At 48.2% G+C, this 59,280-nt stretch overlaps 1 protein-coding gene and 1 non-coding gene across 3 annotated transcripts; one reads left to right on the top strand and one right to left on the bottom strand.

Moving 5' to 3' along the window:
* The first annotated feature begins 2,990 nt into the window (after positions 1–2,990).
* Positions 2,991–3,094, top strand: LOC121451135. The gene has a single exon (XR_005974669.1). It is a non-coding gene; the product is annotated as a U6 spliceosomal RNA (small nuclear RNA).
* A 6,035-nt stretch (positions 3,095–9,129) lies between these two features.
* She (Src homology 2 domain containing E) lies at positions 9,130–31,720 on the bottom strand. 2 transcript variants are annotated; one of them, XM_041656093.1, is made up of 6 exons: positions 30,937–31,720; positions 28,981–29,107; positions 17,062–17,367; positions 14,007–14,148; positions 13,289–13,408; positions 9,130–10,858 (listed from the first exon to the last, which is right to left on the bottom strand). In XM_041656093.1, exons 1-6 carry the CDS (start codon positions 31,546–31,548, stop codon positions 10,675–10,677), a joined length of 1,491 nt encoding a protein of 496 aa, XP_041512027.1. In that variant the 5' UTR covers positions 31,549–31,720; the 3' UTR covers positions 9,130–10,674. The 2 variants fall into 2 exon arrangements, with proteins under 2 accessions (XP_041512027.1, XP_041512028.1); XM_041656094.1 differs by having other exon boundaries at positions 13,307–13,408.
* Positions 31,721–59,280: the final 27,560 nt, after the last annotated feature.

Genomic DNA, 59,280 nt, shown 5'->3' with positions numbered 1-59,280 from the left:
CCAGGAGACCCAGGCTAGTGAGGAGGTCTAATAGGACCCCAAAGTCAGGTCTTCTCCACCCCAAGGCAGGTGCTACTTCCTCACCATGGGCTCAGGTCCCATAGGGTTGGTGTCTTTGATAGATAGGTCTTTTCTGAAGGCCATGTGCTCTCCCATTTTGCCACGGTCAAGGCCTGGACCACACACTCCAGCCAGTGTCCCTGGTTTCTCGGTTTGTCAAGATGAGGCCAACAGCCGAGCCTACTGGAAGTCTAGTCCCACGGGAAAGGCGTGGCCTAGGGTTGACCTTGAAGAGTCAGAACCAGAGAGAAGGGGCGGAAATCACTTCCTTAAACTTATTAAGGGTTGCCAGGGGCTTCCCTTTCAACTGGACTTGTCCTGGTGAGATTTGCTCCTTGCTAGCTGCCTATCTTGAACCCTCCGATTCTGCTCTGGATCACAGGGCCCCATCACAAGGCGGCACTGAAAGACCAGCAACCTAAGAGGCCAACCTGAACATCTGAGTTGAACTTTATACAAGCAGAAGACAGTTTGGGTTTGTTTGTTTTGTTTTTGAGTTTTTCGAGATAGGGTTTCTCTGTGTAACAGTTCTAGCTGTCCTGGAACTAGCTCTTGTAGACCAGGCTGGCCTCGATCCGCCTGCCTCCCAAGTGCTGGGATTAAAGGCATGCACCACCACCACCCGGCAAGACACAAGTTTTGATTTGGAAAATTTCTATCAATTTCTCTAAGTCTGTTCCCAGCTCTCCTGGCTTCTTTGGGGACATGCACATATATGATAGACCACACACACACATAAAATAAAATGCATTAAACTCTGGGACTGGAAAGATGGCTCCATGGCTAAGAAGCACCAGGCGCTCTCGCAGAAGGTTAAAGTCATTCACGGAAAACCCAGAAATCTCGGAAATGTTCACACGGAGCACTCAGGATCAAATCACAGCCGTTTCTGAGAACTGTCTCTCAGTTTCTTGAAACTCCTTACTGAGAAGGAGGGGAAGAGCCTTCACTACTGGCTTCCGGTGGGTGGGACTCATGCGGGGACTTACAAACTTGGGATCTTTCAGATCTCACAAGATGAAAGCAACCGAGTGCCCCTTAGGAGGCTTTTGTTTTAGTTCCTCTGAGACAGAGTCTTTCTACGCAGCCCAGGCTGGCCTCCTGTTCACATTCTTCCCTCACAGCCTGCCCTGTTTGGGAGTTACACCCAGTTTAAAGACAACAAGTGCTTGGCTTTAAGGGCTTGTCCCTCAACTCACTAGGCTGCTTCTAGTCTTAGGAGTTCCCCACTCCCCTTTAAATAAAAGATCTCTGTTTCTATTTCTAACCAACTGTCCCTGGTGCAATCCTTTGGCCTAGGCTGCAAGAGCCTGAACTCCCGTGTCCTCTTAACTCTGATATGCTGTCTGGAACTAAACATGGTTTTCTTATTTTCTTATCTCTTTTTTTGATTCAGGCTAAGGCTAAATATAATTTTCCCTGATATGCTGGGTTTCTCAATGTTCTCTGACCTCTAAGCCTAATTTAAGACCAGGACTTCCTCCTCCTGGCAGCAGCTGGGACTTCAGCTTCCCTCCTTTTTCTTTCTTTTTATTTTTGTTGAGACAGAGTCTCTCTACAGAGCCCTGGCTGTCCTGGAACTCATTATGTAGACCAGGCTGGTCTTGAACTCACAGAGATTCACCTGCCTCTGCCTTCCCAGTGCTGGGATTAAAGGCCTGCGCCACACCTGGCCTGGCCTCTCTCTTCTTTCTTTCTCTCTCTTCTTTCTTTCTTTCTTTCTTTCTTTCTTTCTATCTTTCCTTCTCTCTCCCCTTCCTTCCTTTCTTTTAAAAGATTTATTGGGCCGGGCAGTGGTGTCATGCACCTTTAATCCCAGCACTTGGGAGGCAGAGGTAGGCAGATTTCTATGAGTTCAAGGCCAGCCTGGTCTACAAAGTTAGTTCCAGGAAAGCCAGGGCTACACGTAGAAACCCTGTCTTCAAAAACTGAAAACCAAGCAAACAAAAAAAGATTTCTTTATTTCTGAATGCTATGTATAATAATACTTTCTTAGCACACCAGAAGAGGGCATCAGATCCCATTACAGGTGATTGTGAGCCACTATGTGGGTGCTGGGAATCAAACCCAGGTCTTCTGAAAGAGCAGCTAGTGCTCTTAACCACTGAGCCAGCTCTACAGCCTATAATATGAGTATGAGGTTTCTGTAGCTTTTGAAACAACAAAAACCGAAGCAAGTCCCTAAACTAAATGTGTCACCCCCCCCCCACCTTTTTTTTTTTTTGAGATAGAGTCTCAGGTGTCCCAGGCTGGCCTCCAATTTGCTAGGAAGTTCTAGACGGCCCTGAACCCTGATTTTCCTCTTCTTGGGGAAACCTGCCTTGGTCCTGAACTACATCCAGCGAAGTCTCTAAGAACTCTGGGATGTCACAGAGGACGTGTGCTTTCTTTCTCCCTTTGTGTCTCCATAGCGACATCTTCCATGAGCGTTTTGGTTTTACAATGAAAGGAAACTTTTCATTTAGTAGCTAAAATATCATCTCTTTGTTTCTGTTTCTGTCTTTTGCTGTTCTCTTACTGGTTTCTTTTTCCTGGAACTAGCTCTTATAGACCAGGCTGACCTCGAACTCACTGAGATCTGCCTGCCTCTGCCTCCCGAGTGCTGGGATTACAGGCGTGTGCCACCACCACCCGGCCTTGTATTTTGGTTTCTTGAGGAGAAATCTCCCTCTATTATGTAGCCCATGCTGTCCTGGAACTCTCTTTGTAGACCAGGCTGGCCTCGAACTCACAGAGATCCGCCTGTGTCTACCTCCTGAGTGTAGGCGTGCACCCCATGGTTTTATAGGTTGCATGGTGGCTGAACAGTTGTCTATTAAGTCCAGTACAATAGTGCACACTGTGGTTCCGGCTGAAGCAAAGAGATTACTTGAATCCAGGAGTTGCAGGCTAATCTGGGTACCATAGCCAGACTCGGTATTTAACCTAGAGTGCCCACCTGGCAGCACCCGTCCTAAAATAGGGACAGTACAGAGAAAACTAGCATGGCCCCTGCCCGAGGATCACATGCAAATGTGCAGCCACCTGTGTTTTTAAAAACTAACCGACCCAAGAAACTCAGCAAGGGAACCAAGTGGTTCGAGCCAGATCTCCTAAAGTAGTCCCAGAGGCCGTGGCAGGTGCGAGGTGGCTCTCTGCCCTCTCATAAAGCCTGATGTTCTGTTTCTTTTTTTTTTTAAATATTTATTTATTTATTATGTATACAATATTCTTCCTGAACTTCAGAAGAGGGCACCAGACCTCATTTCAGATGGTTGTGAGCCACCATGTGGTTGCTGGGAATTGAACTCAGGACCTTTGGAAGAGCAGGCAATGCTCTTAACCGCTGAGCCATCTCTCCAGCCCCCCCCCCCCCCCATGCTCTGTTTCTTAAAGGATGAGGGTTGTGGAAACAATGTTGCAATTGGAAACCCAGTTTAAAATCATCCAAAACAACACACCTTTGTTAACGCCCTCTATTCTATTTACTTATGGTTTTTTTTTTTTGTTTGTTTGTTTTGTTTTTTTTTTGCAATAGGATCTCACCATGTAGCACAGGCTGGCCCGGATCTTGTTTTGCAGACCAGGCTGTGGGCTAGCCTCTCGGTGGATAATTTTTCTTGTTACTAGCCCTGGCTCATTCTTTGATAAATCAGCTGGGTTTTCTTTGCAAGTGAAGTAACACATCTTTTACTATAACGATTTCAAATGAGCGTCCCGTTGATTTGAGCCCGTGCATCAGAAGGCGAGCTGAGTCACTGAAGAGTCACACAGGAGACATTTGGAGTCAAGGGTGACTGCGTTATGACTCACAGTGCGGGGAAAGAGACTGGTGTCACTTGTGGAGTCTGGAAATGACCCTCCGACCTCCCAGCAGGGCTGCCGCTTTGGGGTGACCCTGCACTGACTTCAGAGCTTCTCACAGCTGTCCAGGTCCCTGGGGGCTGGGAAGGGGAGGGGCTCCATGGAGGCGCCTGTCAGCCCCAGCTCAGCTTCGTCCTGTAGACGGAGCTTTCAGCCAGGCCTAATTCCCCGCCTCAAGTCTTCAGGATGTAGTCCAGAGCCGTGATTGAACGCAGAGGGTGAGCACCTAGATTTGACTCTAAGGGCCAAGTGCCTTTGGCCCACTTCACTGCTGGGCTCAGCCGTCGTGGGCTTCCGGAGAGAACTCTGTGGCCACCCAACCTTCATGTCCTGTTTGCCCGATACATTTCTATTGTTAGAGAATACAGAGGTATAATTGAAAACTACGTGGTTATTCTTATGTGTGTGCGTGTTTGCTTGGCATATGAACCCTTGCCTGCAGGGGTGTAGGGTCTGCTGGAGCTGGAGTTCCACATGTGGGTGCTGGGAAGGGAGCCAAGTCCTCTGTGAGAGCAACAATGCTCGTAAGCCCGAGTGTTTCTGCAGCCCGCTTTACCGATTCTGTCCTCCAGACGTGAAGGGTTCTGTAGGCTGGAAAGCAGAGGTGCCAATTAAAAGTCACACCTGGCTGGGCATGGGGGTACACACTGCACTCCCAGGACTGGGAAGGCAGAGGCAGGGGAACCTCAGGCTGAAGCAGTTTGTGCTACGTAGACAAAAGCCCTGTCTAGGCAATGGCAAACAAACCCCTAGACTTGAGGCAGACCTGGGCTGCCTGTGACCCAGGAATCTCATGGATCATTCTGAGCATCAGATCCTCATTTGGTTTTTTTTTTTTTTTTTTTGGTTTTTCGAGACAGGGTTTCTCTGTGGCTTTGGAGCCTGTCCTGGCACAGATCCTCATTTGAAAAATGAGGCTCCCACCTGGCTTCCTGACTTGTGAGGGGGGGGAGGGGGAGGGGTTAAAATAAGACCACGTGGATGGAAACCATTTGTTATGTATGGAGCCTGTCACGTACTTACTCTTGTCTTACTACGTCATAGGGCCAGAATCCAACATCCAGCACCCAAGTCTGGATTATGAAAAATTCTACTCTGATTCTCTAGATGGAGCAGGGGAAACACTGTCCCATGTAAACATCCTTAAAAGTACAGAGAAACAGTGGGGACTCATACCACCTGGTGCCGATCACGCAAACGCTCAGTGTAGGGTGAAACCTGGACGCTAGATTGCTCATGGCTAAGAGCAACTGCTGTTCCATGAGGGCCAGCCTCCAACTCTCAACATCACAACCAACTGCCTGTACTTCTGGCTTCATGGTGTCCAGCCCCCTCTTCTGTCACCTGCAGATACTGCACGCCTCCACACATAAAGGAATGGGGGCTGAGGAGAAGGTTCTGCAGTCCACACATGCTCATCAAGTAACAATTGCCTGTAACTCTTGCTCCAAAGGATCTGGTGCCTCTGGTCTCTGCTGGCAGGTGCTCATGCCAGCCCCTCTTCAGATAACTAAAAATGAAATAACTATTTAAAAAACAAAAAATAAACCAGGTGGGTGTGGCACACACCTTTAATCCCAGCACTTGAGAGGAAGAGGCAGGCGGATCTGTGAATTCGAGGCCAGCCTGGTCTACAGAGTGAGTTCCAGGACAGCCAGGGCTACACAGAGAAACCGTCTCGATAAAACAAAACAAAATAACAGCAAAAATCATGTGAAAAATATTGGGCTAGCGGTGCACCTGCCGAGGCCCTCAAATGGCTGTGTCGTGTGCAGGAGCGGTTTCCAGCCAGGACTGTGTGTCTACATAACCTGCGGACTTTATTCCTTTTTTCAAAAGTAGTGAGGTAACTTTATTTAGAGTGAAGTAGTCAAGATAGTATTGAGCAGTGGTTCTCAACCTTCCTAATGCCATGGCCCTTTCTCAACTTTAGTAAAGTGATCTCCAACCATAGAATTATTTCATTACTACTTCATAACTATAATTTTACTGCTGTTATAAATCATAATGTATTTACTACCAGCACTTGGGAGGCAGAGGCAGGAGGGTCTCTGTGAGTTCAAGGTCAGCCTGCTCTACAAAAGCTAGTTCCAGGACAGGCTCCAAAGCTCCTGAGAGACCCTATCTTGAAAAACAGAAACAAAAACCATAGGGAAACCCCTGTGGAAGGATCATTCGAAAGCCACAGGTTGATTGCTCTGGATTTTAGAGGTATGACAGTGAGCCACAAGACTTACAGTTCCCAGACACCCTGCCCCTTGTTGAGACAAGGTAGCCCAGGCTGGTCTTGAACTCCAGTAACAGAGGACGACCTTGGACTCCTGGTCCTCCCACCCTCCACCTCCCAAGGGCTGAGGCTCTAGCCCTGTGCCCCGTGCCTCATATGTAAATTTAAACTTTACATTTTTTTCAGCTTCACAACTGAGTTTTAAGTGTGAAATCCCACAAATGGGAGGCCATGGTTGTATCAGTAAAACATACACACACACACACACATACACAGACACACACACACAGACACACACACACTCCTTCTGAAGCTCAGAGGAGAACAAAGATACGTGCTGCGGAAGACATCTAAGCCACAGAGGAAACCTGCGCTGTTACTGTATTCCCCAGGTAAAGCAGAGGGGCTGGAGAAATGGTTCAGTGGTTAAGAGCCCTGACTGCTCTTCCAGAGGTCTTGAGTTCAATTCCCAGCAACCACATGGTGGCTCACAACCATCTGTAATAAGGTTTGGTGCCCTCTTCTGGCCTGTAGGCATACATGTACACAGGGAAAGCAGAGAAGCAGGTTCTAAGGGTGGCGTGAGGGACGCTCGGGCTGTGGGCTGCCCCGTGTGGGCACACTTCCACATCAGCCCTTTCACAGAAAGCCCTGGTCATGCAACACAACCAACCAACCCAACCTCAGCTAACTGAACGGCGCAAAATGGCTGTTTTTCCTGGCAAAGCATTTATTGAAGGTCCCATCAGAGTAAAGCATCCTTTGGGAGGCACGCAGCTACGCTGGCCCATGCGAGAGCGCCAACAATTTATAAGATTCCGATACAATATGAATTGTCACGCCACCTGCATCACAATCTTAAATATTTTAAAAAGTTAAAACAATGTATTAATGGACATTTAAAATGTCAATCCTCCTGACAACATAGGGGACAGCTAAGAACTTGACACCAGGAAGCCAGTCTCAAGGATCTGTTGACAGCTTGGTCTTCAAAAATAGAAGATTGTGGACTACATGACCCAGCCCGGGTCCAGGGACCTCATGGGTGACTGTCATACTAGGAGTCAAATCACCCTTTCCTATGGGAAGGTATAGTTCAAGATGGCAATTGTCATGTCGTCACTTATTCTGATTTATGAACTATATCAGAAATCCTTTAGACAAACTACCCTGAAATGCACAGCTTAGGTCTCATCTGCAGTTCTCCCTTAGTCCAGTAGATGGCAGTAGCACACCACCTTTTATCGCAAAAGGCTCACAGCTGTTCCAATTTCTCGAGTGGAACATAAACAGCAATGAGAATAAAGAAGAGCAATTCTGAGGGGTGTAAGGTTAAACTGGTGCTGGCTATAGAAGACAGAAAGATGAACGGAAGTGGGGTTCTAGGGCGAGATCAGTGAGATCCTAAGAATCATGGAAACACGTGCAGGAGGAAGGAAAGCTAGAATGCCCTGGTTTCTTCTCCACAGTGGCAAGGGAAGATAAGGCCTGCAACTCAAAGGGCATTTTAGCAGAAGGGGCAGACTCATTTAGCAAGCGACTAAAGAGAGTCTCACAGTTGTTCCTCTGAATCAAACATTAAGATCTGTCCAACTGCAAAGGCCAGTCATTGAGTGAGAACACTACAGGAACTACAGGTTCTCTGCCCAACTCCCCTCCCGGAGGCAGAGGCCACTCACCGAACTCCAGGACAGTGGGAGCGACTTTAAACAGCTAAGAGTAAGGCTGTGTTGGTTGCTTGGTTGGATGGTTTCTCTATGTAGTCCTGACTGTCCTGGAACTCACTTTGTAAGCCCAGGCTGACCTCGAGCTCAGAGCTCTGCTGTAAGGCTGTCTTACAGGGGCCTGCTAGGGCATGCACTAATGACTTGAAAAGTCGCTTGTCCGCTTAGCATCACTGTCTTTGTAGCGCACACTAAAATCCCTCCGTTGTTTTATTCCTATTTTTCAAGCTTTAAAAAGAGTTTATGTGCGTGAGTGTTTTGCTTGTATATATGTCTGTGTACCAGGTACAAGCATGGTGCCCTCAGAGGCCAGAGTGGCTCAGATTCCCTGGAACCGGGCAGCTTGTGTGGCTGGGAACTGAACAAGGGCCCCCGGCAAAGAGCAGCAAATGCTTTCAACCTCTGAGCCACTTCTCCAGCCCTAAAGTACAACCCAGGAAGAAACTCTTCAGCATCCTCCAGGCCTGTGTGAGTCCTACTTAAATGTGCAGACCCAGGGGTCAAACACATCCTAATAGAAACCACTGAGGCATCACAGGAGTAGAAATGACATTTGCCTGTTTTCTTTCTGGAAACCCTCTCACTCCGCTGCCCAGGCTAGTCTTGAACTCCTGCCTCCATCCCCCAGGAAGCTAGCTGGAACACATGGGGCCCTCTGTTCTCAGGGCCCCTCTCTAAGTCAATGCCCTGGGACAGAGCAGTTTTACAAATACGTTTTTCCAAAGGAGAAAAAGTGGACCGCTCTACAAGGCATCCTGAGGGTTTACCACAAGACGATCTTTGTAGAAAAAAATTTCTGGGAGGCACAATCAACGCAAAGAAATGAAGGTAACAGGGAAATACTTTCTCGGGAGAAAAAGGAAGAAAGCCCAAGGGTTTGGAACTCCAAGGACTAGCTACAGAGCTTCAGAGCAACTGGCCCAGGCTCACAGTGAGCGCTTAGGCCTAATTGTTTTTAGAACATAGGGTACTTTTATGCCACAGACAGCTGTGAGCTCAGTGGCATCTGTCACCTTGTGTCCCGACCTAGGCAGAAAATAGCAGCTTTAACCTACTCCCTCACTGACCTTCCACTAATCTGCAATATTATTTCTTTTTACAGCCCCCTCCCCTGCTACTGTGAAGACTGGACTGTATATAAACTCTCTCCTCCACTTCCGATCACGCAAAGAACACCTGGGCATGCAGCAGAGCCCAGGAGACACTGACCACCAGGCCCGCATACATCAGATCGCTGGGTGTGGACCCAAATTCTTCCACACACAGAAATATTTTATAATTCTCTCATCGTTTATTAAAGACAACAGCTCGGTTTCCTTTGAAGAGTAAGGAAGGCTAAGCAAAAAATAAGTCTTTGCGGCTAGATTGATGAGCTAAAAATAGGCTTAACATAGTGAACAGTGCACATATACAAGACAATAAACGATAACAAACATTTGCTGAATGGAACTGGAACTCTGGCTACTGAAACTTGAAAATGAAAACCCTGCGCTGCATGGGATCATCGGTACTGTGAGAACAGCCTTTGGGAAGAGCACCCAGCTCCACTGAGAAAAACCCTTCACCTTTTTAAAACAGAAAGATCACACCACCCTCTGGCTGACACCCTCACTGAAACGTCCTGTTTGTCACAGTGGCCCAGTGACGGGTGCTAAGTTCAGAGCTGTATTTTCCTAAGCAGTCTGACCAGGTTAGTATTTCTTGTGCACCTGAAAGAAGCCACAAACATTCACTGTCCCCTGAGGGTGGTCAGTGCATTGCCATGGCAACAGTCTTGAGGCCCAGTTTACACACCTGAGCACGAACCATTTGTCCAGTTTGGTCCTGGTCCACCCCATTCCCCACAGACCCCCTCCTGGGAGACCGCTCTGGTCACAAGGGTGAAAGTACAGTGATGTGGTGTCTTGGAGGGCAGGGGAGACAATGTCAGTCCTTTCAAAGGTTTCCACAGGCACAAATTCTGTACCTGGGGGAACCTCTTCCCAGACTCGGTTCTTACAACTGCATGCCAATTTTGTTGTAAAAAATTTACTAAAACTCCAGAGTAAATCTAATTTTAGAAAGAAAACTTAAAGATAATTCCATCTTTGTGCAACTAAAGCGCATGAAGAGAAAACAAAAGGTGTTTGAATTATGTAATCACCCAGGAACGAAACAGCTGCTGAGCTCTGTGTGGTTCTTAGAATCAGAAGCCAGCTCCTCAGAGTTCCACGAAGCACGGCACTGCTCGGTCACAGGCAGCATTTTAACCTGGGAGCTTCCATCCAGCTTTTGCTCGCATTACTGCTTGACTGGAAATGGATGTCCAGAGAGAAGGAGAAAGCAAACACTTAGGAAGGTTGACCGCCAATAATCCTATGCCCAGTCCTTAACTGGGCATGTGTGTGAAGGCCACAGCTGCGCCAGGACACGGAGAAAGACAGCTTTCCTGTCCACTGTTCCCACCTCCTACTCTCCGTCCAGTCCCCAGGAGGGGCTCACACTGCAGGATCTTCCACGTGGCCACGGGATTTTCTGTGGTTCAGAGGCTAGGCACTCTGAATAACAGCACTGAGGGACGAGTTAGTGCTCCCGAATTCTAGATCTACCCCAAATGGACCTCCTACTCCAAGGGAGAAGGCAACAGGCAAGGGATACTTTCTTACAGTATAGCTACTTGGCAGGAAGAGAAAGAACGGATCAGACCACGGGTCCTGGATTTAAGACCAAAGACTGTTTGACTTCTAAGCGCCAACTCCCGGTCTGCAGCAGCAGAGTCCTGTCCACGTGATGCTGGGTGCCAACACCCTTGAAGGTGCCTGGGCTCTTTCTGGCTAAAGTTTAGTGAAGCTTGTGCACGGGGTGGAGCAGGGTCATGTGTTCTGCCCCTTTGAAAGGCAGCTGTGCACTGGAATAATAGTGGACCACTTCAGGGACGCTGTCGAACACAGCGCTGGTCTGATTCAGCGTGTACTTGTTGTCTTTCGTCTGAGCCACTATGATGTGGACACACCCTTGACTGGTCCTAGAGGAGAAAAACAAGGAGACATGAATGAGTGAGCAGATAGTCTGTCCCCTCTGGAAACCGTCCCAGCCAGACTCACAATGGGCGCATGGGTCCTCTTCTTGTCCTGCAATTGTTCTACACACAGAGAGAAGCATTCAACAAGCTGATGGCGTGTTTGGAAGTTTCTAAGCCTAAAGCCATGGCATCCCAACTTGTTTATCACTATTACACACCAGCGGTCAGGACTGGAGGGAAAAGCTAAATAAAACTTTCTACTGCCCAAACTGTAAGACTCGTGAAGCCCAAGCCACTGTGCAGTTTATACCCAACTCCCTCCACTGCTAAAAAGACATGTGAGGTTACTTCTCCTTTATTTTCCCCCAAAGGAACACATTAATAATAACAACAACAATAACTGTCCACTGGCCCTGCCCCATGAGGAAAGACCAGTCCTAGTTGCACACCACGTCAGCTGGCCCTGAAGGCTCAGATTTAATCCCGAACACTGCTTTCGGGAGCACAGTGGCTGTTCCTGGTATTGTCTGCCTGGCCTACCCTGTTTTCTGAGCCAGATTGCTCTTGTGCCCCTCCCCCTCCCTTCCCTTCCAGTCTGATTGTTTCAGCTGCAGGGGCTCAGCTTCCTCAGGAAGGAAGTGCTGTTAGGGCTTCTGACAATGATCCTCCCATATAATGCCACTGAATTCACAGAGCAACGAGAATTCTGCCAAGCCCACCAGGCAAAAGTGAGTTTTCTGCACACAATTGGAGAGAGTGAGACAGGCAACTTAGCATTTCCTCTTTCACCAGAAGAGACAGCATCAAATGCAGCTGGCATCTTGACAACCAAGGATTCAATATTCATTGAGGTCCCTCGTACTAGGGAATAAGGAAAAATGGCCGAATCTGGGTGTGTTGGCACACGCCTGTGGTTCTCCCACTGGGGAGGGAGGAGGGGGTCACTACGTTAGAGAGAAACCTGGGCTACATGGGAGTACCAGGCATGGTGGCACACAGGGTTTAATCCCAGCACTCAGGAGGCAGAGGCAGGCGGATCTCTGAGTTTGAGGCCAGTCTAGTCTGCAAATTGAACTCCAGAGTTCCAGGTCAGCCAGGGCTACACAGAGAAACCCTGAAGAAAAAAAAAGGGGAAAGGGAAAGGTTGTGTGTGCATGTGTGTACCAGAGATATGGCTCAGTGGTTAACAGCTTTTGCAGAGGACCTGAGTTCAGTTCCAAGCACCCATATGAAAGCTCACAACTCTCTGTAACTCCAGTTCCAGGGGATCTGATGCCTTTTTCTGGACTCCACGGGTACCAGGCATGTATGTGCTATACATAAATACATGAAAGCAAATAGTCATTAACATAAAATTTTTTAAATCTTAAAAAAAACTATAGAAGAGGTTGAACTGCTCTGTCTTTTTAATTTTATTGACTGATTTTTTTTTTGCACTGCTATTGGACAAACTCAGGGCTTGTGTGTGCTAGGCAAGTACCCTCCCGCTGTGCTAGAGCCCCAACCCTAGATGCGACTCTTTCTTTCCTTCCTTCCTTCCTTCCTTCCTTCCTTCCTTCCTTTACATGCTATGGGTGTTTTGCCTATGTATGTATCTGTGCACCATGTGCACACCTGGTCCCTACAGAGTTCAGAGACAGCACTGGATTCCTGGGAACTGGAGGTACCAACAGTTGCTGGCTGCCATGTGGGTGCTGAGAATTGAACCCTAGTCCTCTGGAAGAGCAGCCAGTGCTCCTAGCCACTGAGCCATCTCTCCAGCCCTGGCAACATTTCTTGTTTTGTTTTGTTTTTTGAGACCGGGTTTCTCAGTGTATCCCTGACAGACCAGGCATTCTTTCTGTAGACCAGGCTGGCCTCGAACTCATAGAGATCCACCTGCCTCTGCCTCCTGATTGCTAAGATTAAAGGCGTGCGCCACCACCGCCCAGTTTCACTTTTTCTATCTTTTTTTAAATATTTATTTATTTATTATGTATACAATATTCTGTCTGTGTGTATGCCTGCAGGCCAGAAGAGGGCACCAGACCCCATTACAGATGGTTGTGAGCCACCATGTGGTTGCTGGGAATTGAACTCAGGACCTTTGGAAGAACAGGCAATGCTCTTAACCTCTGAGCTATCTCTCCAGCCCCCACTTTTTCTTTTAAATCAGGAATTATTTCTCTTCTAAGAGGCCTTAGATATGATAACGGAAGGTTGAAACTGGCTAACGTTCAACAATAAGGAAAACAGGACCACCACGACTGTAATAGACACGGGGTTTTTTATCGGGTGCCAATTCTGCGTTCTGAGCAGTGTTTCGCCATCTGCTGTCCAAGTAAATGCTTCACACCCAGTGACCCAGACTGCCCGTCTACCCTCAGGGAGCAGAGGCTCTTTACAGCACACCCCTGCCCTCAGACAGGAATGCCCGGGGCCGGGAGGACTTACTTCAGTGCGATGGAGTACCTGCTGGTGCCCGACTCACTGTTTCGGACCAGGTAACCAGCTTCTCTGCAGGGCTGTAGTCGGCTTTCAGCCTCAGCTCGGGTAATGGTGCCGTGATACCAACTGAACAGGGATACAAAAGAAAACAGTGTCACAGTGCAAACCCAGTGGGCCTGCACCCCTGTGAGCATCACTTACAGACCACTCCACTAAAGCACAATTCAACAGCCTCTGCTGCATATTCAGGACAGACACCACACAGATTCCAGTGGTCCCAGTCACAGAGCCTGTCAACCCTACACAGCAGTCCAGGAGGGTGGTGCCATTCGAAACAGTTCCCTCTAGGCCTGGAGGGCGGGCTCAGTGGCTCAGAGCACTGGCCGCGCTGCAGAGGACCTGGGCTCAGTTACCAGCATTCATGTGGTGGATCACAACTGCCCACAACTCCAGTTCCAGTTTCAATGTCCTCTTCTAGCCTTTTTGGGTATCAAAACACTCACAAAACAATCATTCATAATAAATAATTAAAACAAAATAAAGCAAACTTCCCCTTTGTGTGGAAGGAGGCGTGTGCAGAATTCTTAGGATACAGTAGCCCTTCCATCCTGAGCAAATGCACTGTGCTTAGAACCCCTACTGGACAAGAATTCATAAATGAAAGTGGTCACCCCAAATGGGGACCCTATGCAAGGCTGTGACAAAGTCACTAAGGGAGACTCACGGTTGCTTTTCCAGGGCCAGGCCCGGGTCCACCTTCTCCCTGTCGCAGTGGTCTGACAGAGTCGGCTTCAAGGTCTTCTGCCAGTGGTGGGGTCTGCCTGTGTCCTCTCTCCCAGGAGATCGATCGGATCCCTCAAACTGGACTGGAAGGAAGACGCCACTTAACACCAGAGACCATGGAGGCCAGCCATGCAACCCTCAAAGGGAAACACCTCATGCCTGCTTTAGCCCCCTCCTCAAAAGTCAGCTCCAGTGAGTAGCAGCATCTCTGGACAGCTGTTGAGGACTTCTGAGCACACTGCCAGCGTCTCTGAGGACCACTGTGCTTGAGGGCGCTCCACAGTTTGGGAACACAAGAGGAGATTCGTGTTTCAGCATGACTTTCATTCTAAAAGTGCTTACAAAAAGTTGTGTTTGTTTGTTTGTTTTTTAAAGACTAAATAGAAATTTTGAGCGTGACTGTAGAACACTCCCGCCTGAACAGGACATCTGTTTCTCGCCCTAGCCTCGAGGCTCAGGGATCTACACAGACGAGGGGCAGAAAGACTGTTACGGTCACGTGTGGTAGAGGGTTTTAACGAAACAAACAGTGTTTTGCAGACACAACAGGCCAGACACACATGAACTCACAGAGGCTGGGACAGCTCACACAGACCCACACAAGCCCAAGCCAGGGAGGGGGGGACGTGGGCACGGAGTCCCACCCCGCCCAGGCAGCTATTCACGAGGCTTAGCTGCTAGGACAGGGAAGGAGCTGTCTTCCACCACACTCGCCACAGACACCACGTCAGCCCAGGAACAGCTGGCCAACACAAATAGGACTCCATGTTTTTAGTGGCTTTCCCCCCTTACTTTTCTTTTCAGAGAGAAGTTGTGTGGGTGCAAAGGGGGTAAGAGCTGAGAGGAGTTGGAGGACAGCAGAGCACATGATAAAAATACACTGTATGAAATTCTCAGAGAATATTTCTTTTCCAAAGACTTAAACATACATTTAGTGAAATTATTTAGTGAGTCTATCTCTTTCTATAAAATCAGCGGCAACTTTCACTATGAAATTATAAGCAAAAGGATAAGACACTCAGACAGAGAAATCATGAACTGACACCGAGAGCTGCTGAGACGCCTAGGTGAGCAGAGAAGAGACCAAACAGAGCCGCTTCAGACAGGCTTTGCTTTTCTCTCTTCTTAGCTCTCACAGGGTGGCCTAGAACTTGCCATCTCTGGCTGCCGTATACGAAGTGCTGGGATTATCTGCACGCGCCACCACCAACCAATACACTATTTCCACTTCTAACTGGATTTACTGCTAATGGGAAAAATACCTTGAAAATTCTAAATCAAGGGCAAGACAAAGTCTGTGAAAGTCAAATGGAAACATTACGTCTTGAGATCAGCAGCTACAGACGGCTGTGAGCCTCCACGTGGGCACTGGGAACTGAACCCAGGTCCTCTGCAAGAGCAGGCAGTGCTCCTACCACTGAGCATCTCTCCAGCACAACCCCACCTATTCTTCTTACTGTTTTAAGTCTGCTTATCAACTTTCCCTTAAATTACTTAGAAACCCTCACACAAGCAAGGTTAGGTATCCCAGTGACTCGAGGGGCTGAGCCAGGAGTTTGAGGCTAGCCTGGGCTAACTAAATAGGAAATATTTTCTTGGCCCACATTTGAAGATGTGACTCTACCTTAAATCTAGGTTTTACTTTGGAATACCTTTCTAAAGGAACCAGTTTTAGCGGGGAATCGGGGCATATGACTCTAACACTTTCACTAAGGAAACTGAGGCAGGAAGAAAAACCAAATGACAACAAAAAGTCTAGTTTTCACTCGTGTTTGCAGCCCCAGCGGCTGGTCCACTAATCTCTCTCACCCAGGCCTGCCATTTCACAGTGAGCATCTCACAGGCCTGAAGAGTAAGCGAGGTCACGATCTAGAAAAGCCGTCTCCAGTTTGTTAGCTTTGGTGATGGTGGCCAAGAGGCTTTCCCAGCAGCCCTGGAAGGTGTCTCTGCAGCTACGCCAGCAAGAGAGGGGGAACGAGCAGTTTTAAGGGCACAATTGATCACACGGAGTATTGGACAGCGCAGACTAGCCTTGAACTCCTGGTTTTCCTGCTTCCCGAGTCCTGGGAATGCAGGCAGAACGTGTACCTCATCTGTAGCTAGACTTCTCCACCTCAAACGCCTTGTTAAAAAGGGGACTTGTGGAATGGCAAGATGGCTCAGGGGGTAAAGGTGGCTGCCACCAAGCCTGGCAACCTGGGTTCAATTCATGGGGCCTATATGGTAGAGGGAGAGAACCAACTCCACAAGCTGTCTTCTGGTCGACCATGTTAACCTCATTCTCACCAACAATCAGATGGAATCAAAATCACAGACACAGTGAGGAAACAAAGCAAAGGACTTGATGCAGCATCGAGAGTCATCTGCAATGGATCACCAGGGCAAACGCTCCTCTGCAAGTGGGCATGGGTGGCCAGCTCGCCCTTCCTCTGCTCTTCCTTTAGGGTCCAGTGACCAGTACTCTGCTCTGGAATTCCAAGGACCTTTTCAGAGTGTCCTCAGAGTGAACTCATGCTAGGTGATAGGTTTACTACCTACACTAACTAGCATTCAACAGACACGTGTACTGAGGGCTGTGTACATGTACTGAGGGCTGCGTACATGTACTGAGGGCTGTGTACATGTACTGAGGGCTGCACACATGTGCTGAGGGCTGCACACATGTGCTGAGGGCTGCACACATGTGCTGAGGGCTGCACACATGTGCTGAGGGCTGCACACATGTGCTGAGGGCTGCACACATGTGCTGAGGGCTGCACACATGTGCTGAGGGCTGCACACATGTGCTGAGGGCTGCACACATGTGCTGAGGGCTGCACACATGTGCTGAGGGCTGCACACATGTGCTGAGGCCTGCGTACATGTACTGAAGGGCGATACACATGTGCTAAAAGCCACATTTGTGCCCAATGAACCTGGACTATTGCTGTGTCAGCTCTGAAAGGCAGTAAGTGCTAGGAGGAGAAGGCCTTGAGTGGCAGATGCTGCACCCTCACCTGACAGGGCCCGTGCGATCTGCTCCCTCTTCCACTCCCAGGGCTGCTCATACTCGGCGGCAGGTCGATCATCCTCCTCTGGCAGCCTGCTGTCTGCTGGCCTTGCCTTCACTTCTGCCACCCGTTGGCCACCCTCTGAGGGCTCATAGGGGGTATCATAGAGCTGCGGCGGCTTCCCCAGCAGGTCCTTAGAGCTGCGTCTCTTGGCTGTGGCCTCCACCTTCATGCTCTCACCTGGCTCACATGGGCCATCAAGCAGCTGGAGGGCCTTCACCAGGGGGTCTTTGGAACCACGACGTCTGATTTCTGAAAATCAGGCAGACATGGACAGGTGTCACGAGGCCTGTGGGTAACCCACGGGTAACCTTGGCTAGGCAGTAGAATGCTCTAGATCTGTTCTGGTGTGGGCTGATTACTCTCTGGCCATGTTGCTGAAGCAAGAGGAGGCACAGAGCTTTCCTGACCACTGCACAAGATGCTTGCTGTGCCTACATGAACTCAGCTACCACACTGTCCTAGACAGGCTGCACAGCTCCTGAGAGGCAGGCTTAAGAAGAACACCTCTGGTGGTGGTGCACACCTTTAATCCCAGCACTCAGGAGGCAGAGGAAGAAAGAAGGAAGGAAGGAAGGAGGAAGAGAGGGGGAGAGGGAGAGGGAGAAGAAGAAGAGGAGGAGGGGAAGGGGGGAGGAGGAGTAAGAGGAGGAGGAGGGGGGGAAGCAGCAGCAGCAGCAGCAGCCTCTTAGCACAGACAAATGGACCAAGGCCAAGAAGAGGGTTGATACCTTCAGGCAGGAGCCTCCAGGTCCCCTGCCAGGGTAGTGAAGAAGAGTCCTCTAGGTAGGAGTTTCACTTCCTTGACCTAGTGTTCACTTTAAGTAAAGTTTACCTTCAGATCTTGTAACCCTTCTTGTTTGGAAGCCCAGACCAAAGAGAGCATTTGAAGGAAAACCAGCTGTTATGTCCTGAAACATTGCTCACAATACTCCAGGGAAGCTACCTGCCTTATTCAGGCTTGTGTTTGCTTCGAGACAGGGTTTCTCTGTATAGCCCTGGCTGGCCTGGAACTCGCTCTGTAGACCAGGCTGGCCTGGAACTCACTGCCTCTGCCTCCTGAGTGCTGGGATTTAAGGAGTGTGGCAACATGCCCCGCTTCTATCCACATTCTTAAGATACAGACACTTTTGGAGTAATAAGAGCCAGACACATTCACAAAGTAGACTGAAGGATAAATCTAAGTAAGAGTTGTTACGGCAGAAAACCAAATCATCTAGCACAGCCCAGCAGCAAACGCCGCTCTCAGTGCGATGCTCAGTCTGCGAGACAGACACGACGGCGTCCCCATGGTAAAGAGATCAGAAGCACAAGGAACCCGAGGAAGTGACCCAGACCAGTACGTGGCAGGGCCTGGAGTGGAAAGCAGGAAGCGGGGCGCTAGAAGCCTTACTCTCTGACACACATCTGGATGGACTCCAAGTGGAAGAAAAATGGAAGATGAGCTGACTCTGACGGCGAAGGTCACTTCCAGCGGAGGAAGCTGCATGAATGAAGATAGGGAGGTGGGAAACAGAAGGGGTGAGCTGCCATCCCAGGAAGCGGAGAGGAAAGTTTCAAAGGCAAAAGTCCAGAAAAAAGGAAGGGTTTGAGAGCTCTTAACTGGAGAAGGGTAAGACCCAGAGGAGCAAGCTGCGGGGGTTTCCTTAGTTTTGTTGTCCTCTTTTAAAAAAGATTTACTCACTCGGGAGGCAGAGGCAGGTGGATCTCTGTGAGTTCGAGACCAGCCTGGTCTACAAGAGCTAGTTCCAGGAGAGGCTCCAAAACCACAGAGAAACCCTGTCTCGAAAAACCAAAAAAAAAAAAAAAAGATTTACTTATTTATGTATACAAGTGCCTTGTCTGCGTGCATGCCTGCACACCAGAAGGGGGCGCTGAGTCGTGAGTCGCTATGTGGGTGTTGGAATTGAACATAGGACATCTGGAGAATAGTCATGCACTTTTATCCGCTGAGTCGTCTCTGCAGCTCTGTCATTTTTTTAAATAAAAAATTTCAAGATTTATCTTTAATTGCGTGTGTGTTTCCGCAGAAACCAGAGAATAGTGCCAGATCCCCTGGAGCTCCAACTACAGACAGTTCTGAGCCAACAGACTTGGGTTCTGGGAACCAGACTCTGGTACCTGCCAAAGCAGTAAGTGAGTCTCCTGCCCCATCTTTGCTGCTTTGTAAGACAGGGTGTCATGGAGGCCCGGCTAGCTTGGAGTTGCTATGATGGCCTTGAACTCCAGGGCTCTCCTGCCTCAGCCCCCAAATGCGAGATGTTTGGAACTCATCTGGAAGTGGGGTTTCTTCCAATAGCAAGAACACCAAGTTTGGATTGTGCTGTGTACAGTGAAAAACCATTTAAAAATCTTTTCTTGTCTACTTTTTTCTTCTTTTCTCTTTTGGTTTTTTGAGACAAGATCTCTCTGTGTAGCCCTGGCTGTGCTAGAACTCACTCTGTAGCCCAGGCTGACCTCTAACTCACAGAGATCCTCCTGTCTCTGCCTCCCAAGTGCTGGGATTAGAGGCGTGCACCATCATGCCTGGCCATTTAAAAATCTTAAAAGCCGGCAGTAATAATTCTATCTGTGAGTCACTTTGTGGTAACTCTAACAGCCTTGTATAGGATGAAGGAAGTGAGATCTGGCCTGAAGCAGCACACAGGAGTGCACAGATAAACCCAATAGATACTGACCAATCAACAGTTAAACAACTCGCCACCATAGGATAGAGTTGGCAGTGTCTGGCGACAGACCAACCTGGGCGCCGGGTCCTTACCAGATGGAATCTCTGAAGATTTGTACATATTACATTTACGCCTATCAGCATCTGTGGTCTTTTAGCCCACTGACCTCTAACCAGGCATCTCTTCCGTGGAAAAGCCTCTTGTGCCCAGCTGGCCCTCTGCTGGCCTCAGAGCTCACCAGCTGTCATGGTGCCCTGGTCCATTCTTACTACTGTGTACTTAGTTTTTAGACATACGTGTTTCCACTTTGGTAGAGATGGCTGGAGCAGGGGCCAGCACGCCTTGCTTATGCTGGCAGAACACATCACTGTGTGGTGATGATGGGATGGTGTTCAGGCAGAGGACACGTGACCTGCAAGTGTGCGTCAAGAAGACTGTTGCCGTGGACAGCTGTCGGTACTGCAAGGAATAAGGCAATGCTAGAGGAGAGGACGCTGACTGAGGGGATGGAGAGCACAAGGCAGAATCCTGCTCAGGGGTTCCAGGCGAGGTGACTGACAGAAGCAAGGAGGGGAGAGACAGTGAGGCAAGCAGAAAAAGGGTCGCAAGCCTGCGATGCTGTGGGAATGGACCTGAAAGGGTTCCCTACAAGTGGAAACAGACGGAATTCTGTTCCCTGGAGAGTCACCGGCTCAGTGAGAGCTCTGTAACAAAGAAAGGACAGCGGGTGGAGAAAGTTACTAAAAGGACACCACAAAATTAAAGACAGCAAACTTCAGCCGGGCTTGGAGACGCACGCCTTCAATCTCAGCACTCAGGAGACAGAGGCAGGCCGACCTCTGTGTCCGGGCACATTCTGAGTTCTAAACCAGTGATGTGTGTGTGTGTGTGTGTGTGTGTGTGTGTGTGATATGTGGTGTGTGACTGTGTGTGTGTGTGTGCGTGCATGGTATGTGTGTGGTATGTGGTGATTGTGTGTATGTGGTGTGTGTGTGTGTGTGTGTGTGAGTGGTGTGTATGTATGTATGTGGGTGGTGAGGTATATGAAGTGTGTATGTGTATGAGGTATGTGGTGTGTGATTGTGTGTGTGTGTGCATGGTGTGTGTATGTGGTATGTGGTGTGTGATTGTGTGTATGTGGTGTGTGGGGGGGTGAGTGGTGTGTACATATGCATATGGGTGGTGAGGTATGAGGTGTGTATGTGTGTGAGGTATGTGGCATGGGATTGTGTGTGTGTGTCTGTGTGTGTGGCGTGATGACTTATTTCAGGGTGAGGTTTTGGATCTGTGGAATTTAGGACCCTGTGCAGCAACCACCTCTGTGCCTCCAGTCCCATGCAAGTCTATGCCCACTGGAATTACCTGGGCAAACTGTAATTTATTTATCTGGTCCTCACCTTCACAGGACCTGACTTCACTGGTGGATGTAGCTTGCAAGCCAGATGGTGCAAAACTACTAGGATATTCTAATGAACAGCTAAACTTGAGCGTATCTCGCACCCACCTCCTCTGACTCTCTGGGGCTAGCCTCTCCCGGCACCATCCCCAAACAGAAGGACACATCCCAACACAAAGCTGTGAATACGGCTGGCAGGACTGACCCAGCTGTCTGAGGCTAGAGCTGTGTCTTTGTCTTAGACTCCTGACTTTCAACTCCACGACTTTTTCTTCATTGCCTATTTTAGATGTAGTTATGAAAAACAAGAAACAAAAACATATTCTGTTCTTGGTTCAGCTGAGATAAGGCTGGCATTTTTTTTTAAAAAAAAGAAAGATCTTTTCTCAAGGAAGCAGAACACACAAAGGAACCCAGGGGATGGATTTAGAATTTTTAGGTTTCTAATCGGAACTCATTCCTGCTCAGTTTAGATAGTGTTTCCCAAGATCCCAGCTTCAGGACTGGAGAGACATCTCAGTTGTTAGGAGTACTTGCAGTACTCTAACAGAAGACCCAGGTTCAGCTCCCAGCACTCTTATGGTGGCTCACAATCATTTGTAACTCTGTTTCCTAACACCTTCTTCTGGCCTCTTCAGGTACACACATGGTTCACTCACATACATACATACATACATACATACATACATACATACAAGCACTCATGCACATAGAATAGAATAAGAGAAAAAAAAATCCTTGCTTCAACTCTGCTCCAAGTGAGCTATATAAACCTAAGGAGGAAGACTGAGTCCATCTTAGGTAGAGGTCCTGAGTCCATCCTTAGGTAGAGATCCTGAGTCCATCTTAGGTAGAGATCCTGAGTCCATCTTAGGTAGAGATCCTGAGTCCATCTTAGGTAGAGATCTTGGATCCATCCTTAGGTAGAGATCTTGGATCCATCCTTAGGTAGAGATCCTGAGTCCATCTTAGGTAGAGATCTTGGATCCATCCTTAGGTAGAGATCCTGAGTCCATCTTAGGTAGAGGTCCTGAGTCCATCTTAGGTAGAGGTCCTGAGTCCATCTTAGGTAGAGGTCCTGAGTCCATCTTAGGTGGAGGTCCTGGATCCATCCTTAGGTAGAGATCCTGAGTCCATCTTAGGTAGAGATCTTGGATCCATCCTTAGGTAGAGATCCTGAGTCCATCTTAGGTAGAGGTCCTGAGTCCATCTTAGGTAGAGATCCTGAGTCCATCCTTAGGTATAGGTCCTGAGTCCATCTTAGGTGAGGTCCTGAGTCCATCTTAGGTAGAGATCCTGAGTCCATCTTAGGTAGAGGTCCTGAGTCCATCTTAGGTAGAGATCCTGAGTCCATCCTTAGGTAGAGATCCTGAGTCCATCTTAGGTAGAGATCTTGGATCCATCCTTAGGTAGAGGTCCTGAGTCCATCTTAGGTAGAGGTCCTGAGTCCATCTTAGGTGGAGGTCCTGGATCCATCCTTAGGTAGAGATCCTGAGTCCATCCTTAGATAGAGATTCTGGATCCATCCTTAGGTAGAGGTCCTGAGTCCATCCTTAGATAGAGGTTCTGAGTCCATCCTTTGGGTGGAAGTTCTGCTCACAGGGAAATTTAAATAGACTGGCATTCAAATGAGATACAGTGATTGATATGCATATGTGTGTAGTATATCTTTGCAGTGACATTCTCCTGTTCCCTTTGAAATGGACAAGGAACCAGCCGGAAAGCACACAACTGAAAATGCTTCTTCCTTGCATGGCCCAGCAATGGAGAGTTGGTAAAACATCTTTTGAATCAATGTTTAATGAGATGGAAAAGAGCCTAGACACCTCCCCCTTCCAGGGCATTAACCTTCCAGCCCATTCCAACACCTGGCTGTCCCTAACCTGAGGCGCCATAGAAACAGAAACAATCACAGGGCTGCAAGCCGACCCTTCCTGCAGGGAGAATAGCCCCTGACGTGCAGAGCTGGTTCCAAGAGGAAATGAGCCTGAGAAGGAGGAAATGGCAGAGGAAGCTACACCCTGGCTGCCGATAGAGGCCATTTACTGTGGCAGACAACGGGGTGCTGTGGTTGGCAGCAGATAAATACTCACTTGCAGCCTCTCGGAGATGCAGGGCTGCCTCACACCAGTGAAAACCGCAGCTGATATGTACAGAGTCCAACAGGGACTGGAAAATCTCCCTTTCCAGCCCGTGGTTCTCATCACACATAATTAAGTCATTCACGTTCAGCACACAGCAGAAGGCCAGTGTCTTTAACTATTAACAATTTTGATTTTGCAGGGTTTCACTCTGTGGTTCAGGTTCTCACTCTGACTTCTAACTTGCAGTGATCCTCCTGCCTCAGTCTCCTAGAGACTGGGATTACTGGAGTGCGCTACCACACCTGACAACAAATTTAACTGCTATTATCACCCTATATTACCTAGGAGTCTCTTTAAAAACAGGGCTCTCTTCATCCCAGCACTCGGGAGGCAGAGGCAGGCGGGTCTCTGTGAGTTCGAGGCCAGCCTGGTCTACAGAGCTAGTTCCAGGACAGCCAAGGCTACACAGAGAAACCCTGTCTTGAAAAAACAAAATAAATGAATAAATATAAAAAAATAAAAACAGGGTCCCAGGGTTCTCTCTCAACAGTCAGAGTGGCTATGTTTGCTGGGCACATACATCACAGGTTCACATCACAGAAGCCCTGGAACTTACTTACAGGTTGCTAGGCCTCTGCCCTGCAGGCCACTGAGTGGGTAGCCCAGACTTCTCTACCATACCTTACTTTGTGTGGATCTTTAAGAAGAATTCTTCCTGCCATTTTTTTATTAAAAAATTTAGATTTGCTAGATGGTGGTGGCTCACGCCTTTAATTGCAGCACTTGGGAGGCAGAGGCAGGCAGATCTCTGTGAATGTGAGGCCAGCCTGGTCTACAGAGTGAGTTCCAGGACAGGCACCAAAGCTACAGAGAAACCCTATCTCAAAAAACAAAACCAAAAAGATTATATCCATTTACTTTTGTTTTGTGTATGAATGTTTTGCCTGCACGTGTGTCTGCATCATCATTGTGCAGTGCCTGTGGAGGCGAGAGGAGGGCGTCAGATCCTTTGGAATGAGTTACAGACAGCTGTGAGGGCCATGTGGATGCTGGGAACGAAACCTAGAACCTCTAGGAGAGCAGTGAGAAATCACTGAGCCATCTTTCCAGGCACAAATATAAATTTTAATTGTAATTCTAAATAACATATCTTTCCCCCTAATCCCTTTCACGTTTCCAAAGCCGCTAAACACGAAGCCTCATGAAGCTCAGGAACGGGGCTTCTACCAGTGCTCAACTTTCTAATCTGAAGTTATTATTTCTATCAGATAACTCGGGATACTTCAACAAAGGCAGATACAATTCAGATGCCCTGAAATGTACCTAGGAGAGACAGATTAAAGACTCAGCAGGGTGCAGTCAATGGAAGAGCTCTTCTGGGCAGGCGTGAGGCCCCTGGACCAAGCTCTAGCACTCAGAACACAAGAATTAGCGTGGAGTTTTTTCTAACATGCTGGAGTTGTTCTTCAGACCTGACTATTTAAACAAACTGATAAAACCACTTGGAGGCAAAACAAAAATTTAAAAACAATCTTTGACAAGAGTTCAACAGTCAAAGCTGCCAGCTGCCGGCTGCCCTGGTAACGCCTGTTCAACTGAGTGATGTGGACAACTTATTTCACTTCCTGGACCTAGGTTTCCTTGACTGGTGTTGGAGCATTTAGTAAGGTTATTTGGCAAGTCTGGAACCTCAAAGCCCTTGATGAGCAGCAGTGTAAAACCTCCTGTGGGAAGAATCCTTGTGCTAATTGACAGCTGTCTGAGAAGTCTCCTAAAGACCTGCCCAGTGTGTAACTTTCAATTTTGTGGCTAAAGGCCACATTGCTAAATTACATAGAATGTGTGTATCAGCTGCTCAGGGAAAATGCTCCTGTAATTTAGTGGAAGAGTGACAGGCTTCTGCTAATCTCCTGCACCCAGGCCTGCATTTTTATGCACATAAATGAGTGCTCTGTCTCCAGTGCCACACGGCCCAGACATACTTAAAATGATACCTACACAGACCCTGCAGACTTGACCTGATGTGGAATTTCTCTCTGTATGTTGTGAATGACACTGGTTAATAATAATAATAAACCTACTTGAGCCTGTGATAGGGTAGAATAGAGCTAGGTGTGTGTGGGGGGGATGACTAAACTGAATGCTGGGAGAAAGAAGGCGGAGTCAAGAGAAACCATGTAGCCCCACCACAAACAGATGCTGGAACTTTACCTGGTAAGCCACAGCCTCGTGGTGATACACAGATTAATGGAGACGGGTTAATTTAAGCTATGAGTTAGCCAGAAATATGCTTAAGCTATTGCCCAAACAGTATTGCAAATAACATGGCTTCTTTGTGATTACTTTGGTTCTGAGCAGCCAGAAACGAACAAGTGGCCTTCTACAACACTGACCCAAAGCGAGGCTGTCCCTCTGCTCGGATTCACATGATATACCAATGTAAAAATCGAGCCTGGGATAGTATCACGTACCCCAAGACTTGAGTATGTCTGGGTCATGTGGCAATGGGGACACAGCACTCACTCTGGAGTGGCAGACCTCAACTCGAATTCTTCATCTATTCTGAAAAAAATCTTGTGAAGTCAAAGGAAAGACTGTAATCTCAGCACTTGGGAGGTTGAAGAAAGCAGAGAACAGTAAATTCAAGGACAGCATCACTACATAGCAAGACCCTTCCTCAAAACAAATCAATGAACAAAAGCCAATGGGAACCAAAATAGAAGGCACAGTGGCTGACATCTATATCCCAGGATTTGGGAGGCTGATGCAAAAGGCCAGCCTGGGTTTCTTAGGAAACAGACCTTGCTGAGTGTGGTGGTAAATGCCTTAACGCTAGCCGAGGCAGGCAGGATCTCTGAGATCCAGGTCAGCCTGGTCTATATAGCAAGTACCCGGACAGCCAGGACCACACAGAGAAACCCTGTCATGAAAATCAAACAGAAAAGTTTAAGAACTATAGTGAGCAGACCTTGCCTCTTAAATAAAAAAGTACACACTTTTAAAAAAAAGTATGTGTGTGTCTGGATGGTTTGGCAGGTAAAGGTGCATGCTCTCAATTGACCTGGGGTATAAGGAGAGGACTAACTCCACCGGCTGCCCTCTGGTTTCCACTCAAGAACCCCACACCATATAGATAAAGTCTTGCAAGCGGGACAAGCCTGGGGTCCTCTATGCTTGTTTTCACTTGGTAAAACGGGATGGTTAGTCCCTTTAGAGAGCTTTTGAGGCGACAAATCCAAGAAAATGAAACTGGGGATGCAGTTCATTTGAGAATTGCTGATTTACTATGCTCAAAGTTCTGGCTAGGTTCAATCCCCAGCATGGGGTGGGTGGGTGGGTGGCCGGTGGCTAGAAGGAAGCATTTGTGGGCAGCTGCACTCCTGGGCTTTCCTGACTGGTGCACTTCTCGCCCCCTGCAAAGAAGCTACTTCCCTATCCTTTTCTTTCTCAGGGGAAGAGGTGGTAGTGTTTTCAAGACAGGGTTTCTCCGTGTAGCCCTGGCTGTCCTGGAACTTGATCTGCAGATCAGGATGATTTCAAATTCAAAAATCCTTGTGCTTCTGCCCCCGGAAAGCTGGGATTATTAGGGGGCTCAAATAAAGAAGCTATGCTTTTGCAGCCAGTGGAGGTTACTACAGAGTCACAACTGGTCAAACACAGAAAACAAGTGACTGTGGATACTCACCCCCCTCCCAAAGGGGCATCTATAACATAACTATTACAGCCAACGTTGAGGGGACACCGTGGGAGAAGGGGAGGAGAGAGGGTAAGAGACGGAGGACCAGGAGGAATGCTGTAGCCATGTCTTCTGGACCTGGCAAGCCCAGGATGCCCGCGCCCCAGTGCTCAGCCCTGCACCCACGTGCATGTGGCAAACACTGGTGGGAAGCAGTAGGCTTTATGTATATTATATTTATATAGTTATACATATGTGTCATGTATTATATATGCTATAGAAGATGCCGTGCGTTTGAGAGAGGGTGGGGTGGAGACGCAGGAGGAGTTGGAGGGAAAGAGTGGGTGTGACCATAATGTATTATACTTACGTATGAAATTCTAAAAATAAAAAGGAAATCAAACATTTTCCTTGGTTATATGTAAAAGTCAATCCTTTCCCTTGTTCCGTTTAGGCCACTAAAACTTTGTAAAAGTGACTTCGTTCTCACTTCCTTTCATTCACAGACTTCATCAGGGGCCACAGTCCAGTGACCTGCAGGGTCACAGCCTGGCCAGGGCACACCCTCCCCAGCGTGGTACCTTATCTCTGTGAGCAGGGAAGCAGGAAACAGAGCCGAGCTTTCCTGTCTCTCGTTCTTGCCTGTCTTGGCTGTCTTGGCTTTCCAGGGTGTGACAGTCACCTCTCTGCTAGCCTCTGCAGGGACAGCTCGCCCAGCCCGGGCTGGAAAGCTCGTCTGTGTGTTTCAACACAGTAAAGTCCTCCACACGTGAACAGGACACACGAGTCAGCACTCAGGAGCCACAGACTTCATTACGGGTGCTTACTTTAAAACTCCCAAATAAATCTGAACAACTAGTTTGATATTTTGCTTACATACTCCTCACCAACTTATGAGAACTGAGTAAAAGAGAAAGGTTTGACACCAAGACCCACACGAGGGTTTGTTCAGCCCACAGACTGGGACTTGGACTTGGCAAACAACAAGATTAGTTTAGTTTTCTGTGATTTGCCTGGAGCAGCTGACATAGATTGTTAATTTTCCCCAATAATTAATTGCTTTGTTTCAGTGTTGAAGAACTTGAGATAAATCTTCTACCACAGTAGAAAGAAATTCTATTACATCTGCAATGTTTAGAGATTGAATCCCGGAAGTATATGTTTGTACGGAGTAATAATCTCCGTTACGACGCCAATGCTTTTGAATGTGGCCTAGATATGTATATCCGTGTAGGCAGAGGCCGCTTGTTCGTTCCCGGCTGCCCAGACCCGACATAACCACACAGAAACTATACTAAATAGAGCACTGCTTGGCCTACTAGCTCAGGCTCTGTCAACCTGTCGGCAATGCTAAAAACGAAGGGTGTGAGGCCAGTGAGACAGCTCTGTGGGTAAAGGCACCAGCATGGTGGGGCAGCCCGAGGTTGAGAGGTGAGAACCGCCCCCCACAAGCTGACCTCTGACTCCCACCCTCATCCGAGTAAAATGTAATGAAATTTTTAGAAGGTCAAGGCTACAGACTGAGCAGACTCTCAAATGCCATCTTGCACAAAACCAGAAAAACTTAAAAACAAAATTCTTCAAGTTCTTACAACTCTGAAGGACACCAAAAGACAATTAGGAATTTTTCCTTTAAGATTTGGATCTAATTTCTGTTTCTTCCATTCAGCAGAATCTGATTAAATTGTTCTCTTCCCCGTATATCATCTGTCTATCTACTATCTGTCTGTCTATCTACTATCTATCTATCTACTATCTTCTATCTATCTATCTATCATCTATCTATCTATCTATCTATCTATCGTCTATCTATATTTCTCTATTTTTTTGGAGGCAAGGTCTTTCTACATAGCCCTGACTGTCCTGGTATTCATTACACAGGCCAAGCTGGCCTTGAACTCACAGAGATCCTCCTGTCTCTGCCTCTCAAGTGCTGGGATTAAAGGTGTGCGCCACCACACCCACCCCTGATTACCATTCTCCAACACTCTGAATGAGAATGATATTTCTGTCCTCATCAGGCAGACCCCAGTCACACACCTGTTATCATCTGCTGCGCGTCATAGGGTTCCATGTAGCCGTCGTTTTCACCCACTCTCTCCGCGTCCCTTTGACCTTTTGTCCGTTTGGCATCATATGGGTCAGCGTAGTCTTCTAAAATGATGACCTGTCCAACGAGAAAGGACAGTTGATAAGGATTTCCCAGACAGGAAAATGGCAACAGCATCAAAATGGCTGCTGAATGCTCCCACAGGTCCAACGAGTCAAAACCTCTCATCAGTTCTGACAGCTTTTGTAGTTGATCACGTATCTCTGCAAGACAAACTTTCTTCTGTGCCTTGCTTGTGTGTTAAGAGAGCGGAAGGGTAGACAGTGGGTAGGGGAGGGTATCTGGGGCCTCAGTGCATGGAGAAGAATTGTTCTATCACAGACTGGCAGCTCCAAGTCTCCTGCCAGCTAAGCAATACAGACCCAGTGAGTCACTTCATAGAACCAAGGTGATTAAAAAGGAGTCCAACACCTGCTTCCTGGCCTCAAGGATTTTTACAAGCTCCAAAGAGATGGGCATCACAGGTTAGCACCGAACAGTACCCCAGAAGTTTCGGGTTCCATAATCCACAGGGAGAGTGATTTAGCAGCTACGACAGACAGAACTTTGATGGTATTGGGTGCATGGAGGTGTTCTGTGTGCATGGCACTTCTGTTCTGGAGTGGCTGCTAACACTACAGGGGTGAGACCCCGACTCAGGGAGGTCCCTGGTCCCTGTTCCACAGTCTCTGGCAGAAAGCTCACGAGGAAGTAATTCAGAAAGTTAAGGGAGAAGTGAAGAAAAGGGGACAGACTGGAAGAATCTGCCACCTCGGAGAAGACAGCCTAAGAAATGCCAGTCACCCACAAGTGACACCCACAAGAGGGGACTGTGACTGCCACTAACTCCATCCCATCCTCCTTGAAACCTGCTCCACATGCTGTAACTCGGATACATCAAGGAAGGTAGGAGGTGACACTCAGTCCTTGCCCAACAGTGAGGCACGCCACCCAGTTATATATGAGATGCTTCCAGCTCCATCTTCCCATGGCTCTGCTCAGTGCCTGCAACAGGACAGGCACACAGATCTCTGTAAACTCTTGAATGGAGCAATGGACAAAGGCACCCAATACATGCCACCTCACACAAGTTCCCGGCAGTCTAGGTCAGTTTGTTGAAAGGTAAGAAGAAATTTAAGCCCCTCACCAGGAAGCGGTTGCTTGGGCTGAAGCCTAAAACCTGGGTGGGAGCTCTTCTCTCTCCCCATTCCTCACAGGGCAGAAAGCCCAGCTCTGCCCTGCATGGATGGAGAGTTAGCTTACAGGTCCCCCCCCACCCCCCTTACCTTTCCCACTCTGGACAGCACCCAGAGCCCTCTGGTGACTAAGATGCCGGAAACACCTTCTTCTCTCCTGATCTGCAATTTCCTTATGGGCATTTCCTCGTTAAGGACGTTGAGCCCCCCCCCCCCCCCATCCTCTCCCCAGTGCATGGCCCTTACTCTACAGCACAGCAATAATCACAGAATGAATGGAAGGCCTGTCTTCTTGGCGATGCTGGAACTCTGAGAGGCTTGGGAGATGGGAACTCACACTTCACAGTTCCTCTGTGTGCTCAGGAGTCTACAGAAGTCTAGCCTTGGTACCCCTTGATGACAAACTCGAAAACACACCTATAAAAGGGCTGATTTCTATCCCTTCCCTTCAACTGCCCTTCTAAACCCACGAACAAAAACCAAACACAACGAACAATGAAGTCAAGGTCTTGAAGCCTGGGCAAAAATCTTTCCAAAAAAAAAAAAATTAAGTCTAATGATTTTTAAACGGTCACTTGGGAGTCAGAATGGACTCAGGAGAGGACCTTGGAAAACATCTTGAACTTATCTTACGCATAAGGAATATTGGGATTCAACAGGCTCCCGTGTGCCCCCAGCACTGAGAGGTAGGTAGAGACGCTGGCTTCCTACCGTGTCTTGCTGTTTCATTATCTTGGCCTTGTCCAGCTCGGGGCCCAGGGAGGACGGTGAAGAGGACGCAGAGGAAGAGGAGCTGCTAGAGCTGCTGGTGCTGCCGCCACCCGGGTAGCCGCTCTTACCATTCTTCTCCTGTGTGTCCACCTTGATGAGCCTGCTGATGTAGGTGCTGCAGCCCGCGCTCTTGGCCACCGCGCCCCGGTGGGGCTCCTCCTCAGTGGTGGCAGCGGTGGCAGTGGCGGTGGCCCGGGAGTTCTTGCGACCCTTGCCGGCCGCGGCCTGGATCAGACCCTGCAGGCTGTCCCGAGACAGCCGGCTGTCCTTGAGGGGTCCACCGCCCGCCCTGCTGCCCCCCAGCTCGGCCGCCGAGTTCTTCCGGCTCTTGCCCGGGGCGGGCTCCGCGCCGCCGGTCTCCGAGTTCTTGCGCGGCTTGCCGCCCGCGCCCCCGGGCCTGGCGCGCTCCGACGCGGTCTTCAGGGTCAGCGGGAACTCCTTGAACCACTTGGCTGCCATCAGGGGACCCGGGAGCGTCGAGGCCGCGGAGCAGACGAGCGAGGAGGCCCAGCCGAGACACCGAGTGGCGCCAGGGGCCGGGGGCCGCCGCATTCCCCGGGGCTGGGCGCTGGAGGCCGCCGCGAGCCCCTGGCCGTAGACGCGCGCCCGGCAGGGTGGGAGCCTGGGCGCGGAGCTGGACGCGCGGGCGGGCGGGCGGCGGGCGCGGGGGCGGATTGCCCTGTCCTCTGCGCTCCCGCTCGCTGCCGCCGGGCGCCGGGGCTCCCCCTGCTTTTCCTCCTGAGGTGGGCGAGGCCGAGCCCACGGAAGCCCCCGGCAGCCCTGCCCACACTCCCAGCGACGACGGCGGCCGCGGCGCCCGGGCGCCCGCCTCACGGTGGACGCCCAGGACGGACGGCTGCGCCCCTCCCTCGGCAGCGCCGGGGCCCCCTTCTGCAGACGGGACGGGTGCGGGGAGAGTGGCCTGGAGTCGCCTCCCGGACGACTGTGGCGAGCGCCCGCACCGCTTCCCTCGCTCGCCCGTCCCGCACGCGTCCGGGCGCGGCCGTCCCTGGGCGCACGGAAGCGGCGCGGGGGCGAAGGCTCGAAGCTCGGTTGGGCGGCCGCGCACGGCTGGGCTGCCGGGCGGCGACCGGGGTGACGGCCCCCAGGGAGCCCCTGTGGGAGGAAGAGCGTGGTGACCCTGACTGGATCCCGACAGAGACTGCGCTCTGCGCGCCCTCTCGCTGGTTGGGGTTCTCAGTCTCGCTCTCTCCTCAAAGCGATTTCAAAGCTTTGGGGTTAAGAAGATTAAGTATGAACATGACACGAAATCTTTTCGTTTAAAAAATGAAATGGGGCAGTTGCTTACAAGCCTTCATTGGTAGGCCTGAGTACTTTTGAGTCAGAAAATGGATCTTTTTCTTTTCCCCCCATACAGTGGCAACTTTCTTGTGGTGCTGCTCTTCTTCCCCGCCCCTCTCCCCACCCTCTCCCTCTCCTACCTAACCCAAATTTGCCTCCAGTTCTGTGCACTGGAGGATGACCGTGAACTTCTGCTCCTCCTGCCGCCACTTCGCACCTGGGATGGCAAAGGGTGTGCCACCGCTGCGGATTTCCTTTGGTGCTGAGGATGGAGCCTGGGGTTCCATGCACATTAGACAAGCACTCTACCAACCGAGCGACGTCTCCAGCTCTGTGCAGCTTATGACAGACGTCAATTCCTGATCTCAGAGGTGTAACTTTCTTCCTCCGGTTCGCCTTTATCTTAGCTGCTAGAGTTTACCATTTGCCTGCTCAAACTCTAATATAATCGTCTTCAAAAGTAAAAATAAAAACCACATACAACACAAAGTCACAAAGTAAAAATAAAACAACACCACATACATCAACAACAAAACCCCTAAATGTACTACCAAGACAGGCAGCAGGTTCGAATGTCCAAGCTACAAGCTGTGGGAGCTGGATAGCACCTGCCTCCATCAGCTTGTGGGTGGTGATTGGTCAGGTGGAAGAAAAGCAGGCTCAACCTGACCGTTCAGATGCTAAAAATGCATCTTAAATTAAGGTGTAATTTAGATGCCACAAAATTCAGCTACTTCTGGGGTTTTTAATCTGCTGAAGGCTCACTCCTGATCTGATTTGAAGACATAGCCACCTAATAGGTGTGGAGATAGCTCGGCCGATGATGTGCTTGGCATGCTGGCATGGGAACCTGAGCAGGAAAAGAAAGCCCTTGGGAAGCACATGCGTGTAATCCCAGTGCTGCAGAGGCGGAGGGAGAAAAACAGACCCCATGGCTCCGTTGCCAGCTAGCCCACCCTAATAGGCAAGCTCCAATCCAATTGGGACCTCGCAAGAAACAAAGTAGACATTGTTGAGGAAGGACATTCAAGGTTGACTTCTGGCCTGTATACACGTACAAACATGTCCCCCACCACACTTGAATATCTACACACACACACACATGCACACATGCCAAAAGAAAAACACCATTCCAGAAAGAAATTTAGGATTTACATAGCAGCTTTGAATACAGAAGAAATTTATTTTTTCAGGCTTGATGGGGTGGTACATGCCTGTAATCCCAGCCCTTGGGAGACTGAGGTAGGGGATCATGCCAGTTCCTGGCCAATGTATTAACATATTAGCTAATTTCTCTTAAAAAGAAACTTAGTATTTATTAGCAACTCCTCCTCAGTCCCCCTCCATAGGCAATGTCGTATCAGCTGGTTCTCCAGTCTAGAGGAACAGAAAATACACACACACACACACACACACACACACACACACACTTGTTGGTTTACAGAATAGAGTCTCACACCAGAGGAGCCAAGACCCTGGCAGATGCTCAGTCCATCATGCTGAATGTCTCACCAGTCCCAGGCACAGAAGGCCTGGAAGAGTCCTGGAGACTTAGTTAGGGTCTTGAGTCTGTGTTGGAAGTGTTGTGATGCAGCTGCCCTCACTCCCCCTGACTGACAGCGGAACTTCCTTGTGGTCTGTAATTGACAAGGATGTTTGTGTTCTTTCTGGCCTGTGGGTCTCCACGGAAGGAGTAGAGGTATAAAAGGTTGCTGGGCAAACTAAAGGTTGCTTTTCTTCCACCTGAAAAGAAGCCTCGGTGTCTCAATCCCGGCACCACTCCCACCCCGCCCCTAGTCTCGGCTATGCAGGCTGCACTGGCTGCACCAGGAAGCTGGAGAAGATGGTTCTAATACCAGCAAGGGATGTAGTAAGAAAGGCTAGATGAACTTGCCTGTAGGGTGAAGGCAAGCAGGCAAAAGGCAGGCTTTCTTCTTCTATGCCCTTTTTAGCTAGCTGGGCTGCAGCCAGAATGTGCCCACAGCGCTATCAAGAAAGTCCCTCATGAAAGTGTCCGGCAGCTCATCTTCTGCTTTGTTCGAGATCCAATCAAGTTGAAAACCAAGTTTGGCCATCATAGCTGCAACCCTGTTTTGTTTTTACATGTTTGTCTGTTCTGGAAGTTTTATGTCATTGGAATCACACGCGTGGCCCTTTCTGTCTGTCTGTCCTCTTAGCATCCTCTCTGAAATCCATGCGCGCTGCACGCATGCGTACCCTTCATCCACATTACATTGTCCGGTGATATTCCCTTGTACAGTGCCCATGTGCAGCTGATGACATTTGGATCACTCCCACTTTTGGGGTAGTTATAAAAATATTGGGAATATTGGGAAAAAGTTCTTATGTGGATATATGTTGGACTTTCTCAAGACTAAGATGACCAAGTCACGTGGTAACTCAGTTTTAACTTTCTGAGAAACTGACAACCCCTTTTCCCACACTGTCCGTACCGTTGTACAGCAACAGCATGCCAGGCCCTCCACACCCGGACACTGCTGGAGTTGGGTGTCTTGACTCACAGCGCCTATGCATGCTTTTGTGTTGCGGTTCTCTAGCAGCTAAAGATGTGGATCGTTAGCTAGGTGTGAGAACATGCTGGAAATCCCAGAACTTGGGAAGTGGAAGCGGCAGGGCAAGGGGTTTAAGGCCAGCCACCTGAGAGACCGTCTTAGTTACTGCTCTATTGCTGTGAAGGGACATTATGATCAGGACAATTGTAAAATAAAGCATTTAAGTGGGAGCTTATTAACAGTTTCGGGGAGTTAACCCACTATTGTCGTGGTGAGGAGCACGGCAGCAGATAGATAGGCATGGTGCTGGGGCACTGAGACTTGCTCTGGCATAGGCTTTTGACGCCCCAAAGCCAACCCCAGTGACACACCTCCCCCAGCAAGTACCCACCCACTGCAACAAGGCCACACTCTTAATCCTTCCCAAACAGTTCTACTAACAGGTGACTAAGCATTCAAACATATGAGCCTATGGGGGCTGGTCTCATTCAGAGGTTTTTTTGTTTGTTTGTTTGTTTTGTTTAAGACATGGAACATCCCTTTGCTATTTGTATCATTTTGGAGAACTATTTCAGATTGTTTACTCCTTTTTGGTTCATCTTGTTACTGACTTGTAAAGTTCTTCCCATATTATTACTTTTAAAAAGCAAGCAAGGACCAGAAAGATGGCTCAGCAACCACCGTGTCTGAGAACCTCAGTTCTGTCCCTGGGACCCATAGTAGAAGGAAACAACTGATTTTTTCGAGTGCGCGCGGGCGCACACACGCGCGCGCGCGCACACACACACACACACACCACTCTAAATAAATAAGTGTAATTAAAATTTTAGTAAACAAAAATTAAGAAATGAAACATTTAGAAACTTACTCAGACCCCGCACTGGAAGTGGAGGAGCTCGGCACTCAGGTATTGGGTTAGATTACAGACTGTCAGCAACAGCACAAGTCTCTAGTCTCCCAAGTCTCTAAGACTCCAGCGCACTGGTTCTCAAACCTGTGGGTCGAGACCCTGTTGACAAGCCTCTATCTCCAAAATTACCTATATTACAATTCATAGCAGAAGTAAAATTACAGTTATGAAGCAGCAACGAAAATAATGTTATGGTTGGGGTCACACACCATGAGGGACTGTATTAAGGGGTCGCAGCATTAGGAAGGTTGGGAACCAGTATGCTAGGGGATCATGGAGAAATGACCAGGTTCTGGTCCCTGAGCTTTGGGACCTCCTTTTCCGATTTCTGTTGGGGACTAAATGAGGTTGTGTAAGAGCCCTCTCATCGTGACCCCAGGCAGGCCAGTGAGGCACCTTGGGAAGTTTCGGCTGAGCCTATACCTGGGAGGTCTTTGTGCCTACCTCTGTCCGAAAGACCGTACACATTTCCGTGGGCCAACAGGAAGTTTGAGCAGTCTATGCCCAGTTTCCCCATCAACCTTTTCATCCACTCCGAAGGGTTTTCTTGGCTGCTTTTGGCTTTATTTAGATTTCTTTGCCCACAAAGCTGTTGTTTCTCCCCACAGTTGGGAACATTTTAGAGAAAAATGTTTCTCTTTAATATTTAGCACTTTAGCTGGGCCTGGTGGTGCATGCAAGTAATCCCAGAACATGAGATGTAGAGGATTGGAATATTTAGAATTTAAGGCCATCTTTGACTACCGAGTGCATTTAAGGCCATCCCACACTACAGGAGACCTTGTCTCAAACGACCAAAACAAATCAACAGCAGTAATATTAATAAGGATGCTAATAGTAATACAAATATCAACACTAGTCTTAAGCCAGCTGTTAACTTGAGCACTGTGGTGGCAGAGGTAAGTAGTTCTCTATGAGTTTGAGGCCAGCCTAGTCTACACATGAGCTCCAGGTCAGCCAAAGGTACGCTGACTTTGTCTTTAAAATTAGTAAATAAGCAAATAAAACAAAAATAAGTAGATTACTAATATTGTTTTAATTTATAATTCTCCTAAAGTGGAGGAAAAATGGCACTGTGGCATCGGGTTGACAGCTTTCTCCTCTCTAGAAGCAAAGCGAGGGCTGTGGTGGCTCAGGGCTGAGTTGTTGGTGACGTGAGCTTTGATTGCCCACCCACGTGATTTAGCTGGGGTGCAGCTCAGTGGCTGGGCATGGGCTCCACCTCCGCCATCACGGAAACCAAGCAAAGATAAAGCCTCACAGACTGGAAGGAGCCACCAACAGAAGGTTCAGAAATGCCCAGGTATCTGTCCTTTAGTAACCGTAAGTGCCCGGTCTCACTCCACTCTCCTCTCTGGGACCGACTTTTATTTACTTTTTGTTTTGATTTTTAATTGCATTTATGGGGCTAGAGAGATGATTCGGTGGTTAAGAGCTCACACTGCTCTTGAAGAAGGTCTGAGTTTGGGTCTCAGCACCTCCGTAATAGCTTACAGCTGTCCAGAACTCCAGCCCAGGAAACCCAGCACCCTCTTCGGACCTCCAAAGGCCACGCCGAACACAGTGTGAACACATATGTACAGGTAAAACAATCATAGGAATACAAATAAGCAAATCGTTAAAAAAAAAGTGTGTATATGAATGTGTACACATGCCCTGGTGTGTGAGGGTCAGAGGAAAACGGGAAATATTCTCTTTCCACCGTGAGAGTCCTGAGGATTGAACCCAGGTTGTCAGGCTTGGTGGCTCATGTCATTATCCACTGAGCCACCCCACAAGCCCTATAACAAAGCTTCTAAACAGAGTTATGATGAACCAGAAAGGTGATGATGAGCCAGAAAGGCTGATGGCCTAAGTTTGATCCCTGGAACGCTCATGGAGAAGCCAGATGTGGTAGCGTGGAGTTCACAGTGCAGCAGCGGAACTGGGACGGTCATGGAGAAGCCAGATGTGGTGGCGTGGAGTTCACAGTGCAGCAGTGGAACTGGGACGGTCATGGAGAAGCCAGATGTGGTGGCCTGGCGTGCATGGTGCAGCAGCGGGAAGGAAAGAACTTGCTGCAAGAAGGCGGGCAACAAGAACTCTGCTCCAGAAGTTGTCTCTGACGTCATAGATGCTCCGTGGCATAATTCACATGGAGCTTATAGAAAAAATTGGCAACAAATAGCAAGTCATAAATTAATTAAAAATTAAACACCGCGGCTGTGTTACTTTGCACACATAAATAAACCTTGCTTCTTCTTCTCCTTCTTCTCCTCTTCCTTCCCTTTCTTCTTGGTTTTGTCAAGAGAGGGTTTCTCTGTGTAGCCCTGGCTGTCCTGGAACTCTCCCTGTAGACCAGGTAACCTCAAACTCAGAGATCCCCCTGCCTCTGCCTCCCGAGTGCTGGGATTAGTGGCTGAGCCACCACCGCTCGGCTGAACCTTGGTTCTGAGCACACAACATACACACTTTGCACCACGAATGCCATCTTACTAGGCAGTGCAGTGCCAGGGAGCACGGCCTGGAACACTGCAGCTTGGACTTGCGTTATCATATCTCCCAAACTGTGTATTTTTACTGCACATCCATCAGAGGGAAACACAGAGCCTGGTTATAGAAAACAAAATGCAGTATCTTCCCACTGCCATTCCTCTGCAGGTGAGCATCAAACCAGTGCGTCTTTTGACCATACCATACTAGAACGTTTGTTTTTTAAAATGCTTTGACGGGGAATGTAGCTCAGTTGTAGAGCTCTTGGCCAGTATGTAGGGAGTCCTAGGTTGAAGCTCCTGTAGCCAAGATAAGATGGTTTGGGGGTTGCTGATCTGAATTTCATCTTCCCAGCACTCTCTGAAACGTCCCAAAGCTACTCCCATTTTGGTATGCGTTTCTGTGAAGGGTCATTTTCAGCATTGGTGATCGTAAAATCAAAATATTGATCAACTCTGCAAAGCTCTGAAGATGGTGTATTCCTTTGGTGTCAAATCTTCATCCCAGATTCAATTCTTTCTGCAAAACCAAGCAATTTATCTCATTACTATACAAATTTGCTTTTGTCAGTTTTTAAAGTATATTTGTTCATCTATTTTGTGTGTGGGTGTGGGTGCACACGTGCCATGGCATGTGTATAGAGGGGACAGAGGACTGAGTTTCTTTCACAGGGTGAGATCTGGGACTCGGACTCAGGTAGTGAAACTCGGCAGTTAATGCTCTAACTGAGCCGTCTCACTGCCTGACTTTCATCCTCAATAAATGGCAAAATTGAACTGGTTCAAAGGCCCAGTGGGTGAAGGTGCCTGCCATGCAAATCCAACAACCTGAGTTTGGTCCCCAGAACCCACTGGGGGAAGGGGAGAACTGACTCCCTATTCCTGTTCTGACTTCCACATCCTGGATGTAGCAAGAATGAATGCATCTCCACACATACGTACCACAACACAATAATAAAAACAATGTTTTAGAAAATTTAAACAGTAACACTATATATATACAAAAGAATTGTTTTCAAATAAATTTCTTCATGATTTACTATCAGTAAGTCCTTGATTTTGTTGTTCTGTTTGTTTCATTTTCTTGAGACAGGGTTTGTCTGTGTGGCCCTAGCTGTCCTAGAGCTCGCTCTGTAGACCAGGCTGGCCTCAAACTCACAGAGATCCATCTGCCTCTGCTTCCTGAGTGCTGGAATTAAAGGTATCTGCCATTACTGTCTGACTAAATCTTTGATTTATATATCCATTTTACATACTTTTTATGTCAATTTGACACAAGTAAGGGTGACAAAATTTAGGGTGGTGGTGGTGGCACAAGCTTCAATCTCATCACTCGGGAGGCAGAGGCAGACAGATCTCTATGAGTTGGAGGTCAGCCTGGTCTACAAAAAGAGTTCCAGGACATCCAAAGCTGTTACACAGAGAAATCCTGTCTTGAAAGTAAGTTTCCTCACCAAATTGGTCTGTGTGCAAGCCTCTGTGGGACAGTTTCTTGATTGATGATTGATGTGGGAGGGTCCAGCCTATTGTGGGTGGTGCCATCCCTGGCTGATGGTCCTGGGTGCTATAAGAAAGCAGGTTGAGTCAGCCCTGATGAGCAAGCGCCCCTCCATGGCCTCTGCATCAGCTCCTGCCTCCAGGATCCTGCTCGGTCTCCCCTCAGTGATGGACTGGTATCTGGCCGTGTAAGTGAACGAAACCCTTTCCTTCCAGGTCATTTATCGCCGTGGTGTTTCATCACAGCAGTAGAAACCTAACGAAAACACCTTTTTAACTGGGACCATGCAAAACTTTCTTAGACAAAAAGGACTTTCCAACAGAAAGTTTCAGAAGCCCTCTCTTTGGTCTGGATGCTTTAGTTCCCGTCTTAGAGAAAACTCATGCTCAGGGACTCTGCTTGGAGCTGCAGGTCTAGCTTCCCAGGCCTTGCTCTCACAGGCTGGTCTTTCTGGAGAGGTATATGGAGCAACCTTTAAAGGTTGTTCATGGTTTGGAGGACTGGAGAGAGAGCTCAGCAGTTAAGAGCACTGGCTGCTCTTGCAGAGGACCCAGGTTCAATTCCCAGCATCCACACGGCAGCTCACAGTTGCCTGTAACTCCAGTTCCATGAAATTTAATGATCTCTTCTGACCTCTGCAGGCCTTGCATGCATGCGGTACAAACACCTGCAAGACAAAACGCCCATATACATACAGGGCGCCTTTAATCCCAGCACTAGGGAAGTAGAGGCTGGCGGATCTCTGAGTGTGAGGCCAGGCTGTGTTCCCGGACAGCCAGGCTACCCAGAGAAACCCTGTCTCAAAACCAAAAGCTAAAAAACAAAACAAAAACAAACACTCCAAAGCCCCCAAAATAAAACAACAAACAACAACAAAAACTTCTTCCTTAAAAGTTGTTACAAATAGATTCAATGCAATGCCCATCAAAATCCCAGCAAAATTCTTTAAAGACCTCAAAAGAACAGTACTCAACTTCATTTGGAAAAGCAAAAAACCCAGGATAGCCAAAACAATCCTGTGCAATAAAAGAACATCTGGAGGCATCACAATCCCTGACTTCAAACTCTACTACAGAGCTACAGTACTGAAAACAGCCTGGTATTGGCATAAGAACAGATGGGAGGACCAATGGAACCAAATAGAAGACCCGGATATCAATCCACACATCTTTGAACACCTGATTTTTGACAAGGAAGCAAAAAATATCAAATGGAAAAAAGAAAGCATATTTAACAAGTGGTGCTGGCATAACTGGATATCAACATGTAGAAGAATGAAAATAGACCCATATCTATCACCATGCACAAAACTCAAGTCCAAATGGATCAAAGCCAGCCACACTGAACCTTATAGAAGAGAAAGTGGGAAGTACACTTGAACACATTGGCACAGGGAACCACTTCCTAAATATAACCCCAGCATCACAGACACTGAGAGAAACAATTAACAAATGGGACCTCCTGAAACTGAAAAGCTTCTGTAAAGCAAAGGACACGGTCAACAAGACAAAATGACAGCCTACAGAATGGGAAAAGATCTTCACTAACCCCACATCAGACAGAGGTCTGATCTCCAAAATATACAAAGAACTCAAGAAATTGGACCCCAAAAGATCACATAATCCAATAAAAAATGGAGTACAGACCTAAACAGAGAACTCTCAACAAAAGAATATAAAATGGCTGAAAGACACTTAAGGAAATGTTCAATATCCTTAGTCATAAAAATGCAAATCAAAACAACTCTGAGATTCCATCTTACACCTGTAAGAATGGCCAAGATCAAAAACACTGATGACAACTTATGCTGGAGAGGTTGTGGGGAAAAGGGAACACTTCTGCATTGCTGGTGGGAATGCAAGCTGGTACAACCCCTTTGAATGTCAGTGTGGCGATCTTTCAGAAAATTAGGAAACAACCTTCCTCAAGACCCAGTAATACTACTTTTGGGCATATATCCAAAGGATGCTCAATTGTGCCACAAGGACATGTGCTCAGCCATGTTCATAGAATCTTTGTTTGTCATAATCAGAACCTGAAAACAACCTAAATGCCCCTCGATCGAAGAATAGATAAAAAAATTGTGGTACATTTACACAATGAAGTACTACACAGCAGAAAAATATAACGACATCTTGAATTTTGCAGTAAAATGAATGGAGCTAGAAAACATTATTTTGAGTGAGGTAACCCAGACACAGAAAGACAATTATCACATATACTCACTCATAGGTGGTTTTTAAACATAAAGCAAAGAAAGCCAGCCTACAAACCACAATCCCAGAGAATTTAGACAACAATGCGGACACTAAGAGAGACTTACGTAGATCTTTTCTACATGGGAAGTAGAAAGTAGAAAAAGACAAGATCTCCTGAGTAAATTGGGAGCATGGGGACCTTGGAAAAGGATTGAAGAGGGGAGGGGGAGGCAGGGAGTGGAGCAGATAAAAATGTAGAGCTCAATAAATATCAATTTTAAAAATGAAAAAAAGTTGTCACAAGCTCTGTGTTATTTTGCTGCCTGTAACACAGTGGCTTAAATGACACATGTTGTCTTAGAGTTTTGCACGTTAGACGCTGTCCACCCGGCTAAAGTTAGGCTCTCAACGGGGCTGGAACAAAGGGGCCAGATTGGAGAACCCCGTTTCTTGCCTTTTCCAGCTTCTTTGGGCTGTCCTCACTCCCGGGCTGGTGGACCCTCTTGTCTCAGCAGCAGCTACGGTTGAGGTCTCATTTCACATTGTCTATCTTACTACCAGCCTTCAACTTTTCTAAATCCTCTTTTCTGCCCATCTCTTTTATTTCCAAGGGCCACCTGACTACATTGGGCCAATCTAGAGAATTTATTTTAAGGTAAGTTGCTTAGCACTCTCCGCTACCCCCAGGCCTACTATATGTCTGGGTTCTCTGGATCAGGATGTGGCGGGCCAGGAGACGTTACTCTGACTTTCCCCAGCCTGTCTCTAACTGGGCTGCTGTGCTCCGCAGACTCGCTAGAAAACAGCTACCGCATGTGAGAGACCTACTTTGCTAGTGTCACCTCTCCCCTCTCACTACCTAGTCCTTAGGGGTAGCTTTTGAGGGGCTGGACCAACGGCTCCCCAGTGAAGAGTACTCGCTGCTGCTGCAGAAGACCAGAGTTTGGTTTCTAGCACCCACGTTGGGTGGCTCACAACTGCTTGTGACTCCAATGGATCCAGTGCCCTTTTCTCGCCTCCATGGGCACCTGTACACATCTGGTACATGCACAGAAACACACAATACATATAGATATACTTTAAACAAGAATCGCCTTTGAACTGGGTGTGACATTGCTCGCCTGCAATGGCGGCTCTCTGGAGGCAGAAGCAAGAGGACCACCTGGAATTTGAAACCAGCCTGGGCTATGAAGAAGCCAGCCTGGGCTACATAGCATGACTCTGCCTCCAAAAGTGCACCCTTCCTCCCAGATCACCTTCAACATCTTTTACCTGTTGATTTCAACCACAGTGGGTTTTGACTGGTTAAAAGACCTGGAGAGGCTTGCTCCCTGCCTTTGACTGGACTCCTGAGAGAGGGTACTCATGAAGGAAGGGGGTACAGTGTTGTGATCCAACTGCCCTTACTCCCCCTGACCGACAGTGGAACTTCCTTGGGGTCTGTAATTGACAAGAATGTTTGTGTTCTTTCTGGCTGGGGGTTTTCCACAGAAGCAGTAGACGTATAAAGGGCTTTAGGTCAGGAAAAAATAAAGGTTGCCGTTCTTCCACCTGAAAAGAAACCTCCCTGTCTCAATCTCAGCACCCCTGCCAGTCTCAGCAGTAGGTTCCACCGAGATCTGGAAAGTGGAGATTCTTGAACGGGGTCACTCTGTCTGCAGGCTAAATCGAGGAGCGTATTGGGGAAGGTAATGTGTGTTGTTTTTTATCCCCAGAAATACTCTGAGGGACACCCTCCAAAAGACTGGCCAGTAGGGAAGCAATAAAGTGGAGGCAGGAGGGTGAATTCTGTCTCAAAAGATAGAATATGTACAGATGTATGTTATTGTGTTGATTGTGTTGTCTTCTGTGTTCTGGACTGGAGAAAGACACTTGATTCTGGGAACTGCTAAGAAAGGTATTTTGACTTTAAAATACAGGGCTAAGGATTTGATGCTTTGGAAAAGAGGTTCTGCTTTTGTCTCCACAGAGGATGAAAACCTGTGGATTCATTGTAAATTTATGTGGTTTGAATCACTGAGATCCCCTGAAATGTTGATGTAAATTACCCCCAAGAATGCAGCGCCCTCGCTCAGCAGGAAGTTGTCAGACAGGTTGACGATGCCCAAATTCCCTAAAAGATTGTTAAAGTGGAGCCCCTTCAATGGTTCCTGAGCAGGAGCAGCGAGCCTGCTTCCCTGAGTTCTGCTCCGCTCCAAGCAGCAGTTTGGACCCAGAGAGAGTGCTTTGCCACCACTGCTACTGCTGCCAGACTTGCTCTCTCTCAAACTGTGCAGACGGCTGAGACTGTCAACCAGCAGGCTGAAAGAGTCAGCAATGCTTTGGACATTCAAAATGATCTTAATGGACATACTCAATTGGGCATATTGACCTTGAACCAACAAATGGCTCTGGTTCAGGAGCAAGTGGACTATCTTTGGACTTTTCAATGGTTAGTTATGTGTGTTATTCATGGCACTGTATTTTAGGGTTATGAGAGGGGTTTGGAATACTGCTTTTGTTAATTTTACCACCCAGAGCATGCAAGATGGTTGTAGTGCTTGTCTGGCTTGTTGGCACTGTCAGTCCTGGGGATACTTGGTTTAGGGCTATGTGTCTGGGTAGCCACAGATGGGCAATACTTTGGGGGCAGGATGCCACCTAAGACAGGGAATATTAGAGGGCTATTCCCCATGACAGGCAAGGTATTCTACACAAAGTAATAAAATTAAAAGGGGAAGTTGCTGTGATCCAGCTGCCCTTACTCCCCCTGACTGACAGAGGAACTTCCTTGGGGTTTGTAATTGACAAGGATGTTTGTGTTCTTTCTGGCCAGTGGGGCTCCACAGAAGGAGTAGAGGTATAAAAGGTTGCTGGGCAAACTAAAGGTTGCTGTAGAGAGATGGCTCAGAGGTTAAGAGCACTGGCTGCTCTTCCAAAGGTCCTGAGTTCAATTCCCAGCAACCATATGGTGGTTCACAACCATCTGTAATGAGATCTAGTGCCCTCTTCTGGCCTGCAAATATATGTTCAGTACAGAACATTGTATACACAATAAATAAATAGATCTTTAAAAAAAAAAAAGTTGCTGTTCTTCCACCTGAAAAGAAGTCTCTGTGTCTCAATCCCCGCATCTCCCCTCCCCCCACCAGTCTTGGTATCCAGGCTGCGCTGGCTGTGGCAGTACAGTCTGTGTAGAGACCCTTGCCCTTCCTTTTGATTGAGCATCTGGGTTCGGCGGACAGAACTGATGCTGTGTTTGACAGCTGTCGGAACAACTTTGACTCTCTTCTGATAAACAGTCAGGGAGAACAAAGTGTCTTGAGAAGCAGGCGCTCCCTGGCGAGTGTGCTGGGGAGTAGGTAGGAGCAGGGGCCCTGACTGCAGTCTCAGTAACGAAGGCCGCCATACCTAGTTTCTGTTGTCCTCTGTATGGAGTCTGTCCATCCTGCCGTCAGTGGCTGTGCCTCCTCTGCGTCCTTCCTCATGGCTGTCCTGTCACCTCCACTGTGCCCTGGCCACTCTTGCTCCATTGCAGTTTCATTTTTGCTGACTTCCATCATACTCCCTGACATCTCCATAGTGCTCTTTCTGACATGGGATGTCACCACTCTGGTTAAGCCTTTCTCAGGGATGGATTGTGGCCGCAGAGGCACTGCTTTCCTTGGCGACTTGCCGGCCTCTCCGGCATCCCACCGCACCTGGTGGCAAGTGTGCAGTCCAGCCACTTCCCTGGGAGCCTTGGTGGCCCTTCTCCTTAATGTGGATGCCTTCTGGCCTGTCTCAGGTGCTTGCCCTTGCCCCGACCCCCATTGCAGCAGCTCTTTGAAGCAGAGTTCCATTTGTTCTGAACCTTCCTGAAAGCTTGGATCTCTTCTTCAGTCTGTGTCACCCATCCCCCACACTCCCAGAGAGCTCCTGTCTTGAGGGCAGGGATGTGTGTGGCCAGCACTGAGCTCCCCCCATGCCTGTTTGCTGAGGGCCATGTTACCAAGGTTGCCCAGGAGAAGGCAGGGAGTGTCGTATGTTCAAGACTGTCTTCCCTTTCGTCTTTATCTTTTCTTTTTCTTCTGGAATAGCCTCGTTCTTTAACACCCCAACTCACCGTTTTAAGGGGGTGTTAGTCCTATGTACCCTAATTACTTCCCACTGCGCCCTACCTCTTAAAGGTTCTCCCACCTCCCAATGCCATGCACTTTTGGAGATAAACCGTATCAAACTGTAGCAAGCCCATGTTGCATGCCAGACATTGTTAAAAACTTCCTGGCCTGCACGCCTCTCGCCAGCCTGCTAGACCCAGCCTTGAGGGGCACTTGCTCCCCATTCTTCCCCAGGTTGCCCTGGCTTGACTAAAAGCTCTACTGATGTAACTTTATTGTTACTGCTGTAACTCAGGTGAGACGGGGGTGTCCCAGACTTGGGGATTAGGCAGTCAAAAGTCCCAAGAGCTCAGATCTCTCAGTCAAAGACAGAGGTCAAGCGGCTGTCCCTAAGTCCTATGTTCTTCGCCTTGTACCAAACTGCATAATTGATTATACACGGAGAGGCCTCACCAGGATAGCAGGGGCATCTCCTGTGTTTTATTTGACAAAGGGAAGAAAACGCGGTTTGGGGGATGGAGAGTTGGCTCAGTGGTAAGAGCACTGGCTGCTCTTCCAGAAGACTCCGGGACAATCCTCTGAAACTCACGTGCTGGCACACTTCCATCTGCAGCTCTAGTTCCAGGGACTCCAACGCCCTCTTCTTGCCTCTGCTGTCAGGAGGCATGCACAGGGTGCACAGACACACATGCAGACAAAGCATACACATAAAATAATATTTTTTAAAGAGAAGAAAATGACATTGTGTTGGGGGCTGTGGACCCAGACCCTGAATTTCCTGTAAACAACTTGTTATGCTTGCAGCTGCTCTGAGCAAAGCAACTTGTTTTCCTGTGTTTGCAGCTGCTCTGAGCAGGAGACCCTCAGGAGTTCCTGATGGCAGGGGGAGTGGTGTCTGGTGGGCTTGGCTGGGGCATGGCTATCAGTTAAGGATCCCTGTATAAGCTGCCTTGGAACACAATAAAGGGGTCATTCTTGCCGGGCGCTGGTGGCACACGCCTTTAATCCCAGCACTCGGGAGGCAGAGGCAGGCGGATCTCTAGAGTTCGAGACCAGCCTGGTCTACAGAGCTAGTTCCAGGATAGGCTCCAAAGCCACAGAGAAACCCTGTCTCAAAAAAACAAAAAAAAAGGGGGGGGGGACATTCTTGTATCAAGGATGACCTGTGTTCCTGTATCTCTGTGTATGTTTTTAAATCTCCAGCCTGATTCCAGGCTCACGTACCGTCCCATAGTACAGGCTCTACAACATTGGAGCACCAAGAACTAAATAATTCACTTTGAATAATCATTAAATCATAATCAAAGAGGCAAACTGGTAGCCCTAACGCCTGACAGAAGCGGCTTGTCCTGCCCATCTTGGGAAGGCTGGCACAACTCAGTCCTTGCCAGTGAAATGGGCAGAAGAGGCCCTGGGCTCTCTTCCTATAGTTGCTCCGGGTGACCAGGTGTGGAGCTGCTTTCCATGCCTCCCATCCCGCTAGGAGACTTACTCCTAATAGAAGACACAGAATGTTGAGGATTTTTTTTAAAGGACTTTTTTTTTTTAAGATTTATTTATTAATTATGTATACAGTGTTCTGTTTGTCTGTATGCTTGCTGACCAGAAGAGGGCACCTGATCTCATTACAGATGGTTGTGAGCCACCATGTGGTTGCTGGGAGTTGAATTCAGGACCTTTGGAAGAGCAGCCAGTGTTCTTAACCTCTGAGCCATCTCTCCAGCCCCTGTGAGGATTTTTTAAAAGCATCTTTATATGTGTGCATTTGTGTGTATGATATGTGTGTGAGTGCTGTGGTTCTGTGTGGAGGTCAGAGGACAACTTTCAGGAGTTGGTTTTCTGCTTCCACTGTGGGTCTGGGATTGAACTCACAGCCCCAGGCTTCTATGGCAAGCCCTTCACGTGCTGAGGCCACCCAAATGCAGGACTTCTGAAACAGAGTTGCAGGATCCTCTATGACTTGCAACAATATGTAGCTATCTACCCCAACTCCCTTTCTCTCTTTAGAATGCATTTCATCTACTAACATTTTTAATTTGTTTGTTTTGAGACAGTGTTTATACAGAGCCCTGGCTGTCCCTGAACACACTATGTAGACCAGGCTGGCCTTGAACTCAGAGATCCATCTGCCTCTGCCTCCTAAATGCTGGGATTAAAGGTGTGTGCCACCACCGTCTGGCTCTATCTACTTTTAAAAGAAAGCTATGGTATATTTCTCATGCCGTAAAATTCACCTTTAGAAATGTACAGTTTGGAGGCTGGGGAGATGGCTCAATGGCTAAGCGCATGTACTGCTTTTGCAGAAGACTCTAGGTCAGTTCTCAGGGCCCAGGTCGAGCTGCTGCCTTCTGCTGGTCTCTGAGGGTACTGCACCATCATTCACTATGGCAGTTCCTCTCCATTGCTGGATAAAACACCATGGCCATGGTAGCTTATAGAAGGAAGGGTTTATTTGGGACTTACTATCTCAGAGCCATGGATGCCCATCATCACCATGGTGGGGAGCATGGCACGGCAGCGGGCAGGCATGGTGATGGAGCAGCAGCTGGAGGCAGAGAGAGTGCAAGGCGTTGGGAGGTAGACCAAGTATTTAAATGCCTGAGACTTATGGGGAACATCTCATTTAAACCACCATGTGCACATACACACACACAGATATACATGCATACAAATAATTAGAAATACAATACTTTAAATGTGCAGTTCAGTGGTTTTTAAAAAGTGCATTCACAAGAAGTAATATATTCATAAACTTCACTAAAACATTCCATTAGTTCAAAAATAAGCCCTGGATTGTCAACACCCCCTCTTCTCCTCTTGTCCTCCCGGCCCCCAGCAAAGCCACACAGGATCCAGATTTCATGTGTATTCAAGAGTTTGGGTTATTCTGTATTCCACAGAAATAGGCTCAGACAATTCGCACAACTGTGCTCTTTCTCTTTTTGTGGTGGTTCAAGGGTCATTCGCGAAGGGCAGCCCGCCCTGCATTCCCGTCTGTGGTTCAAGGGTCATCTGTGGAGAAGGGCAGCCTGCCTTCATTCCTGTCTGTGGTTCAAGGGTCATCTGTGGAGAAGGGCAGCCCGCCTGCATTCCCGTCTGTGGTTCAAGGGTCATCCGTGGAAGGCAGCCCGCCCTGCATTCCCGTCTGTGGTTCAAGGGTCATCCGTGGAAGGCAGCCCGCCTGCATTCCCGTCTGTGGTTCAAGGGTCATCCGTGGAAGGCAGCCCACCCTGCATTCCCGTCTGTGGTTCAAGGGTCATCCGTGGAAGGCAGCCCGCCCTGCATTCCCGTCTGTGGTTCAAGGGTCATCCGTGGAAGGCAGCCCGCCCTGCATTCCCGTCTGTGGTTCAAGGGTCATCCGTGGAAGGCAGCCCGCCTGCATTCCCGTCTGTGGTTCAAGAGTCATCCGTGGAAGGCAGCCCGCCTGCATTCCCGTCTGTGGTTCAAGGGTCATCCGTGGAAGGCAGCCTGCCCTGCATTCCCGTCTGTGGCTGAACAATATTTTGTTGTATAGACAGGCTGCATTTTGTCTACTTGTCAGGTGAATATGTAGGTCATTTCTACATTTGGTTAATAAGAATCATGTGCATGTGAGCATTAGTGTATAACTTTAAACATTTTAAAAGATTTTATGGGGGTTGGAGAGATGGCTCAGAGGTTAAGAGCATTGCCTGCTCTTCCAAAGGTCCTGAGTTCAATTCCCAGCAACCACATGGTGGCTCACAACCATCTGTAATGGGGTCTGGTGCCCTCTTCTGGCCTGCAGGCATACACACAGACAGAATATTGTATACATAATAAATAAATATATATTTTTAAAAGAAGATTTTATGTGTGTGAGTGTCTTGCCTGCATGTATGTATTTGTAGCACATGTATGCCTGGTGCCCTCAGAGGCCAGAAGAGGGAATAAGATCTCCTGAAACTGGAGTTAGGGGTGGCTGTGACCTGCCATGTGGGTGTTGGGAATTGGTTCCTCTTAACCTCTGAGTCATCTCTCTAGCCTTACCCTGTAACTTTTTGTTGTGTAAATACATGTTCTCTTGGCTTATAACTAAGGTACTTTCTGGGTCACATGGCAATCCTGTGCTTAACTTGGTGCAAACTCTCACTTTTCCTAAATAGCTGCACCATTTACAAGCAGAGCAGCAACCAACGAGATCCTGCTACGCAAACGCGCTCTTGCCTGTATTACTAATATTAATAATACTACCGTTATAAAACATGCTTTCTTCTTGCCTCGGGTAAAAAACTACTTCTCGGGGAAGCTGGGGAGGAGTCCTTCCAAGGTACAAGAGTGTTAGGACCCTTTGTTGTGTGTTCCCGGGAAAGGTGATTGATTTTGTTTCTGTTCCTTACTCCTTCTCTGTGTTTATCTCCCTCTCCCTCCCTAATTAGAACCTTCCTGGTTTCCCCATTCCCCATCAGATTGTCTCTCTCCTTTCCAAGATGCCTAAATAAGAAGTTGGGAGATTGCTGGGGGCTGCAGAACCCAGGCTCCTTGACTTTCTTTCCTGCCTCAGCCCTTTACCTCCTGGAGTGAACCAAGCAAAATACCTGTGCCTGCAGCTGCTCTGAGCATGAGACCTTGATAGCAGGGGGTGGGTTCTGATGAGGCCTGCAGCTGAAAGATCCCGAGAGCTGGGGTGTGGCTATCAGTTAAGGATCCTATATAAGCTTCCCCTGAGCACAATAAACTTGGCACTCTTGTATCAAGGACAACCCGTGTCCCTGTGTCTCTGTCTGTCTCTGTGTGTGTGTTTTTAAGTCTCCAGCTTAGTTCCCAGCTCATGTACTATCCCACAGTGCAGGTGCTACGGGAGATTCAATGAATACAACCTTTAGCTTAGTATAATTGTCAGGAGCCATTTTCCAGGGATGATGGCAGGGACCATTGTCCTGGGGATGTTTGTGGAGAGCCCCACACCCCAACTGTATTGAGAACTGTTTGTTGGCAGAGCCCGCCCCACACCCAACTATCTTGAGAGCTATCTGTTAGAGGAACCCGCCCCACATTCCAACTATCTGGAGAATTGTTTGTTGTTGGCATCACAAAAGGAACGATTCCACTTGCATAGAGAACACTAGGTGTGTTGACTCAGGACCGACTCATTACCAAGTGTCTACTCCTGACCATTGCTGCCCCGGCAAGATCCCTTCCTGCCCTTGCCAAGCCCCTGCCCCATCCCAAGCCAAATTCCTCACTCAAGGGCTATATAAGCCACAACGATTTCGCCAATAAAGTGAGACCTTGACAAATCGAGAACAGAACCTTATCTGGCTTTGCTTTGTCTCCCGTTTCTCCCTCCCGCCCATGTCTTTTTCAGATAGCGCCTCTTCGGGACCCTGGAATAACTGACCTGCTGGGCGGGTTACATATAATAGCCTTAATAAGTACTCAGATCTGGAAAGTATACAATATCAATTAGATATTAGCAGTGTATTGTCTCAGGTGTTGAGCTTTCCCTTCTCAGATAACACTGCACACTGTCTTGGCCTTCTGCTCAGCCTGTCTTGTTGGGCACTGTTGCTTGTGTTCCTAATGACTGATGCTTTGTGAGGGTTATGGTAAAAGTTCCCTGAGTGCTGCAGTGGCAGCAGGCCACGAGGAGCTGTGGTGGTAAAACCCTGTGGTTCCCTGAGTGACCTGTGGACCATGAGGGCCAGGGGGGTCCCAGGCAGGGAGCCACACAGAGAGGGATAGACATGCCATGCAGAGACAGTGGGTATTTATTTAGTAGGTTATGGAAGGGAAAGGGGGAAGAGAGAGAGAGAAACAGGGCGGGGTGGGGGAGGAGAGGAGAGGAGCCATGGCAGCAGCTACCTCTTTGGGAGAGAGATGGAATGGAGGGAGCTCAGGCTGGAAACAGAATGAAGATCAGCTTGTCTCAGCAGACAGGGGGAGTGGACAGGGCTTGTCTCTTAAAGGGACAGGACAGACCATTACAGTGAGGACAAGCCAGCCCCCTGTTAAATAATTGTGGTTTATGTTCTTTCCACTCTTCTCTTTAAGTCAGGAACACAATTTCCTGTGTGGTAGCTTATCTCTAATGCAGAAAAAGTAACTTTCCAAGTTGAAAATTTTACTCCAAGTGTTGTGCTCTCCTGTCGCTTTAAGGAACAAGCCACGCCCACTCCCATTACCTCTGACCTGCCCACTGCCATCTTGGGCCCTTCCTTTTCTGCTTCCTTGACGTGCGTGCTTTTTATTAAAAGGAAGACCTGGGAATGTTATGGTTTTGGTCCCTTTAAGAGACAAGCCACACCCATTCCCCCTCCCCATCCACTGAGGCAGGCTGATCTTCAGCTTCCGGCCTGAGCTCATCCTCTTTTCCATCTTCCTCTCGGAGAGGCAGCTTTGCTTCTGCCTCTCTCCCCACTTCTCTGCTTTCCCCCCTTCTCTGTCTCTTTCTCCTCTTCTCTCCTCTTCTCTTCTCTTCTCTCTCTCTCTCTCTCTCTCTCTCTCTCTCTGTAGCTTTTGGAAGTCAGTTTTCTCCTTCTACCACGTTGGTCCTGGGGATTGAACTCCAAACTCAGGTTGTCAGGCTTGCGGCAGGCACCTATACCCACTGAGCCATCTCACAGGCCCCTTTGGGGATATCATCTTCCTCATGGGGCAGCTTGAAAGTACTTACACCCGTGCATTTCCAGTCCTCACTCATCTGATGGGTCTGTTTAGTGACTGTGGGAAATTCATTGCTTAGATTAGCAGACTTTATAGAGAAGAGAAACCACAGCAAGGTGATCTTGTGTGTGTGTGTGTGTGTGTGTGTGTGTGTGTGGTGTGCACTATGGCATAGGTGTGGATATAAAAGGGACAACCAGTGGGAGTCTGTTCTCCTTCTACTGTGTGGGCCCCAGGGGTCAAACTTAGGTAGTCAAGCCTAGCAGCCAGTGCCCTTCTGCACGGGGCTGTCTTGTCAGGAGTCGTCAGGCTTGGCAGCCAGTGCCCTTCTGCACGGGGCTGTCTTGTCAAGCCCCGCTTGTTCCTTTGCTTGAGTTGCCACCTTCTGCAAAGATGAGCTCAGGAATGAAAGGTTTTGCTTACTGGTGATCCCCCTTTCTTTTCTTCTGGGGAGGGGGGCGGTTAATAACACATTTCATTTGGCTTGACTTGCTGTTCTAGACCTGGGCTGCAGTTTAGACTACTTGTGGTTCCGAGCGCTCTGCTATCAACTCTAGGCTCCACAGGGAACATTTGTTAACAGAGTCGGCACGCATTTGCTGCAGGAAACGAAGCAGAGGGGCAGAGCAGGGGAGGTGATGCCAAGGCTGTTCTGAGAGTAGGGAGAGCTGGTGCAGGGCAGGGAAGGCCTCTTAGGAGCAGAAGGAGGGCTTGGGAAGCACATGTGGTTTTGTCTGGGGAAGGCGGGAGCCTGGTGGTGAGTAACCGGCTATAGGAAGGCTGAGAAGAGAAAGGGAGTGAAAACTGGGCGGAGGACAGGAAGGACACCATGTGGGGCTGGGCAGAAGACAGAACAAAGCTGAGGGTCTCAGGAGGGTGGGTCTGCAGAGTCTAACCCCAGGAGTGAGCTGGTAGACAGTAGAGGTCAAAGGGCAGGGCTCCAAGTTGGCATTGAGGATGGGATAGGTCAGCCTGTGCCCTAGAAAGTGGGGTTCTGAGAGGATGGACAGGCAGCTTCCGTTCTCTGTCTTCCAGTCTGACTCATTTCAAAAAATCATTTCACACAACTGGGGTGTGCAGCCCCAGTAAGGACTTTTATCTTCCACAGCGTGTTTGCCCACCATATACATTCTTGTGCTTACAAATATTAGACCAGTTTTGGTCTGCAAAAATATTAATTTCACTTGGTTTGAATGAATACTTCCCCAGGCTTTGTTGCCTCCAGCAGTTTTGGTGAACTTACTTATATGCGTGTCCGGGCACATGTGTGTGCTTAGGGCCTGTACATGGTGTGGGACCTCAGAGCCACACAGCGTACACAGCTGAGGCAGGAGAGGGCATGGCTTGCACTCAGCTCAAGTGTTATCTGTCCAGCTGTGGATTATGGCGGCCCTGATGAGTGTGAGATATGGTGCCTGCAGTTGGCTGCTGTGGCCGCCTACCTGACTGGCACACTGTCAGTGCTGATGCTCCAGTTACTAGCCAGCTGCAGATCCCTTGCCGAGGCTAGCTGGTGATAGTGGCTGGAAGAGCTGCGTTGCTAAGTGAACTATGGTGTCGCCACGATAGAGCACTATCAGCTCTGCCATTGGTGGTTGCTTGTGCTGTGCTTAGATTTTGGTGGGAGGATGGTGGATGATACTTCTATTTTGTTTGTCTGCATCTTTTAATATTTCTTCAATAAACATTTAATATCTAAATTTTAAAAAACCCTAACAGGTTATTTTTATTATTTAAAATGAGATATAAGTGAATTCCTTGGGGCAAAAGGAAATTTTAGCTTAATATACTAAACCTTCTGTGAAATCTATAATCAATGAAAAAACTTTAAGCACTCAAACTATTAAGGAGTATCAGAAGAAAAATGTTACTTAGAGCATATCCAGGGTGGGGTTTTTTTGTTTGTTTTGTTTTGTTTTTGTTTTTGTTTTTGTTTTTTTTTGTCATCTGGACACCTGGAAAGAGGAACCTCAATTGAGGAAATCCTCCTTTAGATTGGCTTTAGGCAAGCCTGTGGGGCATTTTTTTAAATTAAGATTGATATGGGAAGGCCCAGCTTGCTCTGGGTAGTCCTGGGGTGTTTGAGAAAAGCAAGCTGAACAAGCCACGGGAAGCAAGCAAAAAGCAGCAGCCCTCCCTTGCTGGGCTTCAGTTTCTGCCTGCAGTTCTTGCCCTGACCGCCAGGGATGTGTAAGCCACACAGACCCTTTCTTCCCAGAGATGCTTCTGCTCGTGGTGTTTATCGTACCAATAGAAGGCAAACTAAGATGGGCATGTCTTCTGATTTGGGGGTACCGACAGTAGTGGCGTCATTCTGTGGGTGAGAACAGGGCCGCAGGATTTCGCTTTACTTTGTATTCTGTGTGCTGGAGGAAAGGCAGCTTGAGGGGTTTTCTCTCATTCTCAAGCACATGGGCCTGCCTTCTGCTGCCAAGCGGTGACTTCTGACCTCAGGCAAATAGTAAAGTCGCCTAGCGAGTGCTGGGTCTGCTTTTAGGTAGCTTAGGCTGGCCTTGAACCTCTGCCTCCTGGATGCTGGGATTACTGATGCTCTCACCACGCACAGGTGGAGAAATTTTAAAATAATTGATGCATTCGCTAGTCCTACTCCGAGTTCTGAGTTTGTTGTTCTGGGGTGGGCTAGGCAGGCATTTCATTGGCTGTTAAAAAGGAGAACAATAGTGATTTTTCCATCTGAATCTTGTCAGAAGCCAGAATAAGAACCATTGTTAGGGGCTGGAGAGATGGCTGATTGTGGCGTTCCACAGCTGGGTTCCCAGCACCCACATGACAGCTTGCAACTGAAAGGCTAGTGGCAGGGATCTGATGCCTCTCTGGCCTCCTGGGCACTGCATCCACACGGCGAACAGACAGCATGCAGGCGAAGCACCCATAGACATAAAAAATGAAAATAAATCTTGTCTGAAGAGCTATAGAATCACACTATTGTCTAGTTACATAAAATTACATACAATACAGATAAGTGCTACATATATGTATACATATGCATATAATATATGTATACTTATAATAATACATATACAGTTTAAAAGAAATATTACTATTTGGTCTGATAATATTATTCCCCCAAAAGAGTTCACCAATTCGTTACCCAATGATCAACACTGAAAACATATATATATATATATATATATGTGTGTGTGTGTATGAATGAATGTATAATACATAAACAGACTGAGCAAGTTGTGTTTATATATTTAGAAATACACATACATAAATATGTTTCAATATTTTTTATTTGGTTTTTTTGATACAGGGTTTCTTTGTGTATCCTTGGCTGTCCTAGAACGCTCTCTGTAGACCAGGCTGACTTTGAACAGATCCACCTGCCTCTGCCTCCCAAGTATGGGATTAAAGACATGGACCACCACTACCTGGATTATGTTTTAATTCTTAAAAAATTAATAAATAGGGGGCTGGAGAGATGGCTCAGAGGTTAAGAGCATTGCCTGCTCTTCCAAAGGTCCTGAGTTAATTCCCAGAAACCACATGGTGGCTCACAACCATCTGTAATGGGGTCTGGTGCCTTCTTCTGGCCTGTAGGCATACAAGGAGGCTGAACACTGTATACACAATAAATAAATAAATATTAAAAAATTAATAAGTAAATCTGAGAAATAAAGAACCATTACTACCGAATAAGTGTTGGCAATCTTTCTGTAAAGGTCAGAGAGTGAAGATTTTAATTTTATGCTTTCAGCGCCTTCTGCTTCTGTGAGTATATAGAATACAGGCTGTAATGAAGGATCATGGACAACAAATAACGGAAGTGTCTGGCTATGTTCCCATAAACTTTTTTGCAAAACGAAGGGTAATGGTACGGATTTGCTCAAGACTATGCTTTCCTGAGACCCAATAGAGAAGATACAGAAATATTAAATCCTCTTCTATTTTATTTTAATACCAGTGAAATATGAGACAAACTAAGGGTTTTTTAAAGCTATGTGTTTCTAACTATGTATAGACAAAAGTGTTTTACCATGTATCTACATGTATGTGGGGGTAGTATATGTACATGTGTGCAGGTGCCCTGAAGTCCAGAAGAGGTCATCAGATCCCCGGGAGCAGGAGTAAGAGACCGTTGTGAACCTGGACCCTCTGCAAAAGCAGCAAGCACTCTTACCTTCTGAGCCATCTCTCCAGTTGTTTTCAATTCCTTTGTTTGTTATTTGAGACAGCATCTCACTGTGTAGACCAGGCTGGCCTCTGGGATGACAGGCATGTACATTATGCTGGGCACATTATGATTTGATAATTAAATGGAAAGACTGGACTTAGAAGCCCTCAAGTACAAATCCTAACTGTAGCTGTAGCTTGGCTGTGTAATCTGAGGGAGGTCACTTTATGTCTTATCCTTATTTATATGCGTCATTGTGATGAGAATCATAATAATGTGCCCATCTCAAGTGGGTGGCTACAATGACTGGAGAATAAAGAATATGCAAGCTCCTCCTCCTCCTCCTCTTCTTCTACTAATTCTTCTTCTTCTTCTCCTTCTTCTCCTCCTCCTCCTCCTCCTCCTTTTGGTTCTTTGAGTCAGGGTTTCTCTGTAGCTTTGGAGCCTGTCCTGGAACTAGCTCTTGTAGACAAGACTGGCCTCAAATGCACAGAGTTCCACCTGCCCCTGCTTCCCAAGTGTTGGAATAAAGGTGTGCATCACCAAGGCCCGATGCAAGCTCTTCTTAAACAGATAGTATGGAGTTGTCCTTGCAGATTTCTTGTTGCTCAGCATCTCATAGATTCAAGTGTAAAAAACATCAAGTATTTAGAAGCAAAGCAAACTTAAAAATCTGAATTTAAATGCATTGGAAACACACAGCATGGGAAGTATGAGTTACCCATCACTCATATTTAGTTTTCCTCACCAACATGGTGACTTCAGGTTGGTACAATGTGCTTTTATAAATGGCGGCATGAATAACTGTTTTCCAGAACAGGACTTTCTAGGGACAAGTGAGTCGTTATCACGGCTGGTTGGGAAATGTTTGGCAGCACAACATGAATGTGGCTGAAGAAAGCAGGAAGCATGGCGGGTGTGCAGGTATGAAATGAGTAAGCCAGGCTTGCCCAAGGCCAGCCATCACAGCGGCACCAGCACCTGTGACCTTCAGATGCTGCTGCAGCAGGGCAGGGACCACAGCCAGTTGGCAGAAAAGGGAAGGGTGGGATGGCTTTTCCATTAGCACAATAGTATTGCTCACAGGGCACCAGGGTGGCAGGGCTGGTATCAGAGCAGAGGTGGTTCAAAGTAGGCTGGAACTGGGGGCTGGGGCTTCCTAGTGAAGGGCAATGTGAGGGTAAGAGGAGGAGTGGGGATGGCTGGGTCAAGGGGCTGGATCTCAGGACAGTAGAGGCCAGGCTGTGGTCAAGAGCAGTGGGAGTGTCTGCAGAGGTGTGCAGACTCCTCCTGGTGCCCATTCGCCTCTTTGCCTTCAAATCTAGACGCAGCCCCGGTCCTACACCCTCACAGTGGAATTTGTCTCTCTGTGATGTCTGCCCATTGCCCTCACATCCATCCCCACTCAACTGCTCAGGCTCACTGAGTTCAGTCTTCATCCCTCTGCCTTATTCTGTGTTCTCAGCCATGGCCATGAAGCCTGGCTCATAGTGCAGATTCTCACTGGGTGTGTTCAGCTGGCTGGGGTCCGAGGCCTCAGGAGCTCACTGTGAGTGACGCCACTTCCTCCCTTTCTCCCGCTGCTGTAGGAGGGGATTCTTTCCCTTCTAAAGGGACTCTAAAAGAGCTGAGGTGGCAGAGACTACTTCCTTTGTCTGCCTGGGGAGCTGCTTCTCCCCTGTCCGCTCTGCTGATATGTGGATGTTGCAGATGAGAGACACTTTGGCAAAGCGACATCTGGAAACTCCCCTCTGGCTCAGCAGCCGGTTCTGTCTGCTCCACCCAGCCCTGGTTGGCATCCTGTGGGCAGGGTCACTTTTGCTTCTGTACACGTGCTGTTTCCTGCTCTCAGACGTAGCTGCCCCCTAGAATGGCTACTGTATGCTCCATGCCCCTTTTCTGAGACAGGGTCTCAATCTGGAGTCCCTGCTGACCTTGAACTCAGGGTCCTCCTGCTCCAGTATCCCTAGTGCCGGGATTGCAGGCACATGCAGTTACACCCAGCCTTGTTTTTATTTTCAAAGTATTTTAAAGTTCTTAGAGTTTTGTGGGTGGGCGTATTAAAGAAATAAAAAATTGAAGATATGCTATTTATGGTGAAAAATTCTTACTTCTAGTTTGGGGGACATTACCCACTCCTGAGTCTGACTTGATGGGGCGCTTGAGCTGACCCTGTAGCCCAGGCCTTGAGCTCTCCCTGTAGCCCAGGCTTGAGCTGACCCTGTAGTCCAGGCCTTGAGCTGACCCTGTAGCCCAGGCCTTGAGCTGACCCTGTAGCTCAGGCTTTGAGCTCTCCCTGTAGCCCAGGCCTGGAACTGCCATCCAGGCCTCTCAGTAGTAAAAACCACAGGCCTGCGCCACCAGGACCAACTCAAGTCTATGGCTTCGTTGGCTCACAGGTGCTTCCCTTGTCTTCCTTTACAGTTCCGATCCAGGCTGCCTGCCGGAGGAGGTACTTTGGTCCAGTTAAAAGGCAAGTTCTTCCAAAAACACAACTTATGAATGCAAACAGAAGACTCTGGAACGTTCCCAGGTGGCTCAGCCGCCCCAG

Source organism: Microtus oregoni, unplaced genomic scaffold (genome assembly GCF_018167655.1).
Source record: "Microtus oregoni isolate MIOR12 unplaced genomic scaffold, Mior012 000007F_ref0000211, whole genome shotgun sequence".
In the NCBI taxonomy this organism is placed as follows: Eukaryota; Metazoa; Chordata; class Mammalia; order Rodentia; family Cricetidae; genus Microtus; species Microtus oregoni.
Note: the sequence above shows the minus strand (reverse complement) of the source record. Positions and strands in the feature narration are given on the sequence as shown.

What these genes read in the sequence shown, in the direction of transcription:
- She (XM_041656093.1), bottom strand. Translation starts at nt 31,548, where the DNA reads ATGCGGCGGCCCCCGGCCCCTGGCGCCACTCGGTGTCTCGGCTGGGCC. An exon ending in CGCGCAGCAGATGATAACAG is followed by an intron (nt 17,368 to 28,980) that starts GTGTGTGACTGG and finishes CCTGATTTTCAG; the next exon opens with AAATCAGACGTCGTGGTTCC. An exon ending in GATCGCACGGGCCCTGTCAG is followed by an intron (nt 14,149 to 17,061) that starts GTGAGGGTGCAG and finishes TCTTCCTTCCAG; the next exon opens with TCCAGTTTGAGGGATCCGAT.